Raw genomic sequence first — 68936 nt, 5'->3', positions numbered from 1 at the left:
GGTGCAATTCCTATCAAAATCTCAGCAAGAATTTTTGCAGACAAAGCAAACTTACATCCTTGGATAGCTAAGACAATTTTGAAAAAGAAGTATAGAGTGGGAGGAATCCATCAGCATTTCAAGGACTTACACAGCTAAAGTAATCATGACAGTGTGGTATTGGCATAGGGATAGATTCATATAAAAATGGAGCCAAAGAGAAGGCCCAGAAATAGAGCCACACTGGTATGGCTATTACCAATTGATACATCACAAAGCTGGCAAATACAAATCAGTGGAGGAAAAATAGCCTTTCAACAAATGGTGCTAGGGCAAGTGAACATCAATAGGTTAAAGAAAAAAAGACTTAACATAAACCTCATACTACAGAAATTAACTCAAAATGCTTATCGACTTGAATGTAATATAAAATTATAACAGTTTTTATGAAATGTTTTAGAAAAAATCATAAAGAAAATTCAAGCCTTTTAGGTGTAGAAAAGAGTTATTACATTTAATACCAAAGGTAAAAGACATAAAAGGAAAACTGATAAACTGGATCAAATCTAAATTAAAAACTTCTGTTTTGTGAAAGAACTTATGAAGAGACTAAAAAGCCAATCTGCTACAGAAAAGAGTACTTTTCCTGCTGATAGCTTCGGACAAAGGGAGGACCAGCTGCAGCAAGCAGTACCTTCTCTGCTGAGAGCAGCAGCTGCAGCAGAGAGTTTCAGAGCCTGCAGAGACATCCAGATAACTGGTCTACAGGGAGGAGCTACTCTCTCCAGGGCCTCCTCTCTGCTGAGAACTGAATGCTCCATGGGAGGACCTGCCTATAGAGAGGAGCTACCCACTCCTCTGAGCTTTTTTAACACTAAAGATAACTCTTCTTCTTCTTCACCCTTTGCTTGTCTGTGTACCTCATTCTTCCTGCATGCAGGACAAGAACTTAGGCAAAGGCACCATGGCCACAGAGGTTTCCTGCCAGAAAAATCAACATCTCAGTGATCCTGTCACAATAGCACTGAAATTTCTGTGTCGATATTTATCATGTTGTTTCATTGATGTGTGGGGCTTCCTATTTCTTGCCAAGATGAGAAATTTTTATTTTCAAGTTAAACATTTGGGAGACTGTTAGGAGACTCTGGACCTTATTATGATGTTCTGTTTTTCATTTGTAGCTGGCTTTGTCTGAAACCACCCTAACAGAGGAAAGGGTATGCTTGTTAAGTAGGGGCACAATTCCAATTTCCCTTTTTCTCTTTGAAACAAAAGGCAGAGTTCCTCATTACTGACAACTAAATATCCAGATTCTAGCTTCACCCTAGGCCTTACTTGTAGCTCCCTGTCTAGGAGGGGAAGGGTGTCTTGTTACTACATGGCAGGGTTGAAAACTCTAGCTCTTTACTCTACCTTCTCTAATTCCACTCCAGCAGGGGACTGGGATGCTTCATTACTGCCTGGTACAATGGATGTTCCGACTTGGACTTTGTTGTCCTGGCTAGGTTTTTTATTTTCCTTTGTTTTGTGCTGTGTAGTTTGGCTAAAGTAGGATAGTTAGTATAAAAATTATCTTTGTCTTAGTAAAATGCTCCTTTCCTAGCCTTGGGCTATAAAAATTTAAGGGAAATTTTTGTCTTGGCTTACTGCAACCTCTGCCTCCTAGGTTCAAGCCATTCTCTGGCTTCAGTCTCCGACTAGCTTGAATTAAACGTGCCCACCATTATGCTTGGCTAATTTTTGTATTTTCAGAAGAGATGGGGTTTCACCATGTTGACCTGGCTGGTCTCAAACTCCTGATCTCAGGCGATCTACCCACCTCAGCCTCCCAAAGTGCTGGGATTACAGTCGTGAGCCACCATGTTTGTCCCAATTTTTTTTTTCTTTTTAACATTCTTCATGTTCAGCATTTAACCATGTATATCACAGTACCCTCTGAAAATTCAGTTTGAGAACTAAAATGTGGTATATATCTTAATACCCTGTGAACATAGATGAAATGACCATTGTCTTGTGTCATGGTATGCCAGGATAAGGAATCAATATTCCCTGTGTACATAATTGATTCTGAACTTTTTCTACTTAGGCATGACTTTAAAATATATGTGTATGGTAGGATGGCAGCAGTAGGTTTCCAGCCTGAGGAATCTGGCTGTCCAAATTCATACCCAATTCCAACCCCATTCCAACCCCAGGTTTCCCAGAAAACTGAGTGATAAATCTTGTCAGGCCTTAGCTTGTGATGCCAAAGTTGTATAGTACACCAAATCCACCATGAATGCTGCTTCTGAAAAGCTCTGCAGCTGGGATCCTCAGTGTAATCAATTTCAGCACAACAGCTGGGAATCTTTGCTGCAAATAAAGGAAGGAGTAGTAAGCACACACCTAGTTATTTCAGGCAAAGACCTGAGAGTCAAAGCAGAAGATGAAAAAGAAATTTTAGAAGAAGCAGGGAAAAATCAGAACTAGACCTAAAAAGAAAGCGTGATAGTTGAAGTGATAACCAGTGACACTAGTTTTAGTAAGTCAGAATTATTGCCTCTCTAGTGAACACTACTGTTACCTACCCTTTAAAGAAAAGTTCTGGTGAAGAACAAAGGGTAAAGTGTAATGCCACAGCACCAGGAATGTTTGTTTTTGATAACAAAGACAGAATTTATGGTTTTAAGTCCACAGTCATCATTGACTAATACACATACATACATATATTAGGTACTGTGTTACATCAGTACTGAGTGTCCAAGACAGACGAGAAAATGAATCTGATAGATAAGAAGCACCTCCTGGAAGAAGTGATGTCTGTGCTATGGGAGTCTTAAGTAGGCAAAGTGGCAGAGAGTTTTTATCTGCAGGAAAGAAATGGGGACAAAGTTACCAGATGACAAAAGGCATGGCTAAAAGTGGAGTTGCCTGAAAGTTGCTTCAAATGGATGGTGATGAAACAGAAACACATGAAGCTGCAAGGCATACAAATATCAGGTCTTGAAGAGATTTGTTCAGTTATGCTGAGGATATAGGCTCAGCATCTGGAAAGTATTAAATGTCAACAAAAGAATTTAAATCAGACTTTGGATGGAGCATGAAACCAATGTGATGAAAATGTGTATTTAGAGGCCGGGTGTCATGGCTCAAGCCTTTAATCCCAGCAAGTTTTGGAGGCTGAGGTGGATGAATCACCTGAGGCGAGGAGTTCAAGACCAGCTTGGCTAACATGGTGAAACTCCATCTCTACTAAAAATACAAAAATTTGCATGGTGTGGGTGCACATCTAATCCTACCTACTCAGGAGGTTAAGGCACAGAATTGCTTGAACTCAGAGGTTGAGGATACAGTGAGCTGAGATTATGCCAGTGCACTCCAACCTGGGCAACATAGCAAGACTCTGTTTCAAAAGAAAAGAAGGAAAATGTGCATTAGAAAACATGAAAGATGGACTCTTACAGGAAGTAATTAAAGGCACAAGCCTGTTGGAAGGCTTTGATGGAAGATCAGAGAGGTCTATTGATAATGCCAGCTATAAAATTCTACCATATGCCTACAGTGATACAATCCATGAGCAAAATATGTGAAGTTTATTACGCAAGTGATGACACAAATTATTGTGATCATGGTTACTGAGCTCACTAAGTATGAATTGTAATGAAGAAAATCATTGCCAACTAAAATCCAAGTTTAAAATAACAGAAAAAGTGACAAAATACCGAAGTATATAGTGTGTGTTAACTTTTGTCTAGATTTTCTGTGTGTGTGTGTGTGCACATCTATTCTTTTTGTGCCATCCTAATTTAGGCCCTCATTTGATTTATATCAGACTACTTGAGAAGTCAATTATTACTTTTTTTTTTTTTTTTTTTTTTTTTTGCGACAGAGTCTCACTCTGTCGCCCAGGCTGGAGTGCAGTGGCGCAATCTCAGCTCACTGCAAGCTCCGCCTCCCAGGTTCATGCCATTCTTCTGCCTCAGCCTCTCCGAGTAGCTGGGACTACAGGCGCCCGCCACCACGCCCGGCTAATTTTTTGTATTTTTAGTAGAGACGGGGTTTCACCGTGGTCTCAATCTCCTGACCTCGTGATCCGCCCGCCTCGGCCTCCCAAAGTGCCGGGATTACAAGTGTGAGCCAGGGCGCCAGGCCAATTTCAGCATATTTTTAAACATCAGAAGGAGAAAGTGCTTCGTATTTAAGTGAAATCTCAAAGGGGCAGAAATCTACCATATTCTTTGTTATTCAGATGCAGTGAGGCACTGGCTATGTGAGTACCAGAAACAAGTTCACTTAATCACAAACACATGCCTAAATTCCATTGTTCAGTGACTTTACTTTCACTTTCTGCCTTGAATTTTAGACTCTGGAAGACGCACTTCTAAACTCTGTGGCCCTTTTTATATGTGCATATTTTCATAAGCTTTTTCCAGAAATAAATTGTAGAGGTCCTTCTGGCAGTCCAAAGGAGAAGGAAGTGGTTGGGGCAGCCAGAAAGGTGCAATCTGTATTAATATCATATTTGATGTATGGATTGCTGGGGAGAAAGTAGGATATATTTCTTATAATGTTGGGTGTAGTTTTCCCCTATCCCGAGGCCCAGAAACTCTGATGTCTCTGCAGTTGTCTTTCCATGCTTTCCTTTAGACCCTTCACCTACTTCTGTAACATCTCTCTCTACATTCCTTCCTCCTTCCCATCCTTTTTCTTTCCATTTGTGCTTTCTCCCTCCATTCCTTCTTTTTCCCTCTTCTTTCTTTTTGTGGGTTCTGGTACCTGCAGCTTATTTTCTTTCTGCTTTTCTTACTGACTTACTCTATTTACTAGGTATTTAACAACTGTCTTTAAAAGTAACATCCTTTATAGCAGCATGATTTATAGTCCTTTGGGTATATACCCAGTAATGGGATGGCTGGGTCAAATGGTCTTTCTAGCTCTAGATCCCTGAGGAATCGCCACACTGACTTCCACAATGGTTGAACTAGTTTAAAGTCCCACCAACAGTGTAAAAGTGTTCCTATTTCTCCACATCCTCTCCAGCACCTGTTGTTTCCTGATTTTTTAATCATGGCCATTCTAACTGGTGTGAGATGGTATCTCACTGTGCTTTTGATTTGCATTTCTATAAAGACACATGTACATGTATGTTTACTGCGGCACTATTCACAATAGCAAAGAGTTGGAACCAACCCAAATGTCCAACAACGATAGACTGGATTAAGAAAATGTGGCACATATACACCATGGAATACTATGCAGCCATAAAAAATGATGAGTTCGTGTCCTTTGTAGGGACATGGATGAAACTGGAAAACATCATTCTCAGTAAACTATCGCAAGGACAAAAAACCAAACACTGCATGTTCTCACTCATAGGTGGGAATTGAACAATGAGAACTCATGGACACAGGAAGGGGAACATCACACTCCGGGGACTGCTCTGGGGTGGGGAGAGGGGGGAGGGACAGCATTAGGAGATATACCTAATGCTAAATGACGAGTTAATGGGTGCAGCAAATCAACATGGCACATGGATACATGTGTAACAAACCTGCACATTGTGCACATGTACCCTAAAACCTAAAGTATAATAATAAAAAATAAAAAAGTAACATCCTTTCTTTCTTAAAATTTTATCCCTAATGGACATTATTTTGGGAAAAAACATTTTTATGGTGCCTCTAGATAAGTAATTATATCATCTGCACATGATTCCCATAATTTCTTACATGTCTGTTCCTCGTAGGTGGAAATGGTACTTCATTGTACTCTTCTGTCTTTATTTACAAGGGTGTTTTTTTCTATCTCATTCCTTTAAATAACACATTGTCTCTCTTTTTGTGACATTGAATTAATTAGGTCAGATGTGATTTTTCTCATCTATTCATTTGAAGAATGTTACATATTGCTTCTAGGGCCTATTTGCAAGCAACAAATTATTTTGTTGTTGTTGTTGTTTGTGTTTTTTTTTTTAATTTTTGGACTATTTGTCTCATCACTCCAAGAAGCAAGAATTAGTTCTCATCATTAAGATTCCCTCAAGATTTCATTCACTTGTTTCAGCAGCCTTGAATTATCATCACCTGGACCTGTTGTTACACCAGAAATCTGTAATTTCTAATGTTCTACTTTGGACACTCTGTTATGTGTGAGTTTGAATTTTTACATTAAAAAAAACTTTTAGTACTTGAGTACCCTAAAGTTTCATATTTTGAATTGGTGTCAGATTTATTATTATTGATCTCTCCATTGCTGGAGAAAACTAAGCAATATGTAAACTCTATTCTTTTGGTAATTTGTATTTTCTGAAGTTTTCACAGTAAATGTTTACTACTCTTGTGATACTGCAAATTGGCAATCAGATGTATTTTGAAGTTGACAAGGTTACTCTGTTCATCACCAGTTATGTACATCACACAGCTCGAAAGTAAGGTGTTTAAGTTCATTTTAAATGTTTTTCCCAAAAATTCTGCTTCCATCACTTTTCCAAGCTCTACCAGATGGATACTCAAGAATTGACCAAGGCAATCTCTTCTCTCATATTTCACTGTCAAATACTCTTAATCAGTGAGTCCTGTCAATTCTGTGTTTCTAAGAAATGATGATGGTGGTCATGATTATAATGTTATCTATAGGAACACCTTTCCAAACTTCACTATGTACCACAAAATCTTTTGCCTGCTGCTGATGTATTATTTTCTCTACACTGCTATCTCCCCAGGAAGATTCTAATGATGTTATTATTATACAGATGTGGAAACTGTAGCTTATGAGGTTTTAATTTTGCAATTCAAGGAAATGACAGGATTCTGGCCAAGTGGTAGCTCATGCTTGTAATCCTAACACTGGAAGGCTGAGGAAGGTGGATCACTTTAGCTCATGAGTTTGAGACCAGGAAGATGGGCAAACTCCATCTCCTCAAAAAACACAAAAATTAGCTGTACATGGTGGCATGCACCTGTGGTCCCAACTACTTGGGAGGCTAAGGCAGGAGGATCACTTGAGTCCTGGAGGTTGAGGCTCAGTGAGTCTAGGTGACACCACTGCACTCCAACCTAGGCGACAAGGGCAGACCATGTCTTAAAAAATAAAAAAAAATAAATGCCCACCACAACCAAAAACAAAGAAAGCAAGCGTAATAAACTAGTTGATATGCCTGTTAGCAATGTGGACATTTATTTTATAGTTAAAAGAAAAAATAGAAAGAAGCGACAGTATTGCAACTCAGAAAGTCTGGTTCCAGAGTTTGTACTCCTAACCAGAACAACTTGAGCATCAATTGATATTTTCCATTTTTCGCTCTACTTTGTCTGATATTAATATAGCCATTCCAGCTGTCTTATCACTAGGCTTAGTAGTGCACAGCTTTATTCCATTTCTTCCCTACTAATTGTGTCTTTATGTCAAATGTGTGTTTCTAGCAGACAACATATAACTGGATTTTACTATTTTTATTTCTCTTATAGGCTTTACCCTTTAGTTGTGGTATATAAGCCATTTACAGTTAATGTGCTCCTTGCTGTAGCTTTCTGTTTTCTCCATGTGTTATTTGTTCCATTTTCTCTTATCTGTCTTCTTTTCTATTATTGAAGTATTTTTTTAAATTTCCTGTTATGGCCTTTGTTGGTTTCTTAGCTGTTACTGTTACTTTAGTTCTTGCTTTGAGGTTTGTAGTGTACATCTCAAATTTACCACAAGCTACCTTGAAGAGATATTACACTTCTCTATGGACAATATTAAAAAACTAAAATAACATGTACCATTCTCCCCTCTCAGCCTCTGGGCTACACACATTTTTAAAATTATATAAACACAATATTTTATTATTTCAACAGTCAATTGCCTTTTTCAAAGATTTGATTAAAGAAAAAGTCTAAAATTTACATACAAAATAGCCATTTTCAGTTTTTGTCATTTTATAAGATCTATTATATCTTTGTGGCACCTATCACAGCCATTTGATAAATTAATTTGTAGATACAGTAAGAACGTCATGTATTTATTAAAGTTTTTAGTAATGATTTTAAACTTTCTTATTAGGTGGCAAAAAATAATAAAAATAAATGCCCAGAATGAGTATGTTATAAAACTAAACTCTAACTGCATGTAACACCTATAGCATGGTTCATTTGAACTGAAATTCACATAAAATAATCATACTGAAGTCCAAAAAATTTAAAGATGTAGTGTAAATTAAATTTATACAAAATTGAAGCACTAGGTTTCCTAGATACCTGCTGCCTACAGTTAGAATCTAATTCTTCTTATTATTCTTGTAACAAAATCTTTTGAAATTCTAAATTCTGAAGCAGAACATATCAGTGAAACTTCCTACCACTGTCTCTTGTATTAGCATCAAGGAAGAGAGAAAAAATAAGGTAAAAAATAATTTCTGCTGTGTTTATTTTTTTACCTTCCAAATCTTGCTGAGTATTACTGTTCAACAAATGAAAAAAATTATCATCAGTTGTACCCATTTATTGCCAATATACCTGGAAAGCAAATTCACTTTGTGTACAAAGTTCAGGTACTTAAAACATAGTAATCAATAAAAATACTCCTTATAGTTAGGCTCTTGATTTTTGAGATGCTTTGTTTATCTACTATAGTACTCTTAAGATAACCTGTTAGAATTATTTTAAGTATTCTTTCTATTGATATTTTTCTTAAGTTTGGCTGTACTGTCATAATAGAGCTTTCTAGAAAGAAAGCAAGTAAAGTTGTTTAACAACTTTGATATATACATTTTTTCAGTTAAGCTCAATGCTATCATAGAAAATTACATTTTATTTTTAAATTGTGGGTTGAAAGTCTAATCTGTGACTCTTAAACATGAAGATACTGCTTAATATTATTAGTCTTAAACTTGAGCATCACATAACATCAGAGTTGAAGACTTAACTCTAACATCTTTATATAATATTTATATTTACTTGAAATCTATGTCAGTCATATATCCTATTTGTCTTAGTCATAATTGTTTTACAGATGATAATAGTTTGTGCTTTAGTTTTAAAACAGGAAAAAGGGTATTCTATCACAAAAGAGGGATATTAAGGAAGGAGTTATATCTTACAAGAGATTGTGAAACAGTCATCCTATTTCTAGTGTCTGTTAGGTTTGCTTTCTCATCTATAACTGTGCATGACATTTCAGGGGTAACATCAAATCTTTTTTAAAAAATGAATATATTATTTACCTGTCACCACAGTTCTTCCCTGATTACTCTGTCACTTCTTAGATATTATGCAACTATTTTTTTAAGTAAGCATAGTAAATGATTGAATGAAAGAATGGTCTCAGTATTATGTACTGAAGAGGGGTGTCAATGAGATGGCATACTAGGAAGTGTCAGGCCTTCATTCCTTCACAGAGTCAGTGAATTAATAACAGTATTTGGACCACAATATCTTTGTGAGAGCTCCAGAGACCAGCTGAGAAGCTGCAGCACCCAGGTCCATGTTAAATGTGAAGGACTCCAGCAAAAGGAGTGTGAACATTCATGTCATTTTACTAGTCAGTGGATCTGTTTCCATCTCCCTATGTTGCATAGTGTGGCAGAAACAGGAGGAACACCTCCCTGCCAAGACTCCTCACTCAGTTTAACTCCCTAGGATTCTTCCAATTATGCATGCTAATAGTCTATTTCATTTTTATTGCTGAGTAGCACCCCATGGTATAAATGTACCACAGCTTGTTTGAACATTCACAATTGAAGAACACAAGGGATGTTTTTAGTTGAGTTGCCTTATACCTTCATGTACAATTTTTTGCATAAGTTTTATTTTCTCTAGGATAACTGCACTGTGTTGCAAGCTTGTCTGACAGCTGCATGGCAAACAGTTTTGGACTGACTCTACCATTTTACATGCCACCAAGCAATGCATGAGTGGCTTGTTATTTCTACATCTTCACCAGCATTTGGTGTTGTCATTACTTGTTAAAACTGTAGATGTTTTAATAGATGCACTGATGTAGCTAATAATGTTCAGTGACATTTTATGCATTTATTTCCCATGCTTATATCCTTCTTAATGAAATATCTTTGTACACTTTGTTCATTAGCTAATTAATTTTTACCTAGGTATAGTAATTGGGTACACATTTCACAAATGCTTTCTTCCATCTATAGATTGGCTTTTTAGTCCCTTTGTAAGTTATTTCACAGAACAGAAGTTTTAAGTTTTGATTTGATCTAATTTATCAGATTTTTTTCATGGCTTGTATTTTTGGTATCAAATCCAATAACTCCTTGCCACACCTAAGAGTGTTTAATTTTCTTTATTATTTTTTAAAATTTCCTAAAAAGTGTTAGAATTTCAGATTGCATTGAAGTTAATGAGCCATTTTGCATTAATTTCTGTAGGGTGAGGTTTATGTTAAGGCTATTTTTCCTTAACCTATGGATGTCCACCTGCCCTAGCACCATTTGTTAAAAGGCTATTTTTCCTCCACTGATTTACATTTGCCAGCTTTGTGACATATTGCATCATATCCAAACCAGTGTGACTCTATTTCTGGGCTTTCTCTTCTACCTTTTTTTTATGAATCTATCCCTAGGCAAATACCACACTGTCATGATTACTTTGGCAGTATAATAAGTCTTTAAAACATTATTGATAGATTCTTCCCATTATATACTTCTTTTTCAAAATTGTCTTAGCTATCCAAGGATGTAAGTTTGCTTTATCTAAAAAAATTCTTTTTGAGATTTTGATAGGAATTGCATCAAATATATAGGTCAAGCTGGGGGAGATTAACGCGACATATTGAGTCTTCCAATCCATTAACACAATGTATCCTTCTTTATTACTACTTTGATTTCTTTACCAGTGTCTTATATGTTTCAGCATATAGAGCCCATACCTGTTTTGTTTTAATGTGTATCAGAGCATATCATATTTTTTGGAGCAGTTGTGGATGATACTATTGCTAATTTGGGGTCCTCCTGACCTGTAGCATGGGGAAATAGCAGATTGCTGACTAATTTAGATTCATTTCAACTGTTCAGAGGATAGGGAGTTGGGTGGTGGTAGATGCTTAACTCCCCGGTGGAGCCCACTGACAGAATAGGGTAGGGTAGTGGAGACAGCAGTCAAGAAGCACAGTGCAATCATCTCTACTTAGATCTGTCTGTTTAACCACTATTGTTGTTGGGTGGACCTGGGTGCTCAGCTTGCTATTGGACTTTGCTGACACTGGTTAGGGAATTGGAATTGGAATGCTGTCCTCTCTTTTAGCTGTGTGGGAAATAGAAGATTAGCTGCCTACTCTGACTTTAGAGGGAATCAGAGCATTACTGACCTGGGAGAAGCTTGTCTCTGTACATGGCTGCAGAGAAACTGAAGTAGTAGTTTTTTTCTGTGGTGTTCATCTGGAGTAGTTTGGTTATTCTCCATAGAACGGTTTTGTGTGGTTGTTTGTAGTTAGGTTATCCTTTCCTGGTCCTTTGGCTGGGAGAGAACAGGATTTTCTTGAAGCTCTTTTTGTCTGTGCCTATTGGAGATTCAGAATTGGAAACTTCTATAGTCCATTATGTGAGATACATGGAAGGCAACAAGAAAACCCAGTGCCTTTACCATAGTATCACTCTTCAAGTCCTGAAGTCCCTAGACAGACCTTTCAGAGTCTTTGTTTCTTGTCATTATGTCTGTGGTGTTTTAGTTGTTCAGAGGAAACACTGGGGTGTTGCATTGTACCTGGAAGTCCTAGGAAGTCAAAGTTTGAGGAAGGCTTTAAAGTACCAAGCAAGCCAAATCTCATAAAGCAAAACATGGGGAGGTATGATTGCAGAGAATGAAATGATATGATTTACCTATAATAAAGTGATTTTATAGAATAAACTTTTCACCGCAATTAATCTCAAAGAAGTTTTATAATATATGTGAAAAAGCCAGTGATTTATAGCATATAAATAATATAGGTCAATGAAGAACAGATGAAATACCTACCATACACTTTGGAAAAAAAATAAAGTTGGCAGTGCTTCCAGAAAATATTACCAAAAATATGTTCTTTTCCAACTGCAGAGGGATACAGTAATAATGGCTTCTCATAGGTTTTATTTGTTAAGTAACAAATAATTTAATTGAAATCAAGCACTTACTTCTAGTTCTCTGGGGCAACGTGAGCAGTTGCCAAACCAACTCTTATGAAAGCCAAAAATTAAAAGTGTAATATAATATTCTTTTAAAAAAATAAAAATGGCTGTCAAGAAAGAAAACATCTGTGAGATTTGAACTCCAATATTATTAATTTGGGATAAACTTGATAGTTCATTGAAATAGTCAACTGAGTAGTAAATGTGGATATATTCCCAGGAAAGAGACCATTTCTGAGTCCAGTGGGGTTGGGCTTCCTGCCTAAATAATTTGTTAAAGAAAGTGTTGTTTAGACATTTAGCTAGAATATTTCAGCAAATACAGAAAGCCATTGACCACAGATACTAGGATCTAACACAGAATGAGGTTTTTATTCAAAGCCGTGAGGGGAAAGTTCATATCTCAACCTCCATCCTAAGTGATATTCAAGACTGAGGTCAAATTTTTCATATTACCTACAAGATATAACTACCTCAAAAGCAGCAACTAATTGATTGGTTAAAGTTCCATGCCCTAAGAAATAGCCAAAACAAAACACACTAAGGGGAACACTCAAAGATAAAAAGTTGAATTAAAAGATTCTTCCTAATAAGTAGGTTTTGGTGTTCTCTGAGATGAATAAATGGCATCTAAGGACAAAACAGGTGGATAGTAGGACAAAAATAAGTTTTTTAAGTAGAGAATTATACCTCATTGAAAAATGAACCATATAGTAAAAAGTCAAACAAATTTTTATTTCTTTGTTCCTTGTATAGTAGATTCAGCACAAATATAGCAAGAATAAGTAATTTTCTAAGTAGATCTGAAAGTAAGTTTGCCAGGTGTGGGGGAAAATACATAAATGTAAATGTCACATTTCATTTTGCAATTTGATAGTTTGCTGACAAACAACATGGAATTTATTTTTGGTACGAGTCTCTTCCTTTCAATATTGAGAATATAATTATACTAAAATGCTATTTATTGTTTATTTAAAATGAAAATGCACCTGGGAATTCCATGTTATATCTGATGACCATATATGAAAGATAAGTTAATAAAAATTGAGCTTGGAGTAGATAACTTTCATATTAAATTACAAGATAAACCAGAAGGAAAAAATGTATAGAATGGCTAAAAGGCAGAATATGAAAATAAATTCTACACTGAATATTATTCCACATAAGTTGTCATTTAATAAAAATACATTTTTCAACTCACAAAGATTAAGCAAATATTAAAGACTTAGTGAAAGCCAAAGGAACAGAAGTATAAAAGCTATTTATTTTTTAGCAAGGACAAAAACAAATATCAAAATTAAAGTGGTACATAGAAATTTGTGTGGGTTTTATTTGGGGGGACTAGAAATACATTTTACCTTTTTACGAAAAAAATTTCAACTAACTGGGCCCTTTTAATTACCTACAGAAATTGTAGAAATATGGTAGTTAATGTCAAAAGCAGGAAACGTGAATATTTTTTCAAAAAAATGAACAATTACAGAAAGTGTAAAAATATGGTAATTAATGTCAAAAGCAGGAAAAAATAAATTTGTGCAAGAAAAATAAAATAATACAATAAAAAAGAGGTTCAGTTTAGAGAGAGGGATTGAACAACAAATGCTAAAAAAGGGGCAGCAAAGGCAGAGATGGAAAATCTTGAGTAAATAAAAAGCTATCTAATCAGATATTATGTAGATAAGAGAGTAATCATATTAGATGTAAATGCTTCAAACTTATGTGTTAAAATATTAAATACTCTAACACTGGATTGAGAAAATATGCTTTTACCTGGGAATAATTACACTGAAATATTAAAACAAAGGTTTAGAGAAAATTAACAAATGTTATTTAAAAAGGCCACTACAAATGTATTAGACAGAAGAAAATTTTAGAAAAAAATGCAAGCAATAAGGAGGGACAATAATAACATAAAAGGTGACAGACAAAATATGAAATATCAAAATATGAAAAAATTTTTAAGATATATAACAGTCACAAATTTAAATGCTTCAGTAGCATTGTCAAAATATAGGCCAGAATCAAATTTGATGGATATTTATTTATATTGACAAATCACAATTGTAGTGAGAGGTGCTTAATAAATCAATCATCTAGACTGATGAGTATACAAACATTTAGTTGTTAATAGGCATACTTTGCAATTAACAATTAACAAACCTTTTACATGTATATAAATGTTGCTACCTTCACTCTTAAAAAGTAAATATGTGTCTTAACTACTGCATACCTTCTGCTTACCAAGAAAGCATTATTTTTAATGATGATTTACTTGGCTCAAAAATGTGATCTTAATAAGTTTTAGATAGATAATTTCATATAGGTCTGATTTTATGGCTAAATGTAACCAATATAAAATTAACAGACTTTCCATCTCATTCTATGAGGCAAGTAGTACTCCGATAACAAAACTAGAGAAAGATTGTAGAAGAAAAGAATGTTACAAACAAATATCTTTCATGAATACAGACAAAAATTCCCAAGGAAATACTAGCAAATCAAATCCAGCAATATATGAGAAGAGGTACATTCCATAACCAAGTAGATTTATCAGGAATGCAAGCTTAGCTTAATATTCAAGAATCAGCTATGCAATGCTTACACAATTAAGGAACCCAAACCATATGACAATCTCAACAGATGTGGTAAAATATTTTATAAAATCCAACACCTTTCTATGATTAAAGAATTCAACTAGGTGGGAATAGAAAGAAAATACCTCAGCCTGAAAAGAGGTATCTACAAAAACCCCAAATCTAACATGAAACTTAATGCTAAAACCTGAATGCATTTTCCTCACGATCCAGAATAAGGCTAGGATGTCCACTGCTGCCACTTCTCTTTGACATTTTACTGGGAGTTTGATTTTGATGAGGGGCAATTGGGCAAGAAAATAAAAACAAAAACCATCTGAATTGGAAAGGAAAAAAGTGAATCTATCTCTGTTTGCAGATGACATGATCCTGTATACAGAAAATTCTGATAAATAAGAACTAATAATTAAGTCCAGCAGAGTTGCAGATAGCAAGATCATATACAAAAGTCAATTATATATCTACACAGTTACAAAGAGCAATCCAAAAATAAGATGAGATTAAGAAAAAACATTTCACAAAGACAGCAAGAGAATAAAATACTTAGGAATGAATTTAACAAATGTACAAAAATTATAATCTAAGAACTCTAAAATATTGTTGAAAGACATTTAAGAAAATTTAAATAAATGGAAAGATATCCAATATTCATGGACTGGAAGATAACATTAAGTGACAACACTGCAAAATTGACCTACAGTTTCAATTAAGTCTCTACCAAATCCCAGGTGGCTTCTTTATAAAAATAGCTATGGCAATTCTACTATTCTTATGAACTTCTGTAGGACCCAGAATAGCCAAAACAATACACTTTCCATTCAGAATTTACCACAAAGCTGCAGTAAAGATAATGTGGTACTGACACAATACACCAATGAAATAGAATTGAGAGTTCAGAAAGAAGCCTACCCACCTGTGCACAATTGATTTCCAACAAAGGTACCAAGATAAATGAATGAGGAAACATAGTCAAAATCTCAAGAAATGGAGCTGAGACAACTAGATACTCACGTGAAGTTGGAACCTTGTCTTTTATCACAATTATCTCAAAATGTATCAAAAACTAAATTCAGGAGCTGAACACTATAAAATGAAACTCTAGAAAAAAACGTAGATGTTAATCTTTGTGACATTAGATTAGGCAAACGTTACTTCAATATGTAACCAAAAACACAACAAACGGAAGAACATTCCATGCTCATGGGTTGGAAGAATCAATATCGTGAAACTGGCCATACTGCCCAAGGTAATTTATAGATTCAATGCCATCCCCATCAAGCTACCAATGACTTTCTTCACAGAATTGGAAAAAACTACTTTAAAGTTCATATGGAACCAAAAAAGAGCCCGCATTGCCAAGTCAATCCTAAGCCAAAAGAACAAAGCTGGAGGCATCACGCTACCTGACTTCAAACTATACTACAAGGCTACAGTAACCAAAACAGCATGGTACTGGTACCACAACAGAGACATAGATCAACAGAACAGAACAGAGCCCTCAGAAATAATGCCGCATATCTACAACTATCTGATCTTTGACAAACCTGACAAAAACAAGAAATGTGGGAAGGATTCCCTATTTAATAAATGGTGCTGGGAAAACTGGCTAGCCATATGTAGAAAGCTGAAACTGGATCCCTTCCTTATACCTTATAAAAAAATTAATTCAAGATGGATTAAAGACTTACATGTTAGACCTAAAACCATAAAAACCCTAGAAGAAAACCTAGGCAATACCATTCAGGACATAGGCATGGGCAAGGACTTCATGTCTAAAACACCAAAAGCAATGGCAACAGAAGCCAAAATTGACAAATGGGATCTAATTAAACTAAAGAGCTTCTGCACAGCAAAAGAAACTACCATCAGAGTGAACAGGCAACCTACAGAATGGGAGAAAATTTTTGCAACCTACTCATCTGACAAAGGGCTAATATCCAGAATCTACAATGAACTCAAACAAATTTACAAGAAAAAAACAAACAACCCCATCAAAAACTGGGCGAAGGACATGAACAGACACTTCTCAAAAGAAGACATTTCTGCAGCCAGAAAACACATGAAAAAATGTTCAGCATCACTGGCCATCAGAGAAATGCAAATCAAAACCACAAGGAGATACCATCTCACACCAGTTAGAATAGCCATCATTAAAAAGTCAGGAAACAACAGGTGCTGGAGAGGATGTGGAGAAATAGGAACACTTTTACACTGTTGGTGGGACTGTAAACTGGTTCAAGCATTGTGGAAGTCAGTGTGGTGATTCCTCGGGGATCTAGAACTAGAAATACCATTTGACCCAGCCATCCCATTACTGGGTATATACCCAAAGGAGTATAAATCATGCTGCTATAAAGACACATGCACACGTATGTTTATTGCGGCACTATTCACAACAGCAAAGACTTGGAACCAACCCAAATGTCCAACAACGATAGACTGGATTAAGAAAATGTGGCACATATACACCATGGAATACTATGCAGCCATAAAAAATGATGGGTTCATGTCCATTGTAGGGACATGGATGAAACTGGAAAACATCATTCTCAGTAAACTATGGCAAGGACAAAAAACCAAACACCGCATGTTCTCACTCATAGGTGGGAATTGAACAATGAGAACACATGGACACAGGAAGGGGAACATTACACTCTGGGTGTGGGGAGTGGGGAGGGATAGCATTAGGAGATACAACTAATGCTCAATGACGAGTCAATGGGTGCAGCACACCAACATGGCACATGGATACATATGTAACAAACCTGCACATTGTGCACATGTACCCTAAAACCTAAAGTATAATTTAAAAAAAGCTTATGGAATTACTATGTTAAATGCATGGCTCACATTCATATTTATTATGTATAACTTGCCTTAAACTACCAATCAGAAATGAAAATGAGATTAGTCTATAATAAATTCATGAACTATTTCTTTAAAAAAAAACAACAACAAAAGAAAAACAAAAACACACATAATAAACATCAGTTAAATTGAACTTCATTGAAATTAAACTTCTGTGCTTCAAACAGATCATGAAGTAAAATGACACTATGGGAGAAAAATATTGTCACATCATATCTAGAGCTAAGCATAGGAAATGATAATTAGCTGTCAGAAAAAATGAAAATCAAACCACAATGAGATACAATGAATCTCAAACCACAATGAGATATATTGAATAGAATGGAGTGTAATTAGAAAGAAATAACAGATGTTGGTGAATATATGGAAAAATTGGGAACCTCATCCAATTGCTAGTGGGAACATAAAGTGAGGTTGCTTCTTATAGTCTGGTTGTTTCTCAAAAGATTGGACATACGTTCACCATATGTTCCTAAAATTCAGATATAATTATGAACATTTGTATATGAATGTTACTAGTAGCATTATTCACAATATAAATATTTCCATCAACTCCGGATGTGGAGGTGGGCCTAGGTTGATCTTACCCTTGCAGTGGGTTTGCATCATACATTCACTCACCACATATCTGATATAATTGATGCAAATCCATATATTCTATAATAAAACAACCAAGATAAAGAATTTGCACAAATTACTTAAGCTTTCTTGCCGCAGTATGCTCGGCTTAAAAATCGGACAGACTAGCAAGCTTGTTGTAGAAATCTTGAGTTTAGGAAACCCCAGTCTTTTAAAGGGAGGTAGCAGCAAACCTGCTTAACTTCTGTCTTAGAAAGAGGCATTATCTTTACCTTCTTTTTTTTTTTTCCTTTTTGTTTTGTGTTGTTTTTTTTTTTTTTGAGACGGAGTCTCGCTCTGTCACCCAGGCTGGAGTGCAGTGGCGCGATCTCGGCTCACTGCAAGCTCCACCTCCCGGGTTCACGCCATTCTCCTGCCTCAGCCTCTCCGAGTAGCTGGGACTACAGGCACCCGCCACCACGCCCGGCTAATTTTTTTGTATTTTTAGTAGAGACGGGGTTTCACCGTGTTAGCCAGGATGATCTCTATGTACTGACCTCGTGATCCACCTGCCTCGGCTCTCTCGTAATCCAAAGATTACGGGCGTGAGCCACCGCGCCCAGCCCATTATCTTCTACAGTGACTGCCAGCTCCGCCTCCTGGGTTCACACCATTGTCCTGCCTCAGCCTCCCAAGTAGCTGGAACTACAGGTGCCCACCACCACACCAGGATAATTTTTTTGTATTTTTAGTAGAGGCACGGTTTTACCATGTTAGCCAGGATGGTCTCCATCTCCTGACCTCATGATCTGGCTGCCTCGGCTTCCCAAAGTGTTGGGATTTCAGGCGTAAGCCACCACGCCCGGCCATATTAAATCATTTTTTTATGAGAAAGTGAAGTTCAGAATCTAGAAAGGAGTTGGCATGTTTTGATAACAAAACCACCAGGATAAAGAATCGAGTCAAATTACTTAATCTTTCCTTGCTTTAGTCTCATTAGTTTAATAAGAAGACAGAATAGTAAGCCTGTTACATAAATTGAGTCTGTGAACCTTTTAGAATAAAGATCAGGCCAGCCACAGTGGACTCACAGTGAATCCAAACATTTTGGTGGGGCCAAGGCGGGTGGACCACCTGAACTCAGGAGTTTGAGACCAGCCTGGCCAACATGGCACAACCACATCTCTACTAAAATTACCAAAAAAAATAGCTAGGTTGGGTGGTGGGCACCTGTGGTCCCAGATACTGAGAGGCTGAGGCAGGAAATCGCCTGAATCCAAGAGGCAGAGGTTGTGTGGTGAGCCAAAATCCTGCCACTCCTGCCTGAGCAACTGAGCAAGACTTTGTTACTTCCTATAAAAAAAAAAAAGAAAGAAAGAAGAAAAAGAAAGTGTAAAAGAAAAAAATGATAAAAATGAACTGAAAATATATCACGTATTGTTTTCCACAGTTCACCTGACCAAAGACAAATATCCATGTACTGATAGAACTTACATTTTGGCTTTAGTAGGAAGCAGTGACAACAACTAGTGACTTTTTTTTTTAAGTAAGAAGCGTAAGGATTGTGGATTTATGTATATGCAGGTACATAATATAAACTTAAAGGAGATTTGAGCAAATTTTTTGAAATGGCAAGGAGAGCAGAACCTCTGAGGCTGTAGTATATATTGGTGCCCTGGCCAAGAAAAGAATGGTAGAAGAAGATATGTAAAAGTGAATAAGAATAAAATTATATATGTGTTTTTGTTACATTATAAGGACCGCGGTTTTAGCTTAGTAAAGGGGGATGCTGGGATCGAATGCTAATGGGTAGTTTCTTTTTAAGGTAATGGCAACATTCTATATATAAATAGTGTTGATCTTTCTTGTAACTTCGGGAATACCCTAAAAATTACTAAATGTTTACTTTAAAATGGTTACTTTTACAGTATCTGAGATATACCTCACATAATATAAGAGGTAATCGAGGAAGGTAGGGGATCACTAAAGAGGCTGAGTTAATCGCCTGAGAAATGTGGATGGCCTGCATCTGGGTGATAGCAGGAGGAATAGGGAAAAGTGGTTAGATTCTGGATATGTCTTAAAAGTAAAAAAAGCAGAATTTGATGATTAATAGAAATGATGTAATGAAAAGAAAAGCATTAAGGGTGACCTTACGTGCCTTAGCAACAGGATGTAATTGTTATCAGGTGAAGTGGGAAACATATAGGGAAAGCTGTTTGGAAACTGGATCAGAATTTAGTTTTTAGCCTTGAGTTCAAATTGCCTATTAAACTTGAATATTTACAACATACTCCTATAAGTTTGGGGCATTGGTAAGAGACTGGCTGGAGATATAAATATGGGACTCAAAGTACCATTCAAAAATGCATTGTACAGGAAAAGATAACCAGGAGATTGAGAGTAAATGCATCAGGAATAATTCCAGTAAGAGGGAGACTAAAAAATAACTCTAATAATTGGCCAGGTGTGGTGGCTTGCACCTCCAATTTGGGAGCCTGAGGCGGGCAGAAGGCTTGAGCCCAGGAGCTCGAGACTGGCCTGGGCAATGTGAAGAGACCCTGTCTCTACACAAATACCAAAATTAGCTAGGCCTGGTGGCCTGCAGTCACAATCACCCGGAAGGTGGAAGTGGAGAGATCGCTTGAGCTTGGGATGTTGAGGCTGCAGTGAGTCCTAGATTGCACCACTACACTCCAGCCACTCTGGACAACAGAACAAGACCCCGTCTCAATAAAGAAACAATGATAGGAATTAAAAAAAAAAAAAAAAAAAAACTATTATATTTGGCAAAAAGGAAGTTAAATATAGTACTTTTAGTGAACTGTTGGGGATGAAAGCCTGACTGGTTAAGGTAAGTGGAATGTTCAAATGACAGCATATTATCAATGGCAAAAATATTCAACTGAAGTTTAAGGTAACATGTTACATTTAGCAATTAGGGTGTCACTGATGACCTTTGAGAAACGACTGTGACTTCACTGTTGTGGGATAAAACCTGAGAAACAGTAAGAACTGATGGAAAGGGAATAGCTAATAGAAATTCTCTGGGCAAATTAAAAGCAGAGAAAAAGTTCAGCACCATGAGAGACAGTTTTTGTTTTGAATTGTAAAATTTTTTTTTTATACACGTGTGATAAGGAAATCAGGGCACTGACGAGGAGAATAAAATAAATTACACAAAAGAGAAAAAGATCAATCATATTGATGGATTGGGTCCAGGAAGACATATTTTAAAATGTGATGAAGGTTTTGTCTTTGAATAAATTAGTGCATATAGATAAAGGTGTGATTTAGATCAGAGTAACAAACAAAAGAAGTTGAGGAATTTAATATTCTGCACCATAAAATTTAAAGAATTTAAGGAATATTTATGATAAATTATGACAAAGCAATGCAAAGAAAGTTCAAGAAATGAACATCTTGTCAAATAAAATAGATAACTTCTTGCTTTTTCCCTCCCGCTTTTTTTAACTACTACTTTTACATTTCCCATTAATATATTTTTAAAAACGACCAACATCTTCTGGGGAAATATCTTTCTGGAAATTTGCATTAGATGCTTACTCATTTTTTGTGCTTTCAATATATTAACAGCACTTTTCATCAGAAAAATATTTATCTCTAAAACATTTTCATTTTAACATTTACTTGATTTAAAAGTACTGTTGCCTTTTATTTTCCTTCTTACTCATTTTGTTTTATATTGCTTCCCACATAGTGACTAATTGACATTCACAGTATGTCAGTAATTTTTCTGGCAGTTTGTCTACAGAGAACCTAAAATGAGCTGTTTTTCCCCCCAACAAAAGAGAGTTTAGACCGACTATTGCTATGCAGTCTGGATTTTATATCTATTTAAATTGAAACTTTACTAGATTAATAACTTTATAGAGTTAAGTTCAGCCAAGAAACAGTATTTTAAATTCAAATAACCAACATATAACAATAAGTGGAACTTAAAGGCCTCACTATTCTGTTTTCCTTTACTAATCAAGAATATCTGGGGATAGTTTTCTTAGTTTTATCATGGTTAGACTTGGCTTAGATTGTGCCATTTTATTTTAGTGGATGTCAGCTGAAGACATTGGCTGAAAAGCACAAAAAGAAAACTTATGAGAAATGAACATTTCTTTTATACTACTTGGAGATAGGACTATCATCTCAGTGTTAAGAGGTAGTTGATGCCTCACAGAAGTTTGATCATCTACTTCTTTAAAACAATGTTTTCTGAAGAAATAGTATGTCAAGTTAGACATTGTAGTTCAATATTCCCTAAATCAGACACAGATTTTTCTATTGTGATTAGTGATCCATATCTATCTGTTAACATTTTCTATGAATAGTGAATTATAGAGAATCTTGTTTTCTTCTGTTTAAATTTAATACTGAACTCTACTGGATTCACTGACAAGACGACTTTGAATTAGCAGCCCCCTGAGAATGGAGACAGTGTGTCAAGAGACAGATGAAGAAAGCACAGGAGGGGTCTCATCTTTGGAAGAAGAAATAGTCCTTGGCCAGAGATCCCATATAAGCTTTCCTTTTAGCATTCTCTTCTCAACCATTCTCTACTGTGGTGAGGTTGCCTTTGGTTTATATATGTTTGAAATTTATCGAAAAGCTAATGACAGATTCTGGATGTCATTTACCATCAGCTTTATTATTGTGGGAGTAATTTTGGATCAAATGACCCTGATGTTTTTCAACAAAGACTTGAGGAGAAATAAGGCTGCATTACTTTTTTGGCACATTCTTCTTTTAGGACCTATTGTGAGGTAAGTGACACAAATATTTCTCATTCACTGCCTCCAACAAGTAAATTGAATATAAATAGATGGCTAAAAAGATTAAGGATGCCATAATTATCCTTTCTGGAATTGAAATATTTCCCTCTTTAGTTTTATTTAGTTTTCACACTTTCGTAACTGTTCCTATTTAATTTCATCAGTTATAAGGTAATGATAGTTTTTTTAAAAATGCAAATGGGAATAAGTCAGTAATTTCTTCTATTCTTTCTGTGCATGTGTTGTAGTCCAGTCTTCACTATTTTTCTCATTCGGCCTAATGGGCATTTTAAATAGTTATGAAGCCTAGAAATATAACCTTAAATTAAGTAATAAGAGTAGAGTGAGTGAGAAGAGAGAAAGCCTTGAAAATAATCTCATAAATTTTTTTTGTCAACTGAAGCGAATTTAACTTTTTAGTGGTAGGTTTTCCAGACATCCTGGAATTTGTAGCTGTGACTTGGAATATCAAAACATAGCTTAGCAATTCATTTCCATATCACTTCAGTCTCTTACTACACTGATTTGCGTGAGTGCTGTAAATTTTGTTATGTTAATCTGTCTTACTCATAGTTCTAAATTCTTAGTTACTATATATGTGAATAAACATAAAATTTGGCAGGTAAATTCTTTCTTTTATAACTTTCTTTACACTAAGTGTTTCAGGTAATCTCAAGTTTATTTTTCTGTGTGAATTTCAGAGCTAGATGTTGATAAATTTTGTTTTATCCAATTAAATTTATAGATTAACTTTAGGAAAGACTAACGTGCTTTGACAGAACAATTCTTCATATTTATGGACCACATAGGAATTAATATTTATTTAAGATTGATGTATCTTAAATGTTTCTTTTTGGTGTGTTTTCTTTATTGAAGTTTTTATATTTTTTAGGATTCTTGCATCATGGATTTACATTTTAGGTTAATACTATGCAAAGAATATTTTCATTTTACTTTTTATTATTGTTAATTGTTTTGTTATTGATTTAAAACTTAACTGTAGGTTGGGCGTGGTGGCTCACACCTGTAATCTCAGTTCTTTGGGAGGCCCAACACAGGCAGATCATTTGAGGTCAGGAGTAGAGTCCAGCCTGATCAACATGGTGCAAAACCGTCTCTGCTAAATACCAAAAAAAAATAGCCGGGCGTGTTGGTGCATGACCGTAATCCCAGCTACTTGAGAGGCTGAAACCAGAATCCTTCAAAACTGGGAGGCAGAAGTTGCGCCTAGGCAACCAAGCAAAACTCTGTCTAAAAAAAAAGAAAAAAAAACCCTTAATTATATTCCCTCACAAAATGTGATCTGCATTATAAAATGGAAACATATGCTTGCATATGAATTATATAAACACACACATTTAAAATATAAATATATAAATGGAGCCTTGAATTATTACCAGATCTGATGTCAGCTGTTACAAAGGTTTTTCACTAAATTAGAAAGTATTGCTTAATTGACTTTCTTTTTTTTTTTGAGATGAACTATCATTCTTTTTCGCTGAGGCAGGAGTGCATTGACACAATCTTGGCTCACTGCAACCTCTGCCTACAAAACTCAAGAGATTCTCCTGTCTCAGCCTTCTAAGTAGCTGGAATTATAGCTGCCCACAACCATGCTCAACTATTTTTTATACTTTTATTAGAGATAGAGTGTTTCACCAGGTTGGCCAAGCTGGTCTCCAACTCCTGACCTCTAATGAGGAATTGGCAGACTGTCAGACTGACATTTGAGAAACTCTTAGACTGTTTACCAAAGTAACTGTACTTCTTCTCCACTTCTATTGTCTCTTTAAATCATAGCTCCTAATGCGAATGAATAAAATTTCATTGTGATTTTTGTTTCTATTTCATTTTTGTATGGTCCTGGCAGCCTTGTTGAAAATCAGCTGACAGTAAATATGAGTGTATATTTTGGATTGTCTTATGTATCCCATTGATCTATGTATTAATCATTATTACCAGTTTGATGAATAATGTTTTGTAATAAGTTTTTAGGTAGAAAGTATTAATTAACAAATTAATTAAGTTAATAATATTATTTTTGCAAAATTGTTGGCTATGTGGAGTCTTTTGCATTTCCCAACTGATCAGTTGTTTGTTTCTTCCAAATATTGTTAATAATAATAACAACAATAAAGGTAATGAATTTTGATATGGAATGAATTGAATCTATAGATAAGTTTGGGGAGTATTGTCATCTTAATAATATGAAGTCTTTCAACTCATGGTCCTGTGATGTATTTCCATTTACTTAAGTCTTTAACTTCTTTTGTTGATATTTGGTAGTTTTAAATGTACAGGTCTTACACTTATTTGTGAAAGTTATTTCTAAATATTTTCTTTTATAGGTTATTATAAATAAGGTTTTTTAAGCATCATTCTCAATTGTTCAATGCTACTATGTAGAAACACAAATCGTTTTTGCATACAGATGTTGTGTACTGAAACTATGCTTGAAACTATTTACTAGCTTAAATTTTTTTGTGTGTGGATTCCTTCAGATTTTCTATATACAAATTATGTCATCTTGAATAGAGGTAGTTTTACATCTCCTTTTTTTAATGTGTTTGCCTTTCACATCTTCCCTGGTAACCCACCAACTAATTGTTTTGGTTAGCACCTCCAGTACTATATTGAAAATAAGTTTACATGTTTAACTTATTTCTGATATAAGGGAGAAAGTTTTCAGTCTTTGGTCAATGAAAAGAGTTAAACTCTGTAAAATATTTTGAAGGGATTTATTCTGAGCTAAATGTGAGTGACCATGGGCTATGATACTGTTCCCAGGAAGTCCTGAGTACATATGCCCAGTGTGGTCAGGGTACAGCTTGGTTTTATACATTTCAGGGAGGCATGAGACATCAATCGAATAAATTAAGAAATACATTGGTTTGTTCCAGAAAGGCTTGACAGCTCAAAGCAGTGGGGAGGTTGGGCGGATTCCAGGCTATAGGTAAATTCAAACATTTTCTGGTTGACAACTGGGTGAGTTTGTCTAAACAGCTGGGATGATAGAAAGGAAACAGGTTAAGATAAAATATTGTGGCGACCAAGGTTCTTTTGAAGTCTTACAATGGCTGCCCTTAGAGAATACATGACAAATGTGTTCTATTCACACCTGTTAAAAGTGCTAGACTTTCAATTATTCTCCTCAGATTTGGGAGGGCCCAGAAGTAAAAGATCTGGGGAAATTAATAGAGATTCCTTACAGATCCAAATTTTCCCCCATATAGGACAGCTTTGTAGGGCCATTTCAAAACACAGGGGAAAAAAAATGTGTTGAGCTAAATATTTTCACTTTCTTCTTTGTTTTGTTTTGTTATGCCAGAGTAAGACTGGAAAGTAAGTCACAATTTATAGGGTTAATTAAAATCCATCTGATGAGAACTTATGGTTGTTGGGCATTAGTACCCAGACCCCTTACATAGGAATTTGGGCAAGATTACAAAATGAGAGCTTAGTCCTCATTTTTGTCATGAAATATTGTACTAGCTTTTTTTCTCTTAATTGATGGTCTTTGCTAGTCTGAGAAAGTACTGTTTGTTGAGTGTTTTTATTTTGACATGTGTTGGATTTTGCAAAATGATTTTTTCTGCCTGTTGAGATGATCCTGTGATTTTTGTTCATTACTCTAGTAATATGATATATTTCACTGATTTTTATATGTTGAATCTGTCATAGGAAAATGGTTCTGTTCCAGACCCCAAGAGAGGGTTCTTGGATCTTGTGCAAGAAAAAATTCAGGGCAATTCCACAGTGTGAAGTGAAAGCAAGTGTATTAAGAAAGTAAAGGAATAAAAGAATGGCTACTCCATAGACAGAACATGCCCGAAGGCTGCTGGTTGCCCATTTTTATGGTTATTTCTTGATGCTATGTTAAACAAGGGGTGGATTATTCATGCCTCCCCTTTTTAGCCCATATAGGGTAACTTTCTGATGTTGCCATGGCATTTATAAACTGTCATGGCACAGGTGGGAGAGCAGCAGTGAGGACGACCAGAGGTCACTCTTGTGGCCATTTTGGTTTTTGTGCATTTTGACTGGCTCCTTTGCTGCAACCTGTTTCATTAGCAAGTTCATTATGACGTGTAGTTTTTATTACACACATTTGAGAACACATTTGTCATATATTCTCTAAGGGCAGCCATTATAAAACCTCCTTTTCATCCTGTAACTTAGAATGCTTTAAATATCTGGGAATGCAGCCCAGTATCTTTCACATTCATTTTTCCTAGCTCCTGTTTAAGATGGAGTTGCTCTAGTTCACATGCCTCTGACAAATCTCTTCTTGTTGCAGAACTAAATCCTATTTGGTTGTTGTGTATTATCATTTTTTATATGTTGCTGAGTGTGGCTTTCTAGTGTGGTGTTGAGGGCTTTTTTTATCTGTGGTTCATAAAGGATATTGGTCTGCAGATTCTCCTAGTTTTTTTCTCATTTTTGACAGCCTATAGCATTTTTAATAGATTTTATTATATTTATGCCTTAAGACAACAAAACAAATATATGCAAAAGTGGAAAGGTAATTTATGAAAACATAATGATTGTTAAATTCTGGTCTACTGGAACTAAGAGGAAAATTGTGTATATGTCAATTGAGGACACTATCAACCTTGAGATGGATTGACATGGAAGTCCCTGATTAACATAACTTTACAGCTTAACATCCTCTCCAAGATCTCCACAAGTTTTTAGAAAGTCTTATTTTCATGGCCAACTTTTTAACTTTTGTGACTATTTTCTTTCTGCAAAGCTGTCTTAATGTCTTATTTTAATGTCAAAAAATAAATAAAAAGAAAAGGATGAAGGTAAAACCTTTTTTTGTTTTTCACAAGCATCACCTTTGGTGTTAGTTAATGAGTTTGTAGAAAGACTGGGATGACAGCTGGGCACAGTGGCTCATGACTGTAATCCCAGCACTTTGGGAGTCCCAGGCAGGCAGATCACAAGGTCAAGAGATTGAGACCATCCTGGCCAACATGGTGAAAACCTGTCTTTACTACAAACCCAAAAATTAGCTGGGTTTGGTGGTGCCCACCTGTAGCTCCAGATACTTGGGAGGCTGAGGCAGGAGAATCACTTGAACCCAGGATGGAGAGGTTGCAGTGAGTCAATATCGTGCCACTGCCCTCCAGCCTGGCAACAGAGCAAACTCTGTCTCAAAAAAAAAAAAAAAAAAAAAAAAGAAAGACTAGGATGGTTTACATAAATTATCTCTTAGGATTAAATATTAGACATTCTACCTCTAAATGTTCTCAGTTATCTTCTTTCTTTCCTTTACTCCTTATCTTCTTCTTTTTCCTTTTTGAAGCTAACACAATTCAATCAAGTATCTATAAATTTTTCCTTCCCCAAACCTGATAAAATTCTTCATACAAGATAATGAAAGACAAGGGATGTGAGAAAAACCGTTTTCTATTTGGTCAGAAGATAGAGATAATAAATCATAGTGTGTACTTAAAGGTCAAAAGTGTCTAAAATGTATAGTGATATGATTTTCTATTTAATTTATTATACATTTCATAATTGCTAAAGAAGAGCTAGTTAATAGGGTCTAATGAAATGATATATTATGGCCATTGGATTGCGTGGTGAGAAAAAGGTACAATAGTGGACGATGACAGAGGAGACTTTGGAGATATTGAAAATATCCTGTGTGTTTAAAGAAGGGTGTTACTTACATTAATGATTTTTTATAAATTTTAACAATGTCTCCATTTTTGAAAATTGCAGTTTGTATTAGAGAAAATGGGCTCCAGACCATTTAGTCACATATTTTCTTTTAGATTTATGCTGGATTTGTTCATTTTTGCAAGTTATTAGGTGTATAGAAGCTTAAAATTAATACAATATTCTGACAAAATATTATTTTGCACTGACCTTTATTATGCTGATGATTTTTTTTTGCATTGAAATGTTTCTTCTGATTTTATTAAAGCACAAACAGCCTTTTCTGCCTTTTCTGTTGTTTGTATTTTTTTGTTGTTGTTTTTGATTTTTTTTTTTTGGTGATTGCTTTTATTTCTTGTTCCTATGCTTTAATTATAACTCTTTAACATGTGACAACTTGTAATTCTGAACATGTAAGTTTAGTCTATTTGCCCGCATTGTGTTATTTTAAAACTTGCACTTACTTATGTATTTATTTTTTGAAATGGCATCTTGCCATGTTGTGCAGGTTGGAGAGCAGTGGTGTAATCTCAGCTCACTGCAATTTCTGCCACCCAGGCTCAAGAGATACTCCTGCCTCAGCAAAAACCGGCACTACCTACAGGCACGCACCACCACACCAGGCTAATGTTTGTATTTTGGGGTGACATAGCGTTTCACCATGTAGCCCAGGCTGCTCTCCAACTCCTGAGCTCAAGGGATCCGCCCCTTCTCGACCTCCCAAAGTGCTGGGATTCTAGGCATGAGCCACGGAACCTGGCCACACTTACTTAATTTTATTCTTTATAAGTCTTTTCTGCCTAGGATATATAAGACTTCCTTAATGTGAGAATTCATGATTGTAACAATTTGAAATTCTTTTTCTGGTCATTATTTTAAAAATACTGCCACTTCCTGTATTCTTTTTTTTTTTTTTATTTATTTTTTTATTTTTTTTATTTTTTTGAGACGGAGTCTTGCTCTTTCGCCCAGGCTGGAGTGCAGTGGCGCAATCTCGGCTCACTGCAAGCTCTGCCTCCCGGGTTCACGCCATTCTCCTGCCTCAGCCTCTCCGAGTAGCTGGGACTACAGGTGCCCGCCACCACGCCTGGCTAATTTTTTGTATTTTTTAGTAGAGACAGGGCCTGTATTCTTTTAAAATTCTCATCAGAACTGTAGGCTTTGTCACTCTTTTCTTAAATGCCCTATAATCTCCATCATATATTAGATGATTCTTTCTGTCTTTGCTACATTTTTTTTGTAATTTTGTTAAAGTTATTTATTTTTCAATTATCTAATTAGCTTTCAACTATTTAATTTACTCAGTGATTTTTACATTTTGTTTTCTAGAGATTCTGTTGGTTCTTTTTAATGCTTGCTCGTCATTGAAAAGCATTGTTTTTTCATACTTCTGAAGTGCTCCATTATTTCTTCAAAAAGTAAATATTTTTTGGTTTGGTAAATTTTACATAGGAAATACATTGGGGTCATCTTGTGCTTCTTATTCATGGTATCTTGTTTTTATTTATGTTTTGTGATTTTTTTTAATAAAGATCTGCTTTTTTTCCCATGGATTTTTATTTGTGAAAGTTCTTTGAGGACTACTTTGAATTTCAACTCCACTATAGATCATATCTGTGTGTGTTTTTGTCACTTACCTGTGGCTGTTTTAAGCATTCATTGAGTTTTTTTAGACTGCTGTCTTAAAATAATGCCAAATGAGCTAAATTTCATCACTAGAGAAAAATCGTAAGTCAAAATATGTTCCAATGAAAATGTGGGGTCCTTCCTTTGAGGCAGCTGACATTTGTATCATGAGAAGAACACCTAAAAATATTGATGTCTTTAAAAAGTTGTCAGAATAGTATGTTTCTGGAGAAATAGCTTTTGTATGTGTCAGAATATAAATGCATTAGAAAAAAATTGTGATATTTAATCAAACTGACCTAGAGAAAGTGAGTTGAATTGTGTATGAATGAGGGAATTTTTACTTTTTCATCTGCTGTTTGAATTTTTGTTTATCAGACTGCAGTTATGTATTATTTGAAGTTGAAAATGAGGGAAGAACTACCATAAATAATAATATTAGAAACTGTTAGAAACTTATTTTTTATCCAGTGTGATTAAGTTAATGTTTGCCATTTGATGGTATAATTTCAAAATTAAGGATTCCTCTACTGATAAACTTTCAAATATTTCTAGATGTCTGTCACCAATAAATGTTAACCTTGGATGTTACTTCCTGTTAACAGGTGTTTGCAGACCATTGTAAATTACCACAAATTGTTGAAAAATCTTAAACAGGAGAAGGAAGACAGTCAAGTTACCATCACAAAGAGAAACACGATGCTGGAAAGGGAGATTGCACTCTCAATCCGGGATAATTTAATGCAGCAGAAGGCTTTCAAGTACATGTCAGTGATTCAGGCTTTTCTCTGTTCTGTTCCACAATTAATTTTTCAGATATATATCACCCTCACTATAAGAGAATGGCCTTTGGGTAGAGGTAAGTTGAGTTACTTGATGCTGAAAGATAGACAAGGTCAATAAGGTGTACTAATATAACAGAAATTGAGAAGTTGAAATATGTAATCCCAAATTACAGTTGCACAAAATTTTTTATAATATTTTCTATGAATTTATTTGATTAGCAGATAATAAAAAGATGCTGCTGGAATCCATAGAAATTTAATATAAATAAAAGTTAGCATCAATTTATTTCATTGACCCTGAAGAGTTAAATTAAGCTTGATATAATATTTGGAGATGAAGTGGAGGAATTAAGTTTTTATCTAAAACATATTTTTGTTATAATCTGCCTTGTATAAACAGCATTGCTTTTTCTTTTTTTGTTTGAGATAGAGTCTTGCTTTGTTGCCCAGTCTGGAGTGCAGTGGCCCGATCTCGGCCCACTGCAATCTCCACCTCCCAGGTTCACACCATTCTCCTGCCTCAGCCTCCGAGTAGCTGGGACTACAGGTGCCTGCCACCAAACCTGGTTAATTTTTTCGTATTTTTAGTAGAGATGGGGTTTCACTGTGTTAGCCAGGATGATCTCGATCTCCTAACCTCGTGATCCACCTGCCTTGGCCTTCCAAAGTACTGGGATTACTGGCATGAGCCACCGTGCCCAGCCAAACAGCATTGCTTTTAATAGAAGTTGAAACTGCATGAAAATTAGAATTTGCCTAAGACTATAAAATTTTATAAAAGTCACCAGGCAAATAGTTCTGTATCTTTTATTTTAAATTTTTACCTTAGATACAGAGAGTATATGTACAGTATATGTACAGGTTTGTTACATGGGAATATTGTGAGATACTGAGATTTGGAGTGTGGATCCCATCACCCAGGTAGTAAGCATAGTACACAACAGGGAGTTTTTTTTAGCCCACCGTGTCCTTCCCTCCACCCAATAGTGGTCGACAATGTCTGTTATTTCCATAGTTATGTTCAGGTGTGCTGAATGTTCAGCTTCTGCTTGTGAGTAATAAATCTATTTGGTTTTCTATTCCTGCATTTATTTGCTTAGGATAATGGCCTCCACCTGCATTTATGTTGATGCAAATGACATGATTTATTTATTTCGTAGGCTGCACAGTATTCCACATACACATACATGGAATACTATGCAACCATATGAAAGAAATTAATCAATTATTTTCCTTATCCAATGTACCATTGATGGGTACCTGAATTGATCCTATGTCTTTGCTATCGTGAATAGTGCAGCAATGAACATATGACTGCATGTGTCTTGGACACAGAATGATTTATGTTCCTTTGGGTACATATCCAGTAATGGGATTGCTGGGTTGAAATGGTAGCTCTGTATTAAATTCTTTGAGAAACTTCACAATGGCTGATCTAACTTACTCTTCTATCAGCATTGTGTTAGCATTCTCCTTTCTTAGCATGCTCACCCAGCATGTGTTGGTTTTTGACATTTTAGTAATAGCCATTTTTGCTGGTGTGAGATACTATCTCATTGTGGTTTTGATTTGCATTTGTCTGATGATTACTGCTGCTGAAATTATTGGGGTTTTTTGTTGTTGTTGTTTTTTGAGATGGAGTTTCACTCTTGTTGCCAAGGCTGGAGTGCCCTGGCATGATTTTGGCCCACTGCAACCTCTACCTCCCAGATTCAAGTGATTCTCCTGCCTCAGCCTCCCAGGTAGCTGTGATTACAGGCATGTGCCAAACTTGCCCAGCTAATTTTTACATTTTTAGTAGAGACAAGGTTTTGCTATATTGGCCAGGCTGGTGTTGAACTCCTGACCTCAGGGTACCCATCCACCTCGGCCTCCCAAAGTGCTGGGGTTATAGGGGTGAGCCACCGCACATGGACTTATGCTGAGCAGTTTTTCATATGCTTGTTTGGCCACTTGTATGTCTTCTTTTGAGAAGTGTCTGTTCATTTTCTTTTACCTAATTTTTTTTTTTTTGAGACAGAGTCTCACTCTGTTGCCCAGGCTGGAGTGCAGTGGCACAGTGTTGGCTCACTGCAAGTTCTGCCTCCTGGGTTCATGCCATTCTCCTGCCTCAGCCTCCCAAGCAGCTGGGACCGCAGGCACCCACCACCACGCCCAGCTAATTTTTTTGTATTTTTAGTAGAGACGGGGTTTCACCCTGTTAGCCAGGATGGTCTCCTGATCTGGTGATCCACCCACCTCAGCGTCCGAAAGTGCTGGGATTACAGGCATGAGCCACTGCGCCTGGCCACTTTTACCTATTTTTTAACAGAGTTGTTTGTTTTGTCCTTGTTGATTTAAGTTCCCTATAGATTCTGAATCTTAAGCCTCTGCTGGATGCATAGTTTGCAAATATCTTCTCCCATTGTGTAGGTTGTCTGTTTGATCTGTTTACAGTTTCTTTTGCTGTGCAGAAAACCTTTAGTTTAATTAGGTCCCAATTTTATATTTTTGCTTTTTATGCAAAATTGCATTTGGGGACTTCGCTAAAATTTTTTTGCCACTATCAGTGTTTAAAATAATACTTCCTAGGTTATTTTCCACAATTTTTATAGTTTGAGGTCTTACATTTAAACATTTCATCAATTTTGAGTTAATTTTTGTCTATAGTGAAAGGTAGGAGTACAGTTTAATTCTTTTGCATGTGGCTAGCCAGTTATCCTAGATTCATTTATTTAAAAGGGAATCCTTTTCCCATTGCCTGTTTCATTGCCCTTGTCAAAGATCAGATGGTTGTAGGTGTGTGGCTTTATTAATTAATTTAATAATTAATAAATTAATAAATTAATTTATTAACTTAATTTATATGTTGATTTTGTAAACTGAAACTCAACTGATTTTCTGAAACAGTTCTAACTGCTTTTTAGTGGTGTGTTTAGGGATTTCCATATTATATCATTAGGAAATACGGACAATTTTACTTCTTTCTTTCCAATTTGGGTACCTTTTCTTTCTCTTGTCCAGTTGCTCTGGCTAAAGACTTACAGGATTATGTTAATATAAGCAGTTAAAGTGAACTTCTTAGTCTCCTTTCAAATCTTCACAGGGAAGCTTTCAAATTTGAACTCCCATTGAGTGTGATGTTAGCTACGGATTTGTCATGTAAAGCATTATTTGGTTATTCTTGTTTATGTCATTTGTTGTGTTAAGTTACAATTGTTCTATGCATAATTTGTTGAGAAATTTTATTATAAAAAGTTGTTGAATTTTGTCAAATGGCTTTTTTATTTATTGAAATTACCACCTAGATTTTGTTATTTATTTTGTTGATGGAATGTATGACATTTAATGATTCTTGTGTATTAAACCATTCCCGTATTCCTGTAATCTCACTTGATCATGGAAAATCATGAATGATTTTCTAAATGTGCATTATAACTCAGTTTCCCAGTATTGTGTTGAGGATTTTTACATTATGTTAATCAGGTATATTAGCCTGTAGTTTTCTCTTCTTTGTCATGTCCTTGTCTGGTTTTGTATTGAGCATAATGCTGGCTCCACAGAATGAACTGGAACAGTTCACATATCTTCTTTTTTTTATTTTTTCCACTAGGTTAAAAAGAATTGATAGTAGTTATTTTTTGGTGGTAGGTAGAGTGCAGCAGTTAGTCTATCAGGTCCTGAGCTTTTCTTTATGGGTAACTTTTTATTGCTGATTTGATTTCTTACCATTAATTTGTTTCTAGGTGTCAGCTATGACATCTCCTTTTTTGTCTCTGATTATATTTATTAGGGACTTTTTTTACTTTTGATTTTAGCTTTTTGTTTTTCTAATTCTTTGGTTTGGTGTATTTGGTATCTTCTTTCTGATGAAGACATTTATTGCCATAACTTGCCCTTTAAAACTGCTTTGGTCATATCCAGTAGGTTTTGATGTGTTCTGTTTCTATTTTTGTCTCAAGAAATATGGTATTTTCTGTGTAATGTCCTCATTGACTCACTGGTTGTTCAGGAGTATGTTATTTAATTTTCATGTACTTATGAATTAGTGATATCAGAAGAGATACCCTGTATGACTTTGATCTCTTCAAATTCATCAAGATGTGTTTTTTGGCCTAATGCATGATATATCCTGGAAAATGTTCCATGTATGCAGTAGAGAAGAATGTGTATTCTATAACTCTTGGATGGATAGTTCTGTAACTGTTTTGTCCATTTGCCCAACAGTGCATTTTAATCTGATGTTTACTTACCGATTTTCTGTCTGCATGATCTATTCATTGCTGAAAGTAAGGTGCTGAAGTTTTCTATTAGTACCTTGTAGTTTTCTTCTCCCTTTGTATCTATTTTTACATTATATATATGCATATATGAAATATATAGGTATATTTCTGATATGATATTTTCTTTTTCATCCGGCTTAATTCTGTGTGCTCTCTTTGTCTTTGATATTTGTTGGTTTAATTATATTAAGCCATGGTGATATTATTTGGATTTAATCTTATTGGAAGACTTTGATATTCCTTTACCTGAATATTTATATTTTTATTTAGATTTGGAAATTTTTTTGTTATTATTTCTCTAAATAGACTTTTTACTTTTTTTTCTGCAATACACTTTTTTTTTTTTTTTTTAATTTGAGATGGAGTTTTGCTCTTGTTGCCCAGGCTGGAGTGCAATGGCGTGATCTTGGCTCAATGCAACCTCCGTGTCCTGGGTTCCGAGATTATCCTGCCTCAGCCTCTTGAGTAGCTGGGATTACAGGCATCCACTAGCCACACCTGACTAATTTTTGTATTTTTAGTAGAGACACAGTTTCACCATGTTGGGCACTCTGTTCTGAAACTCCTGACCACATGTGATCCACCCGCCTCTGCCTCCCAAATAGCTGCGATTCCAGGTCTGAGCCATTGCACCCAGCTTTTCCTTGAACACCAGGACTAATATATTTGTTGTTTGGATGTTATCCCATAAATCCTATGAACTTTCTAGATTTTTTTTTCTTCTGACTGTATATTGTTAATTGATCTGTCCTTGAGTTTTTCTGCTTGGCCACTTCTGTCAATGCTCTCAATTGCATTTATTTTTATTTTATTGTGTTTTTATCTTCAACATTTCTGTTAGTTTTTTCCTCCCATTATTTCAATCTCCTTGCTAAGTTTCTCTGATAAATTTCTGAATTGTTTGTGTTTTCCTTAAGTCCACTACATTATCTTAAAATAAGTATTTTGAATTTTTTGTCAGGCTATGTGTCCATGCCCATTTCTTTTGGGTCACTCACAACTGGCACCTTATTTTGTCCACTTGGTGCCATGATGTTCTCGTCATTGATCCTGATCTTTGTGACTATGCATTGTTGTCTGCACAATGATATAGGTGTCTGATTCAGTGTTCATGGTTGGGCTTTGTTTGGAAGCTTCTTTCTACAGTAAGCCTGTCCAGAGATTCAGAGCAAGAAGAAGAAGAAAATTAAGGTCTTTAAGTCTATGATAGCTTCAGCCCTGATAGAAGTTGGGAGAATCCTAATGCCTAGATTTTGATGGCTGAAGTAATTTGACCACCAAAGCTAACTCAGTGGCAGGTTGCACCTGTAGCCCTCAGTAGAGCACTGGATGCACTCAAGGCCTGCAGCTGCCATGGTCTTCCCTCTAAGGTTTATTCAGTCAACCAGTAGGAATGTTGACTGGAACTCGACTCCATCCTGCTGAGGCCACAGTTTCCCATCTGTTGTCAGGATGGGTCTAAAAGTTTGCCCCTTGATATCATCCTCCCAAAGTGCTGGGGTGAAGGCACAGAAAAATAAAGACCCAAGTGAAAATCCTATGTTTACTTCCTGGGCTCAAGCAATCCTCCCACTGCAGCCTCCTGAATAGCTGGGACTACATGCATGTGCCACCATGCCTGGCTAAATGTGTGTGTGTGTGTGTGTGTGTGTGTGTTTTGTAGACACAGGTTTTCACCATGTTGCCTAGGTTGATCTTGAACTCGTGGGCTTTAGTGATTCATTCACTTCAGCCTCCTAAAGGTAGGATTACAGGTATGAGTCACCATACCTGGCCAAATTTTACTTTCAAACATTTAATTTTTAGGTTATTTATTATATTCAGTCTCATTTCTCATAAATGCAGTTATAATGCTAATGTTCTAGAGTTTCACTCTGAGTATTCCTTAAGGAATAAATAGAGTGTTAATATTCATTTTCTAAATGGTGTTAGAAATTGAATAATAAATTTAGATGAGGAATGACTATTTTGCTATTTGGCCTCTTTTTTGTCTTCTGGCTTAAGTTCATTGTGTATGAAGAGTGTTTTTTTTTAGCACTTATTTGTTTGTTTGTTTGTTTTTTGAGATGGAGTCTTGCTCAGTCGCCCAGGCTGGAGTCCAGTGGTGCTATCTTGGTTCACTGCAACCTCTGCCTCCTGGGTTCAAGTAATTGCCCTGCCTCAGCCTCTCGAGCAGCTGGGTCTATGCCCCGCTAGTTTTTTGCATTTTCAGTAGAGATGGGGTTTCACTCTGTCACCCAGAATGGTCTTGATCTCCTGACCTCATGAGACACCCATCTCAGCATCCCAAAGTGCTGGGATTACAGGTGTGAGCCACCGTGCCCAGCTGGAGTGTATTTTTTTAACCTGCATGTATATGTAAAATGAATTTTTTCTCTTTCAACTGAATGTAGTACAAAAGTGCTTAAAACAATTATTCAACTACTCCATAATTTTGGTTTTCTTCCATGTTCTTATTTATCTAATTATTGAGAGAACAATGTTGAAATTAAAATAATTTTGCTTATGAAAAATTTTCTCATAAAATTCCATGGATACATACAATCACACATGTGCACATGCACACTTCTTAATTTCTGTAACTTTTTATTTTTTCTGCTTCTCTAGTACCTTGTATTCCATCACTCAGCAGAATCTGTCAGCTCCACTTCCAGGATTGACTTTAACTCCACAGCTTATTTCTTCTTTTCTGTTACCAGCATAGTCTAAAACACAGTTTATATTACATTAGTCTCCTATTTCACATGCTAACTTCCTACTTGACACTCTTAACCTTCTATAAAGAATGGAACTGTCTTTTCAATGTCTAATTCAGGTAATGTTTTTAAAGTGAGACTGCTTTCTATGTGCTGTCACACCTTATAGCATCAGATCTGAATGTGTCTCTCCCATTTTATCTGTGCCAGTCTTCTCTTTGAGGGAATGTGTACATATATATATATATAAATGTAGATATGTATGTATTTGCTTATTATTTGTTTTTCCAAGGTGTAATATATGTTTTGCATGCCTATACTTACTGTATCCCTGAAAATGGAAGATTAACAAACCTTTATTTTTATAAGTAAATGATTTTCTAAAGGAGGTGGGTGAGGAAGAATATATCTTAAAATGGCAAGTTTAAAAAAGAAAGTGGTCATTACTAATGGAAAATATTCTCTAATGTTTTCATGTTTGTCTTTAATAGTATTGCTGATAACATGTTCCCTGTTATCAGTTACTTATGGGGCCATTCACTGCAATATACTGGCCATCCAGATCAGCAATGATGATACTACCATCAAGCTACAGCCAATGGAATTCATCTGTGTCATGATATGGCGTTTTTTGGAGGTTATCTCACGTGTAGTGACTCTGGCATTTTTCACTGCATCTCTGAAACTGAAGAGCCTACCCTTTTTATTAATCATATATTTTGTATCATTGTTGGCACCGTGGCTGGAGTTTTGGAAAAGTGGAGCTCATCTTCCTAGCAACACAGAAAATAATTCCAATATGGTGGGTACAGTACTGATGCTTATCCTGATCACACTACTACATGCTGCCATCAACTTCTCCTGCTGGTCAGCAGTGAAACTGCAGTTGTCAGATGAGGAAATAATTGACAGGAGACAGAGGTGGGGCCATGGAATCCTACACTACAGCTTTCAGTTTTTAGAAAATGTGATAATGATATTGGTATTTAGGTTCTTTGGAGGGAAAACTTTGCTGAATTGTTGTGACTCATTAATTGCCGTGCAGCTCATCATAACCTACCTATTGGCCATTGGCTTTATGCTCCTCTTCTATCAGTATTTGCACCCAAAGTGGTCAGACAAAGTGTTGCCAGGACGTACTGAAAATCAGCCAGAAGCACCATAATATTATGTAAACACCTAGAGAAAACTCAGAAAAATAAAAATAAGCAGCCAAGGAATTACTATCACTCCTGGAGTAGGGTTGGATATTTTTCAATCAAAAAAGTATGATATAGTCATAAAATATACATATATACTTTCACAGAAAAATGAGTAAAGATGCTGAATGTGACTTGTTAAGAGGCTCTTAAATTAAAAAAATATACACAGAAAAATCTTGGAAGTGGTTTCTAATAAAATTCATTTTTCTCCTGTGAACGTGCAATAGTAATTTTTGTTTTCTTAACTATAATTATACAATTCATTAAATAAAACAAAATAAAAAATCCATCTGGATCCAAAAACTGAGCAGGAAAAATAACCGTAATGCATTTTTCACCTAGTACATTTTTGGAAACTATGCCTTTAACAAGTGTTTGTAGCATACACATTATCAGTGAACATGTTTTCTTCAGAAAGAGTATTTACCACAGGTTTTATTCTGTACTTAAGGAGAATCTTAAGTACAGATTCTTAAGGCAAGTCTTAGGAGACTGCTCCTATTTATATTAATTTAGGGTAACTAAGGCATTTCTCATTGAAGTTTGACTAATAGAAAGCAACTCATATTAATGCATTTTAAAGCACAAAAACTTTTCAATTAAAAATAAATAATCATGTTAACAATTTGAAATATGAATTTACATTCCTACCAACAGTGCACAAGGATTCCCTTTGCTGTACATTCTCAGTAACACATGTCATTTTTCATCTTCATGATAATAGCTGTTCTAAAATTTTTTAGAGAAGGTGCATTGTCGGTTTTAATTTGCATTTCCCTGATGACTGGTGGTGAAGCATCATTAAATATACGGTTGTTCAAAAATTGGCCAGTCACAGTAGCACACACCTGTAATTCCAGCTGCTATGGAGGCTAAGGCAGGAGAATTGCTTGAACGTAGCGGGTGGAGATTTCAGTGAGCCAAGATCGCACCACTGCACTCCAGCCTGGGTGACAAAGTGAGACTCTGTCTCAAAAAAAAAATAATAAATAAATAAATAAATGAATAAGGCCGGGCTTGATGGCTCATGCCTGTAATCCCAGCACTTTGGGAGACCAAGATGGGCAGATTATGAGGTCAGGAGATGGAGACAATCCTTGCTAACACGATGAAACGCCATCTTGTCTAAAAATACAATAAAATTAGCTGGGCGTGTTGGCATGCACCTATAGTCCCAGCTACTCAGGAGGCTGAGCCACGAGAATCGCTGGAACCTGGGAGGCGCAGGTTGTGGGGAGGCGAGATCGTGCCACTGCACTCCGGCGTGGGCAACAGAGTGGGGCTCCATCTCAAAATAAATAAATAAATAAATGAATAAATAAAATTAAACATAGTTAAACATAGACTTGACCATTTATGTCTTTTTTTGAGAGACATAAATTCAGGTCCTTTGCCCATTTTTAATAGGCTTACTTGATTTGTTGTTGTTAAGTGGTGTGAGTTTCTTGTATTTATTATTCACCAGTTATCACATATATGATTTGCAGACATTTTCTCCTAGTGTGGGGGTTGTCTCTTCACCCTCTCTGCTAATTGTTTCCTTTGCTGTGCAGAAACTTTTTAGTTTGATGTGATGCAATCCAACTGCTGTTTTTCTTGTGCTTTTGTAGCCTGTGCTTCTGGGGTGATAGCACTGAGGTTTCAAAGATAAAATTAAATTAAAAATAGAATTACAACATGGTCCAGCTACTCTACTTCTGAATATGTACTCAAATGATATAAATTAGTATTTCAGAGAGATGTTTGCATACCTATATTCATGTCAGCATTATTCACAATAGCCAAGATAAGGAAACAACCCAAGTGCTCATCAACAGATCAACAGATAAAGTGTGGCACATATACACAATGGAATATAGTATACAGCCTTAACAAAAAAAGAAAGTTCTGTTATTTATTTATGATAAAATGAATGGAATTGGAAAACATTATGCTCAGTGAAATAAGACAGGCACAGAAAGACAAATCTAGCATGGTCACAATTATATATAAAATCTAAAAAAGTTGAACTCATAAAAATAGTGAATATGCCAAGTGTGGTGACTCATGCCTGTCACTCCAGCACTTTGGGAGGATGAGGTGGTTGGATAACTTGAATTCAGGTGTTTGAGGCCACAGTGAGCCATAGTTGTGCCACTGCACTCCAGCCTGGGCAACACAGCAAGACCCTGATTCTTTATACAAATACACAGAAAGTAGTCAGAGCTTGGAGTGTGGGGTAGTGATAGGAATACATAGGGAAAGGGATGACATTTGTCAAAGGGTAAAAAATTTCTGTGAGGCAGGAAGTAGTTCTGGTGATCTGTTGCACAGAATGGTGATTACAGTTAAATGTACACTTCAAAATTGCTGAAAAAGGCAGGCATGGTGCCTCATGCCTGTAATCCCAGGACTTTGGGCGGCCATGGCAGGCAGATCACTAGAGGTCAAGAGTTCAAGACCAGCCTGGCCAACATGGTGAAACACCATCTCTATGGAAAATACAAGAACTAGCCAGGTTTGGTGGCACACACCTATAGTCACAGCTACTCAGGAAGCTGAGGCAGAAGAATCATTTGAACCTAGACAGTGGAGGTTGCAGGTATGAACCACCATGCCCAGCCTCCTACTGGTATATTTAGAAGGCTATACATATTTCCAGTATTGGATGTATGCACGGAGAAGCTCCTGAAGCTTTCACTTTTCCCTGACTTTGGGCTAAACACTGGAGTTCCTCAAAGAGTCAATCTGCAAAGTCTGGGCAGTTTTTCTTTTCTTTCTTTTCTCCTTTTCCTTTTCTTTGCTTGGAGTGTTTTCTAAAAATTTGTCACAAACAGTAGAAGGCAAATAGAGTGACAGAACACAAGTTAAGTGTCCATACATGACAAAGAATACAGGATACAAAAATAGGTTTAGAGGGTTGAAAAACAAGTAAATGACCCCCAAATCTAAGCAATTGTGGAGGGCAGGAATATGTTTTCTGGATATGCTGAAGGATATCCAAAGTGTTCAGTGTTCAACAGTAAAATACAAGGCATTCAAAGGACAAAAAATGGCACCCTCAATGGGAAAATAATGAAAAGAATCCGTACTTCAGGAATCCCAGCCATGGTGTTTACTAGGCAAATATTTTAATTTACTTGACTTTAACATTCTCAAATACCTAGGAGAAGCCAGGAGAACAGTGTTTCAAAGATGGAAAATATCAATAAAGACCTACAAATTATTTTTAAAAATGAAATTCATACCCTGTAACTAGAAAGACTGAAGAGTATGCATGAGCATGCAGGAAGGATAATCAAGGAACTTGAATATGGATTGTTTATTCAGTCTAAGGAAGGTACAAGAAGAGAAAAACAATAAAAATGAATAAAACCAAGGTAGCCATGGAACAACATCAAGTATGTCAACATATGCATAATGGGAGCCCCACAGGAAAAGGAGACATAGAGATAAAAAGAATAATTTGAAGAAGCAATGGCTGAAACTTCACAAATGTGCTGATAGATACAAATTTACTTATTCAAGAATCCCAGAAGAAAAAAAAATACTCCAAGAAGAATAACCTCAAAGATATCTACATGGAAACACATACACTGAAATTGACAAAAGACAAATTAATAGAGAACTTCAAAAGAAGCAAGACAGAAGTAACTGATCACATGCAAGTTATCCTCAATGACATTAACAGCCAATTTCTCATTAAAATTTATGGAGGAAAGAAGTCACTGGGGTGACATATTTAGAGCGCTGAAAGAAAACCTATATCAGTCATAAACTCAATATCTGTCAAAACAAAACTCAATTATTCAATTTATGAGTAAGGCATTTCCAAGCAAACAGAATTAAAGAGAGTAGTACATCCTATTAGATTGGCCTTACAAAATATGATAAACAAAGTAAGGAATGTAAGAACAATACACAGTAACCCATGTGCAAATAAATAAATAAATAACATCAATAAAATAATTATACCAGGAAATAGAAAAGCCAGTATCATTGTATTTGGGGTTTTCTGTGACTTTATTTTTCTGCTAGATTTAAATGACAAGTGGTAAGGCACAGTATTTCACATCTGTAATCCCAACCAAGGTGGGAGGTTTGGTTGAGCCCAGGAGTTTGAGACCAGCCGGGGCAACAAAGTGTGACCCTGTCTCTACAGAAAATAAAATTAGCCAGGTATGGTGGCTTGAACCTCTAGCCTCAGTTAAAAGGGAGGCAGAAGTGGGAGGATCCCTTGAGGCCAGGAGCTCGAGGCTGTAGTGAAACATGTTTAGCTTGCATGATTGAAACCATGTCCCAGTAAAGTAAAATAAAATAAAACAATAAAATAAAGAAATGACAAATAATAAAACAAGAATTATATATCTGTGCTGTTAGCACATATTGAATAAGAAGCAATTTTTGACAAAAAAAATAGGAATAGAGGGACAGCAGTATGGGAAAATATTTTTATATAATGTAAACAGTTGTTATAATTCACACTATATTATTATAAATTTAAGATATTAGTTATAATTCCCTTAATGACCACTAATAAAATAACTGTTAAAATATACTAAAGAGAAATGAGACAGTCAAAATGGTACCCTAGAAAAACAATCAAATGTAAAAATGAGCAGTTTTTGGAGGAACTGAATAACAACAACAACAACAATAAACTTGTAGAAAACAAGGACAAAAATAGCAAAATAAATTCTTATCAGTAATTACCTTAAATGCAGATAAATTAAACTCCAGTTAAAAGTCAAAGATTGACAGAGTAACTTTTCACATGTTTTAAAAGGGATGGGAAAATTAATTCAAACAGTAACCAAAATAGAGCTAGAGGTACTACACAAATATCAAGAATGTTTAATTCATCAAAAACATATTATCCTTACATATTTACCTAATAAAAGATCCTCAGGATATATGAAACAAAGACAAACAGATTTGAAGAGGTACACAGTTCTGCAATAACAGTCGGTGATTTCAACATCCCACTTTCAACAGTGGATGAAACAACCAAACAGAAGTTCAGTAAGAAAACAAATGTCTTAAACAGCATTATAAACCAAATGAGGCCATTAGACATATACAAAACACTACACTCCACAAGTGGATTAAATATTCTTCTAAAGGGCTTATTTGTCCAGAATAGTCTTTATGGTAGGCCACAAAGCAAGTCTTATATTTAAAATTATTGAAATCACACATAATGCTTTTTCCAACCACAATGGAATAAAACTAGAGACTGCCCCCCTCTTTTTCTTTGAGACAGAGTTTTGCTCTGTCACCCAGGCTGGACTGCAGTGGCACAATCTCAGCTCACTGCAACCTCTGCCTTCCATGTTCAAGTGATTCTACTGCCTCAGCTTCCCAAGTAGCTGAGACTACAGGTGCCCACCACCACACCTGGCTAATTTTTGTAATTTTAGTGGAGATGGAGTTTCACCATATGGATCAGTCTGGTCTTGAACTCCTGACCTCAAGTGATCCATCCCCCTCAGCCTCCCAAAGTGTTGGGATTACACGCATGAGCCACTGTGACTGCCTGAGCCCCATTTTCTAAAAACTGAAAAATGTATAATATTTGGAAACCTACAATACACTTTTCAACAACCTATGGCAAAATGAAGAATCTGCAAGAAATTAAAGAATCCTTTCGTATAAATGAAAAATTAAAACATATTAAAACTTCTGGGATGCAGCAAAATCAATACCGAGAAATATATAGTTGCAAACATATAGATATATAAAGAAGAAATGTAAAATTATAACATAAATTCACACACAAGGGAGTAGAAAAAGTGCAAACTAGAGGAGTACTTTTACAAAAAAATGACATAGTAAAGAAAGCTGGCATGTTTCCCCACCAACCCTAGCTTCCTCTCCCCTCAAGAACACATACAGGAAACCAAAAACCGACATACATTGCATAGGTTATCACCAGCAATAACTCAGAACTCAATTATGAGGATGAGGCAGCTCCTAGGGTGACAGAGAAGTGAAGAAACCAGGCAGATGATAAGAAATTTTGGCTTTTATATTCATGACACTCTTCCCCTAGTCTGCTGGCAACCAAGTGTGAATAAAAAATCCTCTGTCTCATGGTTACTACACTGGATTAAATATAGTTGAGGTGGATAACACAAGCCACTTTTGATTTCCTGGCAGGAAACCTGTTCCTGTCTTAACCCACAGGAAGCCTGAAAGAAGAATTCCTGAGGACAACCAGGGACAATGCAGAAAGGCAGGACTACCACTTCCAGCATTGATATCTCAGCCATAGGAGATGCCAAACCAGAGTGCCTGTGCAGCAGTACCATGAGGTAGGAGGTGTATTTCATAATTTCCCTAGGCACAAACTCATAGCCAGCCTTCCCTCACTGTTAACATATCCCCTTCAGGATCTCTCTGATAGGGGACTGGCAGCAATCCTAAGCTTGCTAGAGCTGAGGCAAACCGGGGCTTAAGGCGCCATCTACTGTCAAAACAAAGGAACTGACCTAGCTGAAAGCAAGCAAACAAAACCCCACAATAGGTGTGTCTAAAAAAACCTCAAGGCAAATATATTCAATAAAACACAAAATAATACAGAAAAAGAATGAACTAAATAGCTAGTCCTTCAATAAAAAGATATAGATGTATAACCACTACAAATAATACCAAACAAGGAATCATAATCTTCCCAAATGGACAAAGCACTAAACCATTGACCAGTGCTAACTAATGTGATGGCTATCAGTAAGTTCTCTAATCAAGAATCCAAAATGGCGATTTTCAGGAAACTCAGATCTCTAAAATGGCAGAAAAGGAACTAATAAACTTCTGAGAGAAATTTTTAAAAATGAAATAATTAAAAAATAAAAAATCCTGGAACTGAGAAACACGTTGGCTGAAGGAAAAATTCAAGAGACTTTCACCAGCAAAACAGATCAAACAATAAAAAATCAGTGAGCTCTAAAACAGGTTATTAGGGCCAGGTATGGTGGCTCACTCCTGTAATCCCAGCACTTTGGGAGGTTGAGGTGGGTGGATCACTTGCAGTCGGGAGTTCAAGACCAGCCTAGACAACATGGTGAAACCACGTCTCTACTAAGAATATAAAAATTTAGCTTGGCATAGTGGTGAACACCTGTAATTCCAGCTAGGTATTAGATCTCCTATAGAATCGGTGATCTCATCTCATTTGCTAGAAGCACAATTTAGATAAAATATAAAATGGATATAAATCAGTGAGTTTTATATTACTATATTGCCTTATTCATTAGTAAATTTTGTCAGGGTTATAAAATCTGTTTGCCTTTATCTATATTTTTAGCTTACAGATTAACTGTGTGTGATAGATTTCTACCTCTGGATATTAGTACCAAGTTAATTTTCAATATCACTTAAAAGGGTGCTATCCAAATTGGCTAAGAGATAAATGAGCACTATTGTGAATTATATACTCCTAAAAATCCTAGAAATAGACAATCAAGTTCACATGACTCATAACAATGTTTGGTAAAGGATATTAGTTTAAAATAGTTTATTGCACACAGCCACATATTACAAGTTATTGTTATTATTAACTGCAAGAATACATTTGCGGGCCAGGCATGGTGGCTCACGCCTGCAATCCCTGCACTTTGGGAAGCCAAGGCAGGTGGATCATCTGAAGTCAGGAGACCAGACCAGCATGGCCAATATGTTGAAATCCCATGTGTACTAGAAAGACAAAAGTCAGCCAGGAAAGGTGGTGCACACCTGTAATCCTAGCTACACAGGAGGTTGAGGCAGGACAATTTTTTGATCCCAGGTGGCAAAGGTTGCAGTGAGCTGAGATCACACCACTGCAATCCAGCCTGGATGACAGGAAAAAAAGAAAAAAACATGAAAAAAGGGAATACATTTGATTTGTATATTTATTGTATTTCCTAACGTACTAATTGAGCTGTGATATACTCACTGGACATTTAAGATTTTATGAAGATTTTTATGGCAATAGGACATTTCTGCAGTTTATTAAAAATGTATTTGAATAGAACATAAATGGAAAGTGGTTTTATAACCAAGTCTTCATTAAGCTGTGTTCCTAGAAAACTTAGGTGGTTCAGTTTTGATTTTGGTGGAAAATCAAGTCTTGTCTGAAATATCAAATATGTTTAAGAACGATTTCCATAGAATCAGATATAACCAAGTAGCATTAAGAACTAAAGTTGACCATGGGGGCAATACTTATAAAGCCCTCTTGGAAAAACCAACCTGGTAATTGGATACAGAGTTCCTAGCCTACAAGGTAAGAAAGGTCACTCTGGGCAAGCTCTGGAATCTTACAATATTTGAAGACTTTGAGAGGAGTGGAATTCAACCAAATCAGGTTCTGATAGGGAAATCTGGTGGCAAGTTCCTGGCTTGGCTTCTAGTCCCAAGGCTTCAAAAAATATAATCTAAGACTAGTTACAGAAATTTTCAAAAATGAAACTGGAAAGGCCTCTGTGGCCAGGATGGTGCGTCACGCTTGTAATCACAGCACTCTCACAGGCTGAGGTGGGAGAAGCACTTCAGCCCAGGAATTCATGACTAGCCTAGACAAAATGGTGCAACCCCCATATCTAGATACAAACAAACAAAAAAACAAAACACAAAATTATCCAGCCATGATGGTGTGCTCCTATGGTCTCAGTTACTCAGGAGGCTGAGGTGGGAGGACCACTTGAGCCCAGGAGGTTGAGAATGCAGTGAGCCAGACACTGTCTTTAATTTAAAGAGTGTATAATGAATAAATGAAAATTAAGGAATAAGGTTTTAGCTCTTGTTATATAAAGACTTTTCACCGTTTACTCTAACTTGCTGAAACACAGTCCCTATTCCAAGGTTGATGAATTGTATCTTACATTGTATCTTACAGATTATACCTCTGTTTCCCACTCCTTTAAACCATTATGACAGAATGCCTCATGGAGATAATTTGGGTTAAAAACTCCCAGGTCAGATTATCATAGACAGTTTGTCTTTTTTTTTTAATAGGGACTCACTTTATCACCCAGGCAAAAATGCAATGGAGAAAACACGCTCACTGCAGCCTGGTCCTTGTGGCCACAAGTGATCCTCCCTCCTCAGTTCCAAAGCAGTGGGACTGCACTGATGCAATACCACATCCAGCAATTTTTTGTCTGTTTTACAGGGACAAGATTTCTCCATGTTACCAAAGCTTGTCTCAAACTCCTGAGCTAAAGAGATATGCTGGCCTCAGCCTCCCTAAATGCTGGGATTAAAGACCTCAACCGTCACATCTTGACAGACACTATTTCTTAAGATGCCAGTGTGAAGATAGACAAGACTAGGGAGTTTTATCTTTTCATTTAATCCTCACAGTCCTACATTATAGGTGAAGTTTTGAAAACGTAACTTCATAACATAAATAACTCACTTGAAAATCAAAGTTAGTAACTTCTCCTTTAAAATTATTTGCAGCTTTGCCCTTTAAACACCGATGATCTTGTCAACATATTCTTATGAAAATGCTTCCTCTTTACAGATTACTCTATTAATTATAAGAATTATGGATTATAGCCGGGCGCGGTGGCTCACGCTTGTAATCCCAGCACTTTGGGAGGCCAAGGCGGGCGGATCACGAAGTCAGGAGATCGAGACCACAGTGAAACCCCGTCTCTACTAAAAATACAAAAAATTAGCCGGGCGTGGTGGCGGGCGCCTGTAGTCCCAGCTACTCGGAGAGGCTGAGGCAGGAGAATGGCGTGAACCTGGGAGGCGGAGCTTGCAGTGAGCCGAGACTGCGCCACTGCACTCCAGCCTGGGCGACAGAGCTAGACTCCGTCTCAAAAAAAAAAAAAAAAAAAAAAAAAAGAATTATGGATTATAAAACTTCTAGAACTTCATATATTCCATTTCTGTAAGTTGTATGTTCAGGAAAGTTAGTTGGTTTAATTATTTGGTACTTATTCTTTATGTTTTTATCATTAGATAACTTCTCAAATCTTTAACCCATCCCCTATAAGAAATTTTATGCTGTTGTTTTATACATTTAACTTTCCAAAAAGCACAAGATTTAAAGTATTCCTATTCATATCTCCAATGATATCTGGTAGTCTCAGCATGATGACTCATGCTTGTAATCCGAGCATTTTGAGAGGCAGAAGAGGGTGGATCAGGATTTTCAGAGAAGCCTGGCCAACATAGTCAAATGCTGTCTGTACTAAAAATACAAAATTTCAGCTAGCTGTGGTGGCACACACCTTTAATGCCATTTACTCGGGATGCTGAGAAAGGAGAATAACTTGAACCCGAAGGTGGAGGTTGCAGTGAGTCAAGATCCAGTTACTGTACCACATCTTAGGCAATAAAGCAAAACTGTCTTAAATAAAATTGATAAATTCCAACCCTCCTAGATTATTCCAATTTGTAGAAATAAATTGCTAAAACATTGCTTAGAGCATCCATTGTCAAATATTTGAAGACCATATTAATGTGAGTACCTCCCAAAACTAAACAGTCATTTTTCACTATGTAAACTAGGACCATATAATTTCATTAAGCTATGTTCCTAGGAAACTTAGGTGGTTCAGTTTTGATTTTGGTGGAAAATGTATTTTCATTACCATTGTCTGGCTTCAGCCACAGAATGCTTCAAGAATAATATTCTGGATGTTTTAAACTCCGGTATCAACCATATCTAATTGTCTCCTTTGACCTTTACTATTCCTCTGAAGGATAAACATTTTAGGGTGAGGCAGACAGTTTTGTAGTCCTTCTGAAGACTTCTGAAACCTGAATTCTTGGTTCGACCACCTCGGTACCTAGAAGTGAAGGGAGCCACCTTGCAAGAGAACAACCTTGCAAGATGACAAGTGAGCCACGTTGCCTGGTCGCGGTTGATGAGTTTTTTCTTTAAAAAAACAAACAAACATAGCCTAATTAGGAAACTTGTTCAGCTTCCAACAGAGACTTCACATATGCCTACTTTTATATCTACTTGTGTGCAAAGTAACAAAGGCAATTTTCTATAAGCAACACAATTTACTCTCCTACTAAATTTGCTTTTGAGCATGTGTAGCAATAAAGTCAGGCATTTCACATTCCATCTATAAATGTATTCTGCTAACTGTACTACAGACGTTACACCCAAAAGGATAGTTTTCAAATAGCATTAAAGATCCTGAAATTACTTTGAAAAAAAATTCCTTTTCATCTGAATACCTCAAAAAATTCTTGGAGCAAGTTAGTATTTACCATTTCACATAAAACTAGCTTATTTCTGGTGGTGATACTCAGGTAATAATGCAGAAACAACATTTTTATTTTCAATATGCAAGCAAGGTTTCATATGCAAGAACTATTATTTTTAATATCCGATTCAGTCTCCTTTTTCCAATCCGATTTCCCCAACACATTTTCTAGAAGGCCTGTTACTCAAGCTACCATATGTTTTATGATGATCATGGTGCACCTATCCACTAAAGGTAGATATGTGCATCCTTTTCTGCCACCATGCTCATGCCCACTGGAATAGAAATCACCGCAGCTCCTTTAGTACCTCTCCCAACTTCTGTCATATCTGTCTCATGTATTGTTATAATCATGGCGACTACTTCCACTGAAAGTCATCTGAGGACCTGGTACAGTTGGTGCACCACAAGAGGTCCCTGCAGAGTTGATAAAATAATAGAACTTATGTTGAACTACATTTAAACATTGTTACTGATATCACTAAACCATGAATCAGTTAAAGTACTATTTGGAGATATCTGCTTTCTTCTGCCTCTGTTGACAGGATATTAATTGTGACTGCAATATTCAAAATGTTTTATTTAAAGAAAGTGTCAGATTAGTATTTTGAAGCTTAAGAAAGTTTATTCTAAAATAAAGGCTGAGTCATCTTTTCTATAAATGAATTGAAGTTCTAATCTTCATATAAATTCCTATGCTTTAAACATGTTTTTTTCCTTTGAAATTTTCCTTACAATTTTATTAAAACAATGATCTGGTCTATTAAATGTAATTCTAAAATTTACAAATCATGCCTAGACTCTTACTATAACTCTGATATGCATCCCTGTAAGAACTTCCACAGGGACGTTCTGAATGATCTCTACCACGGCCATCATGATCAGTATATTAACTAACTAAATAAATAAAAACTTTGTTAGTGTCAGAGTGAAAAATTTAAGATATATATTGGACAAAATCAGAAAATGTTATAGTACCTGTATCCTCTAGAGGAATGTTCATCACGACGAGAACCACCTTAATCACGTCATGCATAGTCTTTACATGGTGGAGTATAATCCCTGGTGTCTCAGGAACTTCGACGATTTCTGCTTGCATTAGTTAAAGCAAAAAATTTTAAATTATCACCTTCTAGTATCCAAAACATAACCTGTTTAAAACTAAAGAAAAAAAGAGCCAGACATCTAAACAGACATTTCTCCCAATAAAATATATGCAAATACCACAAAATACGTGGAACTGATACTCATAATAGGGATTCAGAAAATGCATTTCTAAGCCAAAATGTGATACCATACTTCCCACATACTGGAATGCCTATAAATTGTAACAAGCTGGAAATACCAAGTCTTTGAGAGGATGTAGGTAAATTGGAACCCTGATACAGTGCTTGTTGGAATGGAAAATGATGCAGCTACTATGGAGACGTGGTGGGTCCTCAAGAAAACAAACATAATTATCATATGGTCGAGCAGCTCCACACATATACAGCCACAATTGAGTAAGTGTACTCAAACTAATATTTGTGCCTAGAAATACTGCGGTGGAAACAACCCAAACAAAATAATGGGTTAACAGCCTGTATAAGGAGTGAAGTGCGATGACGTAAATGAATCTTCAGGACATCCCCCAGAAAGAAAAGAGACAAAAAGTTGTGTAGTGTTTGAGCCCATTACAAGGAAATGCCCATAACAGGTAAGTTCATAAACAGAACACAGATTGGTGTTTCCTGGTGGCTGTGGGAAGGGGGAAAATGAAAGGGACTGCTTAACTGGTAGTGGAGTTGTAGTTTGGAGTCATGAAAATGTTGTTTTTTTTACTAAATAGAGGTGGTTGTTACACAAAACAGAATGTATTAAATGTCATTTAATTGTTAACCCCAAAATGTTTAATTTTGTTATGTGCATTTCATCACCACAACAAAAATCAACTACTTTTTCAATTTTCCTTTACCTATCTTTAGCTGCATAAACATCATCTCTTGTTGAGATACTGTTATTTCTCCAGGAGGAGGATGGCTCTCTGTGTGAAGGACCTGCATAGTTCTCTCTTCCATGTGAAATGGGACCTTTAATTTAACATGATTACATATTACGTAAAGTGCAGAAAATTTGAAAAACTATCTTTTCTTCTCTAAAACAACTTTAAAAATTATTTCTCCCATTACTCCCCTTCTCTTTCCCTGAGTTACCAGACATTCATGACAGCTTCAGTAGAGCTTACAGCTTTGTATAATCTCTTGGCTTCTACAAGGCCAGTTCTTCCAAAACACAGTTTAAGCTAAACATTAATTCTCAGGTTAACAGTTCATTTTTAACTGTACATAACTAGTTAGTTATTATTTCCCTTTTCATATGAATTACTGATGACTATTAATGACAATGTGTAAAACCATCAAAATTTATGCTGATTTTTAAGTTTACATGTATTGTCCTATCTCAGCTAAAGAAACTAAATTTACCCATCTTGTTCAATCCATCTCACACACACAAGTACTGCAACCTATGAACTACTGAATGTGAAATTTGTACATAAAAGTTCTCCTTTTTTTTTTTGAGACGGACTCTCGCTCTGTCGCCCAAGCTGGAGTGCAGTGGCGCAATCTCGGCTCACTGAAAGCTCCGCCTCCCGGGTTCACGCCATTCTCCTGCCTCAGCCTCCTGAGTAGCTGGGACTACAGGTGGCCGCCACCACGCCGGCTAATTTTTTGTATTTTTAGTAGAGATGGGGTTTCACCGTGGTCTCGATCTCCTGACCTCGTGATCCGCCCGCCTCGGCCTCCCAAAGTGTCGGGATTACAAGCGTGAGCCACCGCGCCCGGCCAAAATTTCTCCTTTATCTCTAAGTAGTTGGCTTTATCTTAAATGAGTACAAATTATAATATGCTACTGAAGCTTTTCTAATGATGGCTAAGATTTATTTTACATGGAATAAGAAATACTGGTAAAAGAGTCATTACATCATTGTGTCTCATTCAAAATAGAACAGTTTTTCCTTTAATGTACCTTTCACATGCTATTTCTGACAGATCAGTCTCTCACCTATGATGTGTTCACTGGCTAATCTTTAAGTGGAAATGGGCTAGCTTAAGTATTGTGAACTCAGTGACTACCTGACTTCACCAATCCTCTAATATGAAATGTGAAATTGAAAACGGAAGGATTCCATTTCCTCCATATTACGATGCAGTCCTTAGTAAGAAACGTAGTTTGTTCTGCTTAAACTTCTTTGCTGAGCAGTGTTACTTTTTGTCTTGCTTTCTTCTGTTCAGTCTGAATTCTTACCCTTCTTCTCAAGATTATTACTTCTATTCAATCCTACTGCTCACCTCATGTGGCTTAGTTCTAAATTCTCTCCTCAAATAATTTCAAATCCTGCACTAAGGATCCTGTGTTAATGTTTAAACATCCCTGTACAATTTTAATGATAAATATACAGCCCCTGTATTTCACAACACTGAAATTCTGTGATATCCACTTAACTGAAAAATGTTGGACTCATTCATGTCTACATTTCAACTCTTACTTTTCTTATAAATACTATTTAAGTCCAGTGACTGTTTTCTGCTAAATGTTCTTGTAGTATCCTCAAAGAACCAGTAAGAATGCCTTGCCCATATACATTACCGAGGTCACAGAAACTGGGTGGCCAGGCACAATGGCTCACCTTTGTATCCAGTGTGGAAGGCTGAGGCTGGCAGACTGCTTGAGCCCAGGGCTCTAATGTCAAATACGTAATTAGTGACATGTAGTGAGATCCTGTTTCTACAAAAATATGGAAAGAAAAACTGGATAGGTGTTGTGGTGCATGCCACTAGTCGTAGCATTCAGGAGGCTGCAAGAGTAGAACTGCATGAGCTCAGAAATTTGAGGCTGTAGTGAGCCATCATCTCACCAATTCACTCTGGCCTGGTGAGAGCAAGACTCTAACCTGACAAAGAAACCAAACATGCAATTTTTACCATAAAACACCAGGGATCAAATACAAAAGGACCTAGGATATGGAAGGAATCACTGGATTAAAAAGCCTCCCATCAAAGGATACTGCCAGGACCTTTAAGAAAAATTAAGAGGAATTCTCTAGCAAACAAAGCATTAAATGGAATGTTTGCCTCACCGTAATCACTTCTTTGATTTGCAATTAAAAGGTCAAGTATTTCTTCACAATAATTTGAAATTCATCTAGTGAGATGGAAACTATAATAAAAGCTATCAATCAATAAATATGTCCATGTATGTGTCAATTCTAATATATTTCTCAATGTTAAATTTAAGCATTCAGGTAAATAGCTCATTTTCAGTCATTTCAGCATTTACCTTGGCCTCCCATCCCACTATTGCTTTTTTTTTTTTTTTTCTTAGAGATGGAGTCTTGCTCTGTCACCCAAGCTGGAGTGCACTGGCCTGATCTGAGCTTACTGCAAGCTCCGCCTCCCAGGTTCATGCCATTCTCCTGCCTCAGCCTCCCAAGTTGCTGGGACTACAGGCACCTGCCACACTGCCTCGCTAGTGTGTGTGTGTGTGTGTGTGTGTGTGTGTTTGTGTGTATTTAGTAGAGAATGGTTTCACCATGTTTGCCAGGCTGGTCTCGATCTCCTTATGATCTCGTGATCCACCTGCCTTGGCCTCCGAAAGTGCTATGATTAGGCATGAGCCACTGTGCCCAGCCCCCACTACTGCTTCTTGCCACAGTCGAAGGAGCAGATTTTTTAGAAGGACTTCCAATTCTTGAAGATGGACCTCTTTAACTCCAAACGTTCACCTAGAAGAACTCATGTTGAGATCAAGAGTGTATCTACCCTCATCTGTGTTTCAAACAAAATCTTTTTCGTTGAGAAAAAAAATCACTGTGTCTTAAATGGCTAAGTTTTAGATGTTTATAAATCTTCCCTACATATTGTAATCTTAAAACTGCACATTTCTCAAAACTAATAAAATTTAGCATTTGTATACAAAATTAGTGTAATTCAAGCAATAAAAGTCCATTTAGAAAATCTATAAAAATAATCAGTAATCATTATATATTGGTCTGAGAGATATGGGAGAAGTGGAGAGTGAAGAGAGAGCAGAAATCTGTCTAAACATAATCTGGATCAAGAAAAACATATAAGGAGGTCAATGATAAACAGCTGCTTGTATCATTCTGGTATGAAGAAAGAGTTGTCAAAACATATCATTAAACTAAACCAAATTCCACTCAAAGAAACTCAAATATTTACAGAATCAAAAAGTGACACCTTAGAAAAATACATTATCTGGGCCGAGCACAGTGGTTCATGCCTTTGGGAGGGTGAGGTGAACAAGTCACTTGATCCCAGAAGTTTGAGACCAGTTTTGACACTATGGCAAGATCTCATCTCTATAAAAAATGCAAAAATAAGCTATATGTGATGATACATGCCTTCACTGTGGGAGGCTGCGGTGGGAGGATCACAGAATCCAGAAAGGTTGAGCTGCTGAGGAAATTGAGGTGGGAAAATAACTTGAGCCGGGACAGGTTGAGGCTGCAGTGAGCCATGATCATGCCACATGACTCCAACCTGGGCCACAAGGCAAGACTCTGTCTCTTTTTAAAAACAAAACCAAAGCAAACAACAACAACAACAAACTGTGAGAGATTTTCAAAGCTGATTTTCCACAGCAATTTCCTTCCCTAGCCTCTTCCTTCCAGGCATTTTCTTTGTGTACTGCTTGACCTGACTGCCAGGTGGCTCTGGCTAGTATATTTCCCTTCCACAAAGGCCTCTTGGGAGTTGCCTTCTCACCCCAAGAAAGCTATGAGGTGGGCTAAAGAATCTGAGCTAATAGTCTTCAAGAGAATTTCAGAGAGTTCAAATCATACAACCTTTACTATTATTACTATTGTTATTATTATTTGAGACAGAGTTGTGTTCTGTTGCACAGGCTGGAGTGCAGTGACAGAATCTCGGTTCAATGCAACCTCCACTTCCCGGGTTCAAGTGATTCTCCTGCCTCAGCCTCCCCAGTAGCTGGGACTACAGGCTTGTGCTGCCAGGCCCAGATAATTATTGTATTTTTAGTAGAGACAGGGTTTTGCCATGACAACCACAATTCTTTGAGATAAACTCCATATTTTTCCCACATGCATCAAAAGCTGCACCTAGAACTTAGTCTTCTTCACTGTTGCCATGAAGCCATGGAGTGGGTGATGATGGACAGTTAAAATACCACATACTGGCTGGGTGCGGTGTCTCACACCTGTCATCCCAGCACTTTGGGAGGCCAAGGTGGTTGGATCTTGAGGTCAGGGATCGAGACCATCCTGGCTAACACGGTGAAACCCTGTCTGTACTAAAAATACAAATAATTAGCCAGGTGTGGTGGCAGGAGACTGTAGTCTCAGCTACTCTGGCAGCTAAGGCAGGAGAATGGCAAGAATCTGGGTGGTGGAGCTTGCAGTGAGCCGAAATCGCGCCACTGCACGATTTCTGGGAGAGAGCAAGACTCTGCCTCAAACAAACAAACAAACAAACAAACAAACAAAAAACCAAGTAAAATACATTATCTGTAAAATTTGTTACCATAGTGTAGAATTCTTACAGTTCCCTTATGAAATAGTAATTTTCAGCTTAGGCTATGCCCAACTTTAATAATCTTTAAGAATTGCATATTAAATAATGAAAATATTTTTGATATATCTCCAAAAAATGTAGGTGTATTCCAATTCCTGGGTTGTGTCACAGGTAACAACAAGGACATTCTCATACATGGCAGAGTATTATTAAACTTCACCCTGAAGATCAGTTGTGACCAAAAAAGACACAAAGCTCTGTCTCTTAGAATGGAACATATATTGCCATTTCAATCTGAGAAAACATCTCCAATGAATTACATATCTACTTCTTCAAACTCCAAATGAAATACTAGGTTTTTGAAGGTTTGTTAATAGATAATACAATTTAACCCATAGGTGTATTTTTAACACATGGTTTGCTTTTGGTTTCTTAAGTAAAAATTAACCCCTCATTCCTATCATGTAAATGTTTCATAAATACCATTTTCAGTGATGCATCCTCCAGCAAAGAAAGTTACATACTTATTTGTGAAGCAATGGTTTTTAGATTTTTCCTGAGTTACAGACTATTTGGAGAAAGTACATTCCTTAAATGGAAGATACTCTATGGCAGGCCAATATCCAAATTCTTAATATGAAATGAAAAATAAAATAGATTTGCATAGATGTTTGCACATGTATACACAGAAAAACAAAGATAGTTAAATTGTGTCTGGAGTTGGTTCTTTGAGGTGGGTTCTTTGTCTCGCTGACTTCAAGAATGAAGCCATGGACTTTTGCAGTGTTTCAGCTCTTAAAGGTGGCACGGACCCAAAGTGTGAGCAGCAGCAAGATTTACTGTGAAGAGCAAAAGAACCAAGGTTCCTCAGTGTGGAAGTGGACCTGAGCAGTTGCTGCTGGCAGCTGGAGTGGCCAGCTTTTATTCCTTTATTTGTCCCTGCCCAGGTCCTACTGACTGGTCCATTTTACAGAGGCATTAGGACCCATGAGGCAAGGGTCAGGATAGATAGATGGGTGAGTCTCGCTTGTGTGATGTGATTCTGAGAGTTCCTATCATGGGCCAGGCGTGGTGGCTCAAGCCTGTAATCCTAGCACTTTGGGAGGCCGAGGTGGGCGGATCACAAGGTCAGGAGTTTGAGACCATCCTGGCCAACATAATGAAACCCTGTCTCTACTAAAAATACAAAAAAAAAATTAGCAGGGCTTGGTGGTGGGTGCCTGTAGTCCCAGCTACTCGGGAGGCTGAGGCAGGAGAATAGTGTGAACCCGGGAGGCTGAGGCAGGAGAATGGTGTGAACCTGAGAGGCGGAGCTTCCAGTGAGCTGAGATGGTGCCACTGCACTCCAGCCTGGGGGACAGAGCCAGAGTCTGTCTCAAAAAAAAAAAAAAAAAAAGGTTCCTATCATGGCTACAGGGTTGACCAACATTTTGTTGGGACCCTGGAGCTGAATGGCTTTCCTCTCTGTCCACCCTTGTCTCAGCCCAGAAGTACAGGAAAAGTGGAAGCTGGTTCCAGGCTAACCAACATTCCCAACTCCAAAGAGTCAGGGGTTGTTAGAGAGCCCTTTCCCAGACAGCCTGAAGCCATGTCTTTAGTCCAGCTGCTGCAGTAGTTGCTTTTAACTGACCAACAGGTGCCTAGTGTTTAGCCCATGAACTCTAAGGAAATATAGGACAGAATAGCAAGTGAAAGGAGTCCAGTGGTACTCACCACATGGCAAAGTCCCTTCGTGGTCACCAATATGTGTCCGGAGTTGTTTCCTTCCAGGGTGTTCTTGATCTTGCTGACTTCAAGAATGAAGCCACAGACCACTGCAGTGAGTATTACAGCTCTTAAATGTAGCATGGACTCAGAGAGTGAGGGGCAGCCAGATTTGTTGCAAAGAGTGAAAGAACAAAGCTTCCAGGGTGTGGAAGTGGACCTGAGTAGGTTACCGCTGCTGGCTGGGGTTGGCAGGTTTTATTCCCTTATTTGTTCCCCCCCACATCCTACTGATTGGTCCATTTTACAGATAACTGATTGGTCCATTTTACAGAGCACTGATTGGTCCATTTCACAGAATGCTGATTAGTCCATTTTACAGAGTGCTGATTGGTCCATTTTACAAATCTCAAGATAGTCACAGAGTGCTAATTGGTGCGTTTTTACAGAGTTCTGATTGGCACATTTTTCAAACATCTAGCTAGCCACAGAATGTGATTGGTGTGTTTTACAATGTTAGCTACAGAGTGCTGATTGGTGTATTTTACAATTCTTTTTTTTTTTTTTTAATTTTGGGTTGGAGTCTTGCTCTATTGCCCAGGCTGGAGTGCAGTGGCATGATCTCAGCTCACTGCAAGCTCCACCTCCTTGGTTCACACCATTCTCCTGCCTCAGCTTCCCAAGTAGCTGGGATTATGGGACTACAGGACTACTGGCACCCGCCACCATGCCTGGCTAATTTTTTGTATTTTTAGTTGAGACAGGGTTTCACCATGTTAGCTAGCATGGTCTTGATCTCTTGACTTTGGGATCCACCTGCCTTGGCATCCCAAAGTGCTGGGATTACAGGCATGAGCCACTGTCCATGGCCAGTACAATCCTCTTGTAAGACAGAAAAGTTCTCCATGTCCCCACCCAAACCAGAAGTCCCGCTGGCTTCACCTCTCAAAATCAGTCCTAAAATACTGAGTTACAGACATTCGATCTAAACACATAGTTTTCAAATAGCATTAAAAATTATGAAGTTACTTTGAAAAAATTCCTTTTCATTGGAATACCTCAAAAAATTCATGGAAGAAGTGACTATCTATGTATCCCCCCTAATCCAACCTAGTTCTTAAAGCAGTAAATTTCTTATATGCAAGCAGGAATTGCTATGCAAGAATTATTATTTTAAATATCCACTTCAATCTCCTCTTTCAGATGGACTTTCCCCAACACCTCCTCTAGAAGCCCTGTATCTTGAGCTAAAATATGCTTCACAAATAGGATGGTGCACCCTATTCATCAAAGGTGGATACATTCTTTCCTTTCTTCCACAAGGCTCACGACCGCTGGAACAGAAATCATCATGGCTCCTTGAAACTCTCTAGACTTCTCCATATCTGTCTCATGTATTGTTATAATCATGGCAACTCCTTCCATAGTAAGTAATCCGAGGCCCTCGTGCAGGTGGTGCACCATGAGAGGAACCTGGAGGGTGGATAAAATAACAGAATATATGTTGAAATATATTTCAACATTTTTACTGATATCACTAAAGCATGAATCAGTTAAAGTACTATTTGGAAATATCTGCTTTCCTCTTCCTTTGTTGTCAGGAATCCCAGCTCTGTGACTGCCACCCTGCCTCCTGCATCTGCCTGTCTACATGGACCTGCTCCTCAATGGCCCCTGTGTGTGGCTACCACACCCATGGGCCTCTTCAGGGAGCACAGAAGGAAAGGTGGCCCCGGCAGCCCGGCCCCCTGGGGACCCCACAAGTCCAACCAGGTGGTCAAGCAACCGCCAGGCTGAGGCCCAGCTTGGGGTTGAACCTAGCCTCAGCCCCTGGGGAACCGTCAGTCTGTAGAGCCCTGCCTGGTGTGGAAAGGGGTAGTTGCACAAAGGCCTCAGGCCCTGACACAGGGGCCCAAGCAGACTGCACTGGCTCTGAGGCCACTGGACCTTCTTTTCCAATGGGCTTGGGTCTCAGATCCCTTGGCACTCAACTGTACTGACTGCCCTCGTTTACAGATGGGGAAACTGAGGTTTGGCAATGGGAAGGGGTCAGCCAAGAATCCAATGGCCCTAGAATGGCTTTGCCTCCCTTTCCACCCACAGCCCTGGCCTGTATGCCTGTGAAAAGGAGGACCATGATGATATCCACCTGAAGGAGTTGAGTCTGAGCAAGGAGGGGCTAGACTTAGAGGACACTGTCTAGGACAACCTGGCAGTCTCAGAGGCTGAGTAGGAACAGGAGGAGGTGATGGCTCTCCCTCAGAGGGTCTGGGTGCACCCCCACTCCAGAGATGAGCCTACCTTTGCTTTCTGCACTCTGTGAGCTCTGTGGGACTAGCCCAGAGTGGGTCAGCACCCCATATCCCTAGACTTTGCAGCCCCTTCTGGGCCCCCATTTTCTGAGAGGACGAGGCTCTGTTACCCTCTTGCAAGATCTGGAGACATTTTCCCAGACTCCTCAGTCCCTCACCACCAGCTCCAGAACTGGAGCATATCAGGGCCATAGAGAACCTGAGGCCCAGGGAGGGGACAACATTTGTTCCCACAGGTGCCAAGTGGGGCAGGAGAGGTACATGCACTAGGTCATCTGAGATGTCTGTTTGTTGTTGTTGTTGTTTCTTTGGTTTCTTTTTTCCCCTAGGATCAGAAATGTCAGCAGCCCAGGACATCCAGCCCCTCGGTCTTGGAGGGGACCATCAAACAGAGCTCACCTCTCCTCAGCAGCACCACCAAAGTAGGTCGAGCTGCCAAGCCTACCATCTTCTCCCTTCTCCAAGACTCATACCCAAAAGGCCAATCCCACGTGCCAGCCACAGAAAGACCAGGCCCAGGCCTGGCTTTTGTCTGCTATTCTTGCCATTACCTGGTGCTCAGAAAACCCCCATGATATAAGGGTTGGAGGTTGGGTTGGTGGATTGAGTGTTGGGGGAATGGAGGGTGGGCTTTGCCTCAGCTGCTGCAGTGCCTGTGTCTCTCTCCACCCTCTGCTCTTGACAGGACAGAGTCCCTAAACTGCTCCATAGAGAAGAGGTCTGTCTGTCTGCCTGCCTGCTTTCTGGGCTCAGATCTTAGGTTTCCCCAAGTGGAGGTTGAAATGAGTCACAGGATAGACATTTGGAGACCTAACTGGGCTCTGGGAGAGGCTTGGGTGGGTGGGGAGGAGACTTATTGGGAGACATGGGACCTGAAACATCTTCTACCCCCCAGTAACTGTGTGAAGAAGTACCAGCCAGACTTGCCCATCTCCAAGATTGAACAGCAGCCATCGAGGTATGACCTGGCTCACCTCTGCTGCCAGGTCCCTCCTCCACCCTGACACCATTCCCTCATCCAACCAATGCCCTCCCTCCAATCAGTGCTGCATAATTCAACCAAAACCCTATCCAACCAAAATCAAATCAGTGTCCCTCTGCCCAACAAATGCTCCCCCATCTAATCAATGTCTCTCCATGTCATCAATGCCCCTCTGTTCAATCAAGGCTACTCCATCCAAACCATAATCCCCCTTCCTATCAGTGATTCTACACCCAATTAATGTTCCTTTATACAACCAATGCTCCTGCAACCAATACTCCACCAATTATTCAGTGTTCCTCCATGTAATCAATGCCTCCTATTGGAACAATACTCCATCATCCAATCGATGCTCCTCCATCCAATCAATGCCGTTTCATCTTACCAGTGCTGCTATATCCAGCCAGTACTCCTCTGGTCAACCAATGCCCCTTTATCCAACCAGTATTCCTTAATCCAATTAATGCCCCTCCATCCAATCAAGATTTCTCCATCCATTCAATACTACTACATACAATCAATGCCTCTGCATCCAATCAATGCCCCTTCATCCAAACAATATCCCTCCCAACCAATAATTCTCCTCCATCCATCAATGCTTCTCCATCAGACAAATACCCCTCCATCCAACCAATACTCAACTATCCAATTAATGGCTCTCCATGTAACCAGTGACCCTCCATTAAATCAATCAGTGCCTCTCCATCCAATCATTACTCCTTCATTCAACCAATACTCCTACATTCAAACCATGTCCCAGCAGCCAATCAATATTCCTTCATCCATCAACTCTCTTCAGTCCAACTAAAACACCTTCATCCAATCAGTACCCCTATTCATTCAGTGCTCCTCCATTCAATCAATTCCCCTCCACCCAAACACTATTCCTCCAGGCAACAAAACAACTTTATCCAGTCAATGCCCCTCTATCCAACAATGCCTTGCCATCCAATCAATAGCTTTCTATCAATTTTCCTCCGTCCAGCCATTATGCCTCCATCTAAAAAAAAAATGGTTTCACCCAATCAATGCCTCTGCTTCCAATCAGTGCCCTTCTATTCAACCAATACTTCTTTGTCTAATCAGATCATCTGCATCTAACCAGTATCCTTCCATCCAACAAATACTCGTCTACTAAATCAGTGCCCCTTCACCCATCCAGTGCCCCTCCATCCACCCAGTACTCACTTATCCAATAAGCACTTCTCTATCTTACCAGTTTCCTTCATTCAATCATTTCACTTCTATGCAATTAATGGCCCTACATTCATAAATTACTCCTTCACCCAATCAACAACCTTCCATTCAACCAATATGTCCAATTTCAATTAATCCCCATTCAACCAACCAATATTTCTCCATCCAACCACTACTTCTCCATCCAATCAATGTTCCTCTATTCAACCAACACCGTTCTATCAAGCCAATGTTTCTCCATCCAATTAATACCTCTCCATCCAACCAGTAATCCTCCATTCTATCAATGCTTCTGCATCCTATCAATATTCCTCCATCCAACCAATAATTTCCATCCAATCAATTCTCCTTGAATCATTCACTCCTCCTCAATCCAGACAATACCTTTGCATCCTACCATGCCCCTCCATCCAACCAATACTCCTTCATCTAATCAATCTTGTTCCATGCAATCAATGCCCCTTCATTGAAACAGTATGGCTCTATCCAACCAATACTACTTCATTTAATCAATGCTCCTCCATCTAACAAATACTCCCTCATATAATCAGTACCCCTCCATCAAAGTCATACTTTTTCACTTATCAACACCTTTCTATACCACCAGTACTCCTCCATCTAATCAATCCTCCAACATCCAACCAATACTTCACAATTTAACCACTGTCCCTCCATCCATTCCGTGCCTCTTCATCAAAACCACAGTCTCCCTGCTTTACCCCATGAGCAGCACAGAGGCAGACCCACATCTGTCCTGTGCACCATCATCTCCCTGGTGCTCTTCAGGATAGGGAAGTGTCTCACAATTCTATCCAGTCAAGGAAGAAGGCACATCTTTTCAGTGAACCCCACTCTAGGGCTGCATTAGGAAAGCACTGCCATGGAAAATACAAAGATAAAGTAGAGGGTTGCCCAGTGTGTCCCTCCAATGTGTCCACAGTGATCATCCACTAAGGTAACCCTGATGCTTTACCTCCTCTTCATCTGTCCCAACCCCCAAGTTAGCCTGTCAGGTCTCCACAGAGCTGTCCAGCATGGCTGTGGCTGGTACCAAGTTAGTGGGAGACTGGTGAGGTGCAGGCTCAGCCTGTGGCCAAGACACCATCCTGCAATGTCAGGTCCCTTCCAGGGGCAAGGCTGCGCTGCAGAGCCAGCACCTGGGAGTTTTGCAGCAGGTCAGGTTTCCGTGTTAGGGCAAGCATGGTACTGTCCAGCATGAAGGTGGGTAGACAGAACACTGAGAAATTGAAGTAGGGTTGGGTTCACCCTTGCTGGTGTTGAACACTGTGTTGGCCAAGTGAAGGTGAATGGCACCTTTATTCCTTTCCATTCCTCTTCCACTGGGATCACACAGAAAGGTTAGGTAGGCAGTTCCCAGGACCCCTTGCCAGGTAAGGCAAAGCAAGAGAGAAGGGCCTAGGGCTTCTACTCACAGAGAGCCCATGTCTGCATTTGTGACATATCCTACTGCTGCCCCCAGGATAATGTGGCTGGAGACATAAGCAAGAAAATCCTCTGAGAGCAGAAGGGAGTCTCCAAGACCTCATCACCAATTAAGGAATAGCCTAAATGTGGTTGGGGCAAGCAGGGTGGGTGCAGCAGGGGAGGGCAAACAGGATCTGTCCTCAGTGCATCTGGGATGGCTTCCTAGAGGTGGAGGCAGCATCATCCCCTTTCTGCTGTTCTCACCTTCACTCTTGGTCTGCTTCCCCAACAGAGCACCCCATCTGGGAAGAGGTATATGTTTGTGGCCACTGGACATGGGAAGAATGAGAAGATGCTTGTGGAAGGGGCCCAGAGCCCTAGGCCTCCCATCTCGGTGAGCCCCAGCAACCCACAGAGCAGGATGAGGTGCACACACATGCACTGTGCTGAGAACTTGGCAGGCTGGAGGGGGCATGGAGCACTGTTGCAGGCTGGAAGCATGGGCCCCAAGTTGGCCAGAACCCAGATCAGCTTGGTCTTCCAGCCCTGTGCAGATGACGCCTCTCACCTGACACAAGATTAAAAGTCTGATCATTTCACCAGAGTCAGCCTGGCTCAGCCACTGCTCCAGCAGGAAAGCTCAAGGATCCCATCTGGGTCTCCCCAAAAGCCCCAGCAGGGTTCACGAGGAAAGTGAGGGGCAGCCTGGCCACCAAAGGGCTAGCATTGATGGAAGGGGATGGTGTGGAGCTAGAGTTCCCTGCCCATCTATGTGCTGGGGGTCCATAGAGGGGCAGGAACTCAGGTCCTACACCCTGTCCCAGCCGAAGGCCACTGGGGTCCTAATGCTCTCCCCATCCTATGCTGCAGACAGAGCAGTGCCACTCCTGCCATTGTTAGACACACATTTATTAGTTACCTGGGCCTGGGGCTCCATTTCCAGAGCCCATCATCACACCTCAGGGTAGGGCAGGCAGCTTCCTACTATATTTCCCTGCTAAACCTGACTTTCAAGTGGCTGCAGCAGAGGCTTTTTCTGGCATTTCTGTGTCCCACTCCTGAGGTTGTCGATTCCAACCAGAGCCTGGCTGACTGCCAACTGGGCCCCCCCACCATCCCTTTTCAGCTGCACTTGTCCAACCTCTTCTCACAGAGTTGGGATAGGGGGCTCCATCCTCATCCACTTTTCAAAGCCTGGGCATGGCCAATGCTGAGACCCTTTCTCTCATACCAGCCAGCTCCTGGAGTCCTGGTCGAGGCTGGCCTCACTCCTAGGGGACAGGGAGATGTAGAAGGTCCTGAGTGGGGTGAGGTGCACACCTCCATCATCTTCTTCCAGACTGCTTTCCTCAAGAGCTTCTGCAGACACAGGTTGTCCAACTCTGGCTTGGACAGCTGGGCGGTGGGAGTCCAGGTGTTCCCTGGAGGCTCAGGCCACGCACCACAGGTGTCATCGATGCAGGCAAGATGAGCATTGCTGTGTCCTGGGGTGGGAGGGACAGGGGTCAGGCCAGTCTTCCTCCCTCCCGAGGTGGGAAGACTGTGTATCCATTAGTCCAGGCAGGACCTGGGGCCAGAACTGTGGAAACCTGACTGTTCTGCTTCCTGAGCTCCCAGAATCTGCCTGGGGTGTCCTGAGCTCCCAAGCCTCGGGGGCTTTGGGGTGACCCCACAACCACCCTATGTAGAAATGAGGTCACAGGGTCTGATTCCCTCCAGGGATGGGGCTACAAGCTGCCTCTGAGGCTCTGTCCTCCATGTTACCCTGGCACAAAGCAGGTCCCAAGTACACAGCCTGAGTCATGCCTCATGCCATGTGAGCCAGGCTGGGGGATGCAGGTGAGCCCCAAGTGAAAGGCATGCCCCTGGCCAGCTACTGGCCACTCCAAGGGCTGGAAGAGCAGCTGGCCACACACACGTGAGGGTTGCTCCACCATTGCCAGACTGACCACAGTTACGTCCACTGCAAGCCAGTGGTGAGACCTGGGGCTGCTGCGGATGGGGTCTGGCTCTGCTAAGGCAAGAACAGAGCTGCTGGAGGGGTGGGGTTGCAAGGAGGCTGTCTGGGACTCGCTGTCAGCTGCCGGCCTCCTCTGGATGCCAGGACTTCAGGAACCACAAAGAACACATTATAGCTCCTGGGGTGGACAGGCTGTTTGGCAGGCAAGCCACCTTCCCTCCACCTGGAGTCAGGTCTCCAGCCAGAGGCCCAGACCTAGTGCACAAGTGCTCACACTGAGAAGCAGGCCTCTGAGGCAGGGCATCATGTGCCATGGTGGAGAAAGAGTATGGGCAGGGCAGGGAGGCCAGCAGAGAGAGGCACAGGAAGCAGGCTCTGTGGGCTTGCAGGAGGCAGGTCTGTGGCCCCTCCCTGGACCCCAGCCTAATGCCTCCTGCACCCCATGCTTATGTTCCAGCTTCCTGGGTCTGCAAGTCCAGCCATGTGGCATCCTCCATTTATCCAGGGGAGATTCTGGCCAGAAACCTGCCCCCCTGTCCTGGCTAAGGAGCTGTCTTAGCCTGTTGCCAGTATGGCCTACCCTAGCCTCTTTGACACCCCCCACTGCCACCTTCTTTTGCTCCTGGACCCTTTTGCCTCCCTGCCCTTCCATTCTCTGACCCCCATGGCTCTGCTTCTCATTACTTGGGGGAGGAAAGAAACTCCTGATCATTTGCCAAAAGGATATACCCCTGGAAAGGCCAAGTGCTTTCTAGGAAGGTAGGATGTTGAGGCACAGCATTTGCAGAGAGGGCGGGTCACCCCCCAGATCTGAGGGGAAACTGCAGGCAAAGGGCTGACAACGGCCATGCAGGATGCTCAATGCTGCCTCCTCCCTGCACTCTGCTTGCCACCCCTCATTCCCCCATTTTGTGTAATAAAGCTCCCTGTGTATTCCCGTGTGCTGGCTGTCTTGTACTCACTAAGGGGGCAGGGCGGCCCAGCATGGAAAGGCTGGGCCAGTGGACAGCCCATTCCCACACCACACAGCATACTGTGGCCTCTAGGTTCAGCCAGTCTGTCCTGTCTCATGGCCTTTGCAGTGTAAGACTCCAGCACATAAGCTCTGTGGTGGCCTAAGTCAGGGCACACACAAAGGTGGGGTCCAGGCTTCCTTTTCCAGAATGTCTATGATTTCCTACCCCCAGCATGACTAGCTGGCAAGATCCACCATTGGATCTACCCATCACCCCCCAGAATGTGCTCAGTGAAGGTTTTATTAACAGACAAATGAGTGGATGGGTGGGTGGGTGGGTGGATTGATGGATGGATGGATGGATGGATGTGTAGGTGAGTGGTCGAATGGATGGATGAATAGATGAATGGATGGATGAGTAGATGGATAGGTGGGTGAATGTATGGGTAGGTGAGTGAGTGGATGAATGGGTGGGTGAGTGGAGGGAAGGGTGAGTGGATGAATAGGGGGATAGAGGAATGGATAGAGGGATGTATGGGTGAATGGGTAAGTGGGTAATTGGATGGATTGATAGATGGATGGATGAGTGGGCGTATAGGTAAGTGAATGGATGGGTGGGTGGGAGGATGGCTGGCTGGATGGCTGGAGGCATTGATGGGTTAGTGAATGGATAGGTGGATGGATGAATGGAGGGACATATGAGTGGTTGGGTAGATGAGAGGATGGTTGGATGGATGAAGGGAAGACTGCATGAATGGACAGAGGGAGGGAGGGAGGGAGGAATAGGGAATTGGATGAGTGAGTGGATTGGTACAGGGGTAGGTTGATGGATCAATGGATAGAAGGAAGGAGGGATAAATGAAGAACGGGTAGATGGTTGGATGGATTGATAGGTGGATGAGTGGATAGATGAATGAATGAAAGGATGGATGAATACACGTGTAGATGGATGGATGGATGAGTGGATGGACATTGGGTAGATGGATCAATAGGTGGATGGATGAATGGGGGGTGGATGTGTGGATGGGGAGATGAATGGGTGGATAAAAGAATGGGTGGATAGTTAGGTGAGTGAATGAATGGATAGGTGGATGAATGAATGGAGGGATGGATGAGTGGATGGGTAAATGGGTGGGTGGATGAATGGGTGAGGGAGTGGATGAATGTATGGACATGGGGAGAGAGAGATGGATAGAGGAAGGGATGAATGAGTCCATAGGTAGATGGGTAGGTGGAAGGACGGATGAGTGGACATCAACTCAGTTGGATGGATGGATGGATGGATGGATGGACAGATGGATGGATGGATGAATGGTGGGTGGACAGAGGGGTGGATGGAGAGAGAGAGAGGAAGGGATGGAGGGATGGATAGATGCATAGATGGGTAGATGATTGGATGAAGAGGTGGATGGCTGTATAGATAGATAGATAGATAGATAGATAGACAGATAGGTAGATAGATAAAGTACATGAATGTATAGGTGGGTGGATGGAGGGATCAATGGATGGATAGATGAGTGATGGATGGATGGATGAATCAATGGATGGATGGCTGGAGGGATAGAAG

The 68936-nt window shown here is 38.7% G+C and overlaps 1 protein-coding gene and 1 pseudogene across 1 annotated transcript; both read left to right on the top strand.

Annotated features, from left to right (window-relative positions):
• Positions 1-8291: 8291 nt before the first annotated feature.
• Positions 8292-39206, top strand: XKR3 (XK related 3). Its single transcript, XM_055269605.1, has 4 exons — positions 8292-8336; positions 22509-22856; positions 30767-31020; positions 38396-39206. The coding sequence occupies exons 2-4, from the start codon at positions 22522-22524 to the stop codon at positions 39067-39069; spliced, it is 1263 nt and encodes a 420-aa protein (XP_055125580.1). The 5' UTR covers positions 8292-8336; positions 22509-22521; the 3' UTR covers positions 39070-39206.
• A 19474-nt stretch (positions 39207-58680) lies between these two features.
• LOC134736090 (lymphocyte-specific protein 1-like) lies at positions 58681-66973 on the top strand (annotated as a pseudogene).
• Positions 66974-68936: the final 1963 nt, after the last annotated feature.

The sequence above is a fragment of the Symphalangus syndactylus genome, chromosome Y (genome assembly GCF_028878055.3).
Source record: "Symphalangus syndactylus isolate Jambi chromosome Y, NHGRI_mSymSyn1-v2.1_pri, whole genome shotgun sequence".
In the NCBI taxonomy this organism is placed as follows: Eukaryota; Metazoa; Chordata; class Mammalia; order Primates; family Hylobatidae; genus Symphalangus; species Symphalangus syndactylus.
The sequence above is the reverse complement of the archived record's forward strand: the minus strand, read 5'-3'. Positions and strand labels throughout refer to the sequence as shown.

Coding starts and splice junctions, on each gene's coding strand:
- XKR3 (XM_055269605.1), top strand. CDS start 22,522: ATGGAGACAGTGTGTCAAGAGACAGATGAAGAAAGCACAGGAGGGGTC. Junction 22,857..30,766: donor CTTTTAGGACCTATTGTGAG/GTAAGTGACACA, acceptor TCCTGTTAACAG/GTGTTTGCAGACCATTGTAA. Junction 31,021..38,395: donor AGAATGGCCTTTGGGTAGAG/GTAAGTTGAGTT, acceptor TGTCTTTAATAG/TATTGCTGATAACATGTTCC.